Raw genomic sequence first — 72,089 nt, forward strand, 5'->3', positions numbered from 1 at the left:
ATGATGATTGTGATTAATAATGTTATGTTAACAATGATGGATTACATTGAACTTACCACAACAAAATAAATATATTTTACCTAAGTATCTGACAATGGTTAACATAACTATTGTTGATATTATTATTTAAGGTATGTCAGTATATTTTTCCCCCTTTGAAACATTTTGTTGCATTTATCCACATTGTGTATTATGCATAGAATCTTGTCATGTGCAGGAGCCAGATGGATTGTTCCATCGTGAGACCACGATGGCTGGTGACGGCTTGGAGGGAAAGCCTTCCTCCAGCAGTGGAGAGATCATGGCTTTTGCTGATGATGTGTATTATTAAAGTAGCATTGTAAATTTGTCACGAACTGCTTTTTAGGTTGTGGTTGTTGTCCTTTCCCGCACCTCCGATTAGCACGGGTGGCTACATACGGTGCGAAAGAAGTTCAACATACTGTACGTATATGCATATGTACACAGGTGTGATGCAGAAACACGCTTTAATGAAGCAACCTTGACATATATCCTCGTCTCTTTACATATTGGCACTATAGTCACCCAATATCTGTTTCATGTTTCTGTAACTACATTTTGTAATTGTGCTACGATCAGTAAATAAAAAAGTAATCTGCTTGAGCCGATTTGCACTGCAGGGATTTTTTAATTCTACTTTTGTTTTACATTGATTTGTGTTCATAGAAAAAAATTACGCGATGCAATTTTTATATTTAGTTTTTGTTCTGCTTTCTATTTGTTTCATTGTTGCACTTTATTTAATTTTGTTTTTGTTTTGTAATTTTGGTGACCCATGTCCCTCTTGCAAATGAGACTCTTATCCTGGTATCTCGTGAATTCTCATGAGGTTAAACTAAATAAACTGAACCCTGAGTATTAAAAGGGAATGATTGATTTTTGGATTTTTTAGAATTTGAAAAAATACCCAAATGTAGCTTTTGCACTGCAGCTAAAATAACACATATACCATCAAAGACTAATGTGTCAGGCTGTGAACAGTGACAAACATGGTGAGTGATGAGTTTACAGGATACTGCAACCTGGATACGTTTCAGTTGATCCTCTCTGCAATATCTCACTGTTTGCTATGAACTAAGTAAGGCAGCATGCTTTAAAAAAAGACATAAAATGCTTTCTTGGAACTTGCTGCTTTTCTCAAAAATGAATTCCTCTCATTCCTATTATAATTATATATGGCCGCAACATTTTTCCAAGACATGAGTAAATTCCCATCACTTTTCCAAAAGTACTTTTTTTACGTTCAATTTGTCAAGCGAATATTTTTACACAATATGAACACGAAAATTGGCATGTGCCTTTGTGTGTTGAATATTGTATGAAACGATGTTTATTTACTATTTTCTGCACAAAGCGACGTAGAAAGGGATTTAGGCGATGTGCCCAACCAGTACAGTATAGAAACGTCAGGTTGAATTTTCTACTCAATTCATCAGTTTCTGGGCCAATTAAGTCACTGCTGAACCGTACATCTATTGGGCCATGGAGCTGCCAAGATTGTGTATATTTAAGCTCAGTGAGCAAGAACAAACCTGAATCTCCACGTGAGCCACAGCGTGGTCGTTATATAAAGCGGCTCAAGCACAGGACAAATGGTCTTGCAGTGGCCATCTCCTAAAGCAGACAATTCATTTCACTTCGATTTTTATCAGCGCGATCATACACAGTAGAATAATTCAGCTGGAAAGAGGAAAATTACAGCATTAGAAAACTATTTCGCCAGTGGGAGGCGGTGACATTAATTTGACCTTTTCAGCTGGATCACACACAGAATGTGCATGCGTATGCATGCGTGCATGTGTATAATGCAGAAAATAGATAATTAAACACATCAGAAAATCAAGGGTTACCATTCATTCCACATATAACAATAAAACAATGAACGTACAAATAATATGCTCTTAAAATGTAAATAGTGTTCATTTGAATTAATGACATACAATTTGCAATCACTTATTGTAGCTTCAACGGCGAGCTTCTTAAATCCACCCAACTCTTTTCAGGTTGTAATTATATAAATGGACACACCACAGTTGATTGACAGGTCACGTGTGGTGGGGTAAAGTGTGGGCATTCTCATCTCATCCAAGACCTCTGGCCAATGTCTCAGAGTAGGCCAAAGTAACTTCTAGAAGGAGCTCTTCAAGGAGCTCTATAGAGATCCTTCTCGTGTAGGCCATTCTGCCAGCATTGGCAGGGTTGGCTATGTACGGGGCGAAAGAAGTTCAACATATATACATACAGGAAATAACTGTAAGGCTGCACGTTTACCTTTACCATCAATGGTCATTATCACGTGTCATCCCCAATCTGGGGGTTAACAGACTATGATCTGATAATTGTTTTTTTACCCTTCTATCTGGCAACAAAACTAACACCTTTTTTTACAAGGAGTAATGTTTGCATAGACCACAATACCTGCAGTCATAATGCAAACAAAAAACATAACTCTGTATGCGCTGTCCTTGAAGTTGATTGGTCCACACCCCTTAGAGCGTAGTCTCACATGGGTTGGTCCAACCCATGTGGTCCAACCCATGTGAGACTAGGCTCTAAGGAAAGCTGTCTCGGGTGTGGACCAATCAACTTGAAGGACAATGCATACAGAGTTATGTTTTTTGTTTGCATTATGACTGCAGGTATTGTGGTCTATGCAAACATGAGTCCTTGTAAAAAAGGTGTCAGTTTTTGTTGCCATATTTTTTACTGGCAAATGAGGTTCCAAAGACTATGATCTGTCTCTTCCAGTCCCTTGTTTCTTGTAACATGCTGCACTTCGTTTGTCCCTGTGAACCAGATATACTTCGTTGTAGAATGTATTAACGGTTCTATATTTAACCTTGCAATACATGAATCATGACTGACACTTTGTGTGCAGCGTTTGTTAGCCCAGGACTTTCAAAAAATGCCTGGCTTAACTGATAAGAACTGACGGACATAATCCTCGCGTTAAGCACGCCACTCTAATGCAGACACATTTCTACAATAAGCTAATTTAACTGTTATCATTTACACCACATTTGTAAGTCCCATGAACTGTAATAATGAGGGTATTTAAAAAGCAGGAAAAGCATTTACAAACATTCACTTTACATCGTTTTAAGTTAGATTAGAACGAAAAAATATCCTCCATCAGCGGAACATTTGCATTCAATCTCATAGGATTTTGTACGATGAAAATAATTATCACCCATAACTGATGAGATACAATGAAATTAGAATGAATTGCTTTTCAACGTGTGAATGTTGCCGCGGTGTCATGGTTAAGCACAATCGACTTGCAATGTAGACATTGCCAGTTCGTTTCCATCTGTCAGAGGGGCCAATGAAATAACGTGCAAGCTCCTTAAATCCACTCCCCTCCACCAACTCCGTACCTTGGACCACCCAGCAGTTTAAATAGTTAACTACAGTTAGTCGATCAGGAGGTCATGTATGGTGAGGTGAGGTCAAACATGAATACTCGCACCTGGACACATCTGTCCAGCCCAATATCCTCTCGTTTCTCTCTAAAGCTTCCTCTGTTGGAAGCCCTTCCGTCAACAGTGTTTATGTAAAATTTCGATTTAAAGCTTTCGTGACTGCAGGGATTCATCATCTTGGTTCTTCCGGTAAAGTCACGTAGAATGGAAATAATAAAATAATAAAAATCAAACATAATAAAATAATTCTCACGACGTTTCGGCCACAACGCAAGCAGCCGTCCTCAGGTGAATTCTACGTGACTTTACCGAAAGAACCAAGAAAAAGTGTGTATGTAACTTGCTGACCTGCATCTGTGAAGAAGAGTTTCATCGCTCATCGGATCAAGTTTATGTACAAATTTAATTCATGATTCTGGCATATGAAAGCAATTGCAGCGCTGCACATTTGCCTTAACATGTATAATATGTGATACGTGAATAAAACATTTTAAAAAATACACGTGCTATATATACCTTTGTGTACATGTGACATTACATACTACAGTACTGCAAATTCAAATACGATGTATTTCTGTACCAAATTCTGTACAAGTGTTAATGCCAAATGTCTTTTACCATCAACATTTCCAGCTTCTAAAATTGCCCCTAGTCCTGCATGTATGTTATTCTGGGCCATTGCTCTTATTTTTATTATAATTATGCAACCACATTAGTGTTTCATCCATTCAGTTATTGACGCATTCCCGTAGTTTTGATTAAAATTTCTAGTTTGCCACCATGAACAGTAAGGGGTGCAACAATGCATCAATTCACAAATTAACGTCCATTCATAAGCTAATTCTATCAGCCAAACCTCCCCAGTACATCTCCGTGATGCAACAATCCGTGCAAACGACGAAAAAATATCATCGGCTATTTTCTTTGTAGTCAATTACTTCTGGGCGCGTTAACGTGGTGGCCAGACCCGCAAACCAAGCAGAGCGTGGAACGGCCGCGCCCGATACCCAAGTGGGAACAAAGGGGACACTAACTCCGATTCGTCGAGTTATCGATTACTAGAATTGATGGATAGCCCAACTTTGAGCGAGTAACATAACAGACACGTGTACATTTAAATTTTAACAATATTGCTCTCGAAAAATAGGCAACTAACTTAACATACAGCAGCAGCTCATGAGGTTTGATAGGCAAATAATTATTAAACAAAATTAAAATGGACAACAAAGCATTACAAACCACTTCTATAAACACTGAGTAAACATTTGTGCAATTATTGGCTTCAATTTAACCTTTATTTCTGCACTAATACATAAATTATACACTGTGCAAATTTTTTTTGTTCCTGTGTAGTAAGTGTTATTTCCTAATTGCTTATGCCTCAAAAGTACAAAAAATGGCTATTATTCCCCACAAACTTTGCTTTTGTGACCAGGACAGTGATATTTAGAAATGTACCTATTTTCCAGAACATTCCAGATAGATTCAGTACTGAGTAAACTTGGAGTAACTTCTAGAACATTCTAGAACTTTCCAGTAATATAAATAGTTGTATAAATACTAAAGCCCACCAGTCCAGTTTAGTTCCAGCTGCCTAAGTGAATACATATATGCATTTTTCTGAGATGGCATCAAGAGGCTGCAATCATCCGGCAGACGCATTTTGCTATGTCTGCGGCCAATTAAGCATCTGCTAAGATGTGTGAGGCCTACAAGGCATATTTCGGCATGCCTGTCGGGGATCAAGACAAACCCTGGGCACCTAATTTCACCTGCGAGCAATGCAAAAAAACTCTGGAAGGTAAGATGGACAATTGTTGCTCGGAATTTAACGTTGTAAAATTTGTTCTAAATTAGTTTATACTAAAAGTTTTTAATTTTAAAATGTTTTACAATTTTCAATGTTATTTATTTTACCCATTAGTTATGGGTGAAATAAATGTATTTTTGTAGGATGGTACAGAGGGGGAAATAGAGCCATTAATTTCCCTATCCCAATAATTTGGCGGGAAGCCACTGACCACTCAAGCAACTGCTACTTTTGCATGGTGGACCCTTACAAACGTCGGACTGGCAAGAATGCACCTGCTATCACGTATCTGGACCTTTCTTCATCGATCGCCCGGTACCACACTGCCATGAGCTCCCCGTACCCACTCCTCCGGAGAGAGAGCAGCCGTCTTTAGAAGAGAGCAGCAATTCAGAGAGCGAGGAAGACGTTGTAGATCCAGATGACAATTACAATATATATGGTTATATATATTGTAACAGCTCTCTCGCTGGTTCAGCAGTTCCACTGCTGGATTATTTTTTCCGCCTGAGGACGACCGCTTGTGTTGCGATCGAAACGTCGTGATATATTATTTTTATTTTATTTTATTTTTCTACCTACGTGACTTTACCGAAAGAACAAAAGAGTATGGATTCCTGCAGTCACGAAAGCTTAAAATCAAGATTTTCCCTGTTATCTTTGCCTTTGGGACAGCAGGGACACCAAGGCGCACTACCACAGGCAGGACTGGCCACAGCGGAACGAGTTCTCTGTGGAGAGGAACAACGTCAAGTGGGAGCCACTGGTGGACTACCAGACGGTGCTGATGCCACCACTACACATCAAATTGGGCCTTATGAAACAATTTGTCAGAGCTGTCGATAAGGAGTCGGCAGCCTTCAAGTACCTTCAAGACTTCTTCCCTAAGCTGTCTGAGGCAAAGGTCAAAGATGGTGTCTTCGTCAGACCAGAAATAAAGAAGATCCTGGAGTGCAATGAATTCCCCAAGAAGCTCACTAGTAAGGAGAAAGCGGCTTGGAACAGCTTTGTCGCAGTGGTTCACGGCTCCCTGGGCAATCACAAGGTCGAAAACTACGTGGAGCTGGTTGAGACTGGTGAAGAACTACAGCACAATGGGCTGTAGGATGTCCCTCAAAGTCGATATCCTTGATGCTCATCTTGATAAATTCAAGAAGAACATGGGAGCGTACTCGGAGGAGCAAGGCGAGCGCTTCCACCAGGATATACTGGACTTTGAACGCCACTAACAAGGACAATATAACGAGAACATGATGGGAGACTACATTTGGGGGCTGATTCGTGAAAGTGTTTTACAGTATAATCGTAAATATCGAAAAACTACTCACTTCTAAATCTTTTGTAGTCATTTTTTTTGTTACTTTAGTATAATACAATTTAATTTTGATTCATATGTTGTTGTTTTCTGACTTTATGTGAACGAAAAGACACAAATTAGTCCGTTTTCTCATTGAAAATATGTACATTTAAAAATATCACTGTCCTGGTCACAAAAGCAAAGTTTGTGGGGAATAATATAAATTTTCTATACTTTTTAGGCATAAGCAATTACGAAATAACACTTACTGCCCAGGAACAATAATTGCATTACATAGTATTATCAACCGCCTCAAACATACCTATAAAGTTAAGTGTTCATTGTTTCTTGGACCAAAGAGGATAGTTTTACGGTAGCCTTTCGTTTTTTTTACGATTTAATTAAAAGTGATATTACAGTAAATTTGAAAATTAATTGAAAAGTGAAAATAACAATTTAAACTTAATGAGGCAAGGGGATGTGACAGTCCCCAAGCAAACGGCTCTATAAATGTATAATGAATTTGTACATTCTCAGAAGCTTAAATATGCATTATAAAAAATATGATAGTCCTGCCCTTTTATCAAGGAGCCAGAATTGTATGATTACATTTCTATCGTCAATATTTACGTGTATGGTTTATGTAAACTTAATTTAACTAGATGAGTATCTGCCGAGATATGTACACACGTGTGTGAATATACCTTTGTCAATCCACTGGTGGATGAAAGCACCCCCACGTCGTGTCGGTAGTGGATTGGCTTCACCATATTTCAACATACACGTTGATAAAATATGGGGAAAACAATGATCATCGCACAATGTATGTCTGTATCTCATCTTTGTTACTTCTCCTTATCCTGTCGGTTAAATTATTATTTCTCTCCGTAATACAGTATCAACAATTAAATGTCAACATTAAATAATATAAGTACACTTTATGCAATTAATAAACCATTACAACACATATGTTTGGTTCTTTCGGTAAAGTCATGTAGAAGGGAAACAATAAAATAATAATAATTTGTATTTATAAAATTATATATATTTTTATAAATGAGGTTTATTAATAATAAAAATATATTTTTTATTATGAATATTTTTTTTATATATGAACAATATATAATTTCAATTTAAAGCTTTCGTGACTGCAGGGATTCATCTTCTTGGTTCTTTCGGTAAAGTTATTTCCCTTCTACGTGACTTTACCGAAACAACCAAGAATATGAATCCCTGCAGTCACGAAAGCTTCAAATCAAAACCATTACAACACAGTCCACATAGTAAATATTCAATCCACTGCTGTATGAAGGTCTCCCAATGCTGTGTGGGTCAGGAGGGTTGTCACCATACCTTACAACACTGCTCAGTGTGAATTAGTGAAGCGGGGTATCCAGGACCAATTCAGCTATGATCACCCTGCACAGTTTCAGAGAACTGACAAGATCAGGTGCATTCTGGGTGATTAGGTTATAGCCAATAACAGTACATATTGTGTGGACATACATTGAAAGCAATCATACCCTGAATTATGACACATCGGCAGTTCTGTAAATGTTATTTTATAATATAGTTGCTGATTGCATTACCTTTGAAGCATGCTTGGCTTGAGATGTACTGTATGCCCTTCATGTGCAATCCAATTTATATACTCAGGGCTTTTCACCCACCCATGAGCTCAGGACATATGGACCACAGGAGGGCCCAGATGGACATCAAAGGTGGCATGTGCCGCTGTATTACCAAATAAAATTTCTATCACCATACCTTAGGAGCAGACTGTTTTTGCAGAAAAGCTCCCCTTAAAGATGAATGTTTTGGCCTGGGTGTTCTCTGTAAGATAAGCAAAAATAAAATGCTAATATTTGATTGTAAAATTCACAATCATGCACCAAGGTATAAGTGAAAAGGCTGGTTTTGCTTCAGAGTAGGTCTTGAAAGCAGTTGCAAAAAAATATGAATTTCTAATGAATTTCATTACGTTATCATGTTATTTCCTGAGGAGTCAGCCATTTACTTTTAAAAGGTCCTGTACATTTCGTGTATTGCAGTCTACATTTTAGGTATAAATTATTTGCAATTGAAAGTCAAGGATTGAAAATACATTTGGTGTTTAATTTCAATTACAGTTTCTTAATTTTCCAGGAATATTCACGTGGGCCAGCTGTCGGCATTCCGGCGGCAGCTTCTCTATTGTGGTTTCCTGCCGCGCGTTGTGTGGGTGACTGATGCCGCCACACGGGTTCCCATGACTAATAGGAAGTAAAAAAGATAAAAGTCACAAAATCAATGCCATATGTTGCACAGGATTTTCCCATTCATTTAAGGTACACATTTTCAAAACAAAATCACGATTTATTAAACAGTTGGAGCAGTGACATAATGGTTAATGCACCGCACTATGAAACCAGCAATCACAGATACCTGCCCACGGCTAACATCAGTGACTAGTTATATCTGAACTGGTCCTATGCATACCCCTTCACCAACCCATACTGACCAATATGGTGAATTATAGTCAATCAACTCCCATGACTGACATGGTGTGGGGAGGCCTTCATCCAGAAATGTATTGACAAAGGTCTGTATGTACTTTGTTTTATCTATCAACTTTACTAAACTATATTATCATCATTCCAAATATATGGGTTTTAAAGTAAAGTTTACAATAAGTAACAATTTAGATGTGATCATTATTACGCGTACTGTAAGTGTATTTTTGACAACAAATCCTGTATTGGCTACTTTTATAAATATATTTTTTGTCTTGGTACCAAGTAACACCAAATCGTAATTGAGATCAAACTAGAAAATACCCATTAGATATTTAATGTTTTAACTGTTTATCCATTTAAATTATCAGAAAAAAATCCATGTCGACATAACCTGTAATCAGTAAAAAAAAAAGGCTTTCAGTCATTTATTTTAATTGACACATGCCTTCAATTGTTGAGGGTATGGACACACCACATGGCTTCTATTAGAATTTAAAAAGGAGAGCTTCAGGTACCTCCTGTCTGGCAAAGTAGACTTATATGACTTCATTTATACTTGAACAAAACGGGCCCTATACCAATACATACTTACCAAACCTACCAATGTATGTGGTAGACTGACGATGTATAAACCCCTTACCGCATACTGATTTTAAAAGCTAAAATTGCATGAATGTTTTCAAGTTTTTTAGCTTGGAAATTGTATATGCCGTACACCAATTTAAGCCGATGGCTTAAATCGATAGGGTTAGCAAATACGCCGATATCGAAATCAAGCTCTTAAAGCGACGTTTCTCTTATGCAAAAATGGGTTTAGCGCAAGTTATCTGGCACCTCCGGCAATGGTTTTCCCGCCCTGGTTGATTATATACTGCCCTCTAATGGACGTACTTTTATTAAACTCCCATAGTGTCGTTTTAAACATGGACTAGTGTGCGTGTCCTTGGAATGATTATAAACAAATACGTAATTTAGCGATGTATATTAGGATACATATTTTATGGATTATTCACATTTACTGAAAAGTAAATATTGTAAGTTATTAACAATAAGTTTAAGAATCCTCATGTTTTGTTAATATCTTGCTCGTGTCCCAATCTCACGCGAATGTAGTTAACTGGCGAAAATGTGGTTAATGAAAGTGGTATACATCTTGGAAGCGAGTTCCTAACATCTTGTTGTAACGCAATGTGAGACCCACAAATGCTGGTTAAAGGCCGTATGAGTAAATGTGATGAACGGGCATGGCCAGCAAAATAGGCCATGGTGAGTTTAAAGGATTCTGAATTAGAGGTTTCTTATTCAAGAATGAATTGGTACAGTCATGATTAATGTGAACCAGATGGAGAGCAGAGGTGAATGGCACATATTTAAACATAAAAAGAGAGGTTTGAGCTATATAAAGGATTTCAGGGCAGGGGTTTTTTTAGTCTTGGAAGTCATTGTTTCATGGAATTTGCCGAGGCTTGAGGCTATATGATTATCCACACATTTTGGCCACGTGCATGTCTTTGCCAAGGGATCCTAGCAGATGAATGTTTCACAATGTGGGACACATCACACTGTGCCAGAGACAATCTGTGTGGGAGATAACACAGTGTGTGGGAAACTGGGAGATGAGCTCGCTGTATTTGACAAATCACGTGGCTGGAGATGATCCACGTGGGAGACCATCTCGATGTGTGGGAGACGAATGGCCTACTGTGGTTGGCACGAGTCCCGGCGCTCGGAATTAAATGGGGCCCCCTCTTCTTAGCCCATGGGCCCTTCTGGCTCATGGATACATTTGCACCACCTGCACACAAGATATCTATTCCACTGTGGCAGGCTTATTGTGCAGTTGCACGGCCACTGGGAGGAAAGCTGCTTTGGTTTGTGACCTGGGCAACTTGGGCTCTGATCAGATTCCCATGGCAGCTTTGCGGGATTGACCCGACTCAGGTTTGGGGCCAGCTTGCGCACACTCCGAAGGCACTCCCTCTCATGCTTACATCCATGCTGCTTGCTCTTGGCTGACCCCGTAATGTCACGAGGTCAGCACAGAGTGGTGTCGTTCACTAACATCAATGCAATGGGTTGTGTACGTATTTTTCGAATTCATTTCATTTTGTGCTGTCAATTACCACAAAAAAATTCAAAAAATAATGTAAACTTAAAGTATTCTGAATCTCGTCAAGACTGCATTAAAATTTTTTAAAAATTAATAATCACTTATATTTGGCCATGAAGGATAGTGAGGTATGTATACTGTATTTCCACGACTGTTCTATACTGGGGTGGAGTGGTAATGGCCTATAAGTTCGATTTCTAGTCGCAGCTAACACCAGTGAGCAAGTTACAGGATATTTAAACCATTTATAAAGTGTCTCGTCTTCATCCGGCAGTGGATTGGAAAGGGGCTGTACATTTGCAATATATTGTTCTCTTACACGTTAAAATATATGTTCACGTCTTGCACAGCACTTAAAATGCGCATATATCTCGTGACTGCAAGACTTCATATTCTTTGGGTATAAGTCACGTAGATAGAACAATAAAATAATAAAAACGAAAATAAAGTGAATTAAAAAATATCTTTAATTCACTTTATATTCATTAAAGTGAATTAAAAATAAATAAATATTTCTATTTTCACTTCTTTTTCTTTCTTTTTTCCTTTTTATTATTTTACTGTTCTATCTGCGTGACTTTACCGAAAGACCCAAAGAATATGTGCATATATATGTCTTCATGCTTTCCAAATGAGGTTGAAAGTTGCAGTTGTCGCTCGCTTTACGGCAACTCACTATCCGGAATTTCGCTGCAACGTAAACTTGTAAATTGTGGGTAACGAATTCGATGAACGTTACATTAAATCATCATTTACGGCGAATGCGTGTGTCTCTAAGAATGCACGGTCTGTCGTCGTTTGTACGAGCGCACATTCTGCATACCTTATTACAGACTAATTCAGACCTTATTGGTCACCCCGTGGACCTTACAAATCTCAACGTTCATCCTCCAAAGTCCCATCACAAGGGGGAAACACAAACAATTTTACAATCTTCTTGGTTCTTTTGGTAAAGTCACGTAGAATGGAAATGATAAATTAATAATAATACAACATAATTAAATAATTCTCACGACGTTTCGGCCACAACGCAAGCAGTCGTCCTCAGGTGAAGAACAGGTCTGTCGAGAAGACTCTCTAATAAAATAATGAGAATTATTTTATTATGTTTTATTTTTATTATTTTATTATTTCCATTCTACGTGACTTTACCAAAAGAACCAAGAAGATGAATCCCTGCAGTCACGAAAGCTTTAAATCGAAATTATACAATCACCACTAGTACACTCACCACTAGTGCACTCACCTCTACAAACCTGTCAACCCCTTGTCAGTGCCCTACCTTATTACAGACCAATTAAGACCCTATCGGTCACCCCGTGGACCATATACATCTCAACGTTCAGCCTACAAAGTCCCATCGCGAGGGAGAAACACAAACAAATAGACAAAACATTTTTCTTCATGATAAAGGTTTTTGGGTTAGATCGTGTAAGTATAAATGTGTCGTAACCCTCCACCACCCGGCACAGCCAATCAGTTCGGGATTTGTCACGTAAACAAAACGCGCCAATTACTACTTCAGCTCACAGGTGCGTTGGAGAGTAAATACACAACATTGCCAATTTGAGTACGACGTTTCGCTAGTAATTACATTCAGCATCATCAAATAGTGAAGCAATCCACCCGCTTCCAATCTTAAATAGAGCAAGACGACTTCATCACTGAACCCACCAGGTGCAGAAATAAGAAGGGGGGGGGGTATTGTAATGATATAAAAGATTAGTAATCATTTAATTATCTTCTTGGTTCTTTCGGTAAAGTCACGTAGAAGGGAAGTAATAAAATAATAAAAATAAAACACAATAAAATAATTCCCACGACGTTTCGGTCTTGAGAATTATTTTATTGTGTTTTATTTTTATTATTTTATTACTTCCCTTCTACGTGGCTTTACCGAAAGAACCAACAAGATGAATCCCTGCAGTCACGAAAGCTTTAAATCGAAATCATTTAATTAGTATGCGTTTCCTCTATGAAGGAATTGTAATTGTAAGATCCTTTCTTCTTCCACGTGTTTGTCCCACTCATGTAGGATCCGCTGTGCTCACCCCGCCTCTTCTTCTGCCTTTCTATTGATCTCCTCATCTTACAATTACTTCATCATAACGCTTCCAGGCCGCACTCAGCCTGTAGCTGTCAGAGCGGTTAAAATTATTTGTATTTCTCTCAAGATAGATTAGTAATCATTCAGTTAGTATTGAAACGGATGTACGCCGTATGGACCTGAAAACTCAATTTCCCTGTACAAGAACACGGAGGGAACCGTGTGGGTTGACAGCTGTGATGGTTCTGTATGCTGATCCACGTGCTTTGCGCGACGCTCTTCATGTCGGTCCTGTGCAGAATGTTTCAAGGTTACTCGGAAGAAGAAGAGTTCTTCATACTCTTAGATTCTTTCGGTAAAGTCACGTAGGTATACAATCAAATACATTTTACCTACGAGCTTAATTTGGAGCTTTCGTGACTGCAGGAATTACTCTTTGGTTCTTTCGATAAAGTCACGTATCAAGAGAAAACAATAAATTAAATACTAGCATACGAAGTTTCGATTGCAACACAAGCAATCATCATCAGGTATAAATGAAATAGAAAGACAAATCTAGTATACTTAGAAATGTACTGTAATACAACAGAGAGTCGGATAACATAACAGTCAACACCCTACCTGGTTGATTAACCAGGTAGGGTGTTGACTGTTATGTTATTTTTTTCGTATGGATAACATAACAGTCAACACCCTACCTGGTTGATTAACCAGGTAGGGTGTTGACTGTTATGTTATCCGACCAAAGAGTTATACCTACGTGACTTTACCGAAAGAACCAAAGAGTATGGATCCCTGCAGTCACGAAAACTTCAGATCTAAAGAGTTCTTCAGTTAAAGTCAAGGTGTCTGGAAAGAGGCATGTCAAGTGCAAGTGATAGCAGAAGTGGAAAAAAAAGTGGAAAAGAGATCTGCACAGGTTGGTCCAGATGTATCGTGACCCTCCAATGAATTGACCCCTAACATTGGTTTACCTTTGCATATTCTTTTTGCGTATAAATAAACTTTACTTACAAATAGGACGTTTTAGAGGATTTAATGGGGGTTCCAAGTTCATCTGGACCACCCTGCAGAGTTTTTTTCGCGACATGTTTTAAAATGTCCAATATACAAGTGATCGATTTTAGATTAAATGTGCTTTAAGGTTTGCTGCATTGATTTTACTAAGTATTGGGGCCGAATAGTTTGTTTTCCTCCCATAGGAACGCACCTCCAATAATTTAAAATAGGCTTTCGATAAACGGAATTTCGCTTAACGGACAACGTATCTGTCCCTATATCGAGTGGCGCCCGTATTTGAAAATCCGATATGGCCCTAAGTAAGGAAAACGTTTCCCATCCGTGATATAACGCACATATTGAAATTTAATATCAATCGCGCAGTCAATATCGTCGTTACCAAGATAACGAATATAAACAAGTAAATTACCAGTTTACAGATCACTGGAATATAATCGACACAATTACACAGCAATCAGCTGATAATGTATTTAACAAAACTAACACAACCCAAATGAACAAATTTGCTAAACTAACAAACAACTCCCAACTAAAAATGAACATTTCATTAACACCCCCCCCCCCCTCTTTGCGCAAGAGCGCAGAAGTGTGGTCACCACATCCACGCCTCTATATGAGAAACGAAACAGGAGGACTTCTCCACAAATTTGCCTGTCGCCTGATGAAGCTAGTTGTAATTACTGGCGAAACGTCGTACTCAGATTGTAAATGTTGTGGCTTGGCTCTCCAACACAACGGTGTTGCTATACTATGGGGACCTCATTTGCCAGTAAAAATATGATAATTGGTTCTTTACCCTTCTATCTGGCAACAAAACTGACACCTTTTTGCAAGGAGTCATGTTTGCATAGACCACAATACCTGCAGTCATAAATACAAACAAAAGACAGTGCACATTATCAGAGTTATGTCTTTTGTTTGTATTTATAACTGCAGGTATTGTGGTCTATGCAAACATGACTCCTTGCAAAAAGGTGTCAGTTTTGTTGCCAGATAGAAGGGTAAAGAACCAATTATCGGTGTTGCTATACTAGTGACAAATTGGCCACGTTCTGTTTACAGGACAACCCTTACTAGTTGGCTGTGTCGGTTGGTGGCGGATTAAACGACACATTTATACATTTACGCGATCTAACCCCAAAAAACTATATTATGAAAGTAAATTATCCTCCCCACTCAACACATCATCATGTTACCCAGTAAGTCTGCTGAGCCCAGTAATACTGTGGCGGGGGGACCAATTCATCCACAGCACTACCAACCGTTGACTTCACACAAAATAGTAACAATTTTATCCACCGCCAACGATGAACGTGGCTTTAAGTTGACCTCTGACCAGGATACGAAAAACATCGCCCCCCCCCCTTCCTCGCTGCCCCCCTCCCTCCCTCGCCCCCCTCCCTCCCTCCCTCGCCCCCCTCCCTCCCTCCCTCGCCCCCCTCCCTCCCTCCCTCGCCCCCCTCCCTCCCTCGCCCCCCCCCTCCCTCGCGCCCCCTCCCTCCCTCGCTCCCCCTCCCTCCCTCGCTCCCTCCTCCTCGCCACCCCCTCCCTCGCCACCCCCTCCCTCGCCCCCCCTCCCTCCCTCGCCCCCCCTCCCTCGCCCCCCCTCCCTCGCCCCCCCTCCCTCGCCCCTCCCCCTCCCTCGCCCCCCCCCCTCCCTCGCCCCCCCCCCTCCCTCGCCCCCCCCCTCCCTCGCCCCCCCCCCTCCCTCGCCCCCCCCCTCCCTCGACCCCCCCCCTCCCTCGCCCCGCCTCTCCCTCGCCCCCCCCTCCCTCGCCCCCCCTCCCTCGCCCCCCCCCCCTCCCTCGCCCCCCCCCCTCGCCCCCCCCCTCCCTCGCCCCCCCCCCTCCCTCGCCCCCCCCCTCCCTCGCCCCCCCCCCTCCCTCGCCCCCCCCCTCCCTCGCCCCCCCCTCCCTCGCCCCCCCCCCCCCTCCCTCGCCCCCCCCCCCCCTCCCTCGCCCCCCCCCCCCTCCCTCGCCCCCCCCCCCTCCCTCGCCCCCCCCCCTCCCTCGCCCCCCCCCCTCCCTCGCCCCCCCCCCCTCCCTCGCCCCCCCCCCCCTCCCTCGCCCCCCCCCCTCCCTCGCCCCCCCCCCTCCCTCGCCCCCCCCCCTCCCTCGCCCCCCCCCCTCCCTCGCCCCCTTCCGGCCAAACGGCGCCGGTGAGAGAGCTGCTCCAACCGCGGCCTGCAGACGCGCGCCGCACGAACCCACTTGCTCACGTCGCGCCGTCTACGCGAGGTGAGTTTCGCGCGTTTATGTTTAATGCGCTTAAAGTCGAAAAGCGTCGAGGCTCTTTGAGACACGCGAGAGAACGCGGCGACCGCGATCGCCGCCGACGGTGTTTACGTTGCCGGCTCGGTGTTGGCCGAGGCGGTCTGTGGGCGTCGACCGTCCTTGCCTAGATTCTCTACCCGGCGAACGACGCCGGTCGCCGCGGGGTTTCTATCCCCAGCGCGCCGTTACTGACGCGGCCTGCGTGTAACGTGAGAGGGTGAGTGTGTTTGCGCATGAATTAAAGGTAGCGTTTTAAATGTGTATTTTTGTTATATTTGTTGCGTTGTCATGCTCGGGATTGTGTCGTGTTGTACATTTTCCTCTCCACACTTGGCTTAAGTGTAAGAGATGAGTGATTGGAATGGCAGGGCCTCAAATGCCTCAGCTGACATATCTAAGGCAGTTACTCGCCTATACGGAACCGTTGATTGTATATACATTTAATGCGCTGTATTGCTCTTTTTGTTTCTTTGAATTGTTATTTGTAACCACTGTTCATAATCGCATGTCGTGGCTGCTTTTAGACGTGTAATTCCGATTGTATTATTTATAGCAGTGGCAATGCTCCTTACAGTGCAGTATTTAGTATTCTTGTTTAACCACATTGCAGTTTTTGTTATTTAAACGCCAATTCAACAATACAATGCATGCAGTATTCCATCACAGGTACTATATTCTTAACGTGTGTATATTCTAAATACGCTTTGAGGTTTGTTTATATCTACATTTAATGTCGCATTACTCAGAAGTGTTTTCAACCCTCAAACCAAAGTATAATTACTGTACAACTAATGCAATGTATACTTAACGTTTTACTTTCTTTATTCCACGTGCGTTTAAGGATTTGATTGCATATAATGTGTGATTCTACGTTAATCTACATAATTATGCCAGTCCGTGCAAGTATGAGATTCCGTCATATGACGTGTGCAAACTCTTTCTTAAATTTATTAATTCGGTATACTATGGTCGATATATACATTAACATTCTCTCTCTGTGGTTGTATGAAAAAACTTGAGTATTTGTTTGCATCTTAATCCATTGTGGGTAAGGTGTATTATGCATGCATCCAGTGTGCATTAAACATAGGTAGGTTCGGCAATTTGTTCCATTCATCATCCATGATCAATCCACTGCTGGATAAAGGCCTGCAATCCTGCGATGCATAAGTCTACCTAGCACTTGCACACCAGCTGATTTCATTGCTCCGTCGATGTAGATGTGCCTTCAGTTACATTCTGGATTGTAGATTATACGTAGAATCAAGACAGGAACCGTATGCGTAATCCACCTACGTGACGTGGGAGTGGGGTACGCCGTGCCATAGGTGCATTTTTTGCGCACACGTCACCCCCATTGCCTCCCGCCACCACTAGGCGGCAACACTGACCTTTCAGACCATGAAAATCAGGAACCTAATAATCACTTCTATGTAATATATGTGTCGGTTTCCAGCGTCTGTACAGAGACATCCCCCTGGCTCAAGCGCCAAATAGCAATGCTAGCTTTAGCCACAAGCTTCTTTCTGCTGAGACTGCAGTACTACACAGCACCATCCATTTGACAGTTCGCGAGATTGGGAATAGCCTCATAGTTTTGGACTTGTAAGGAACGCGTCCAAGGTTACTACTGTTCGCTAGCATTTTGTGCCACTTATTTATCCGATCAATCAGTCGTAGAATAAGCAATGTCTCGGGTCAGTACTTCATCCAGTGCTAGGAAGCACGTGTACTCCAAGGTAAGTGCTTAAAACATGTTCTTGTGGAGGTTTGTAAGTGTTAAGTTGTTGCTGTGTTTTAAACTATGGATACATTTATACTGTGTAATAAAGGCACAGTACTTTCAGCTGTGCTCGCACCTGTATTCAAATGTAGTCCTGTAGGGTAATTGCATTACATTTGTGATGATGCTTGCAAATTGTACGTTATACAAACGGTGAATATCATACATATGTAATCATCCAAAAGGCAATTTAGAATAAAATGGTTTTACGTGTTTAAATCACGAAGAAATGTCCATTTCACTGCAGCTTTGTAAATGCTTTGGAATCTGAAGCCTAAGTAGTAGATTTACTTTTTATTTTTCTTGAATCCATTTGTAGAAACTGACATTTAAAAATGTGGATTTTAACGTGACATACTGCTCATATGACTTCATCTACAAATCATATTCAATGAACACAGCATACAGTAGTTCATTCCATCTTCATCATCAGTCATTGTCTATCCACTGCTGGATAAAGACCTCCCCATGCCATCACCATCCCTCACGGTCCAGTGTCGTTACGATCCAACTAATTCCTGCACATGAACTATATAACCATCATCAGTTAAATAACCATCATCAGTTAATTTAATATTAGCATTTGAAAACACGGTGTCTAATTGCAGTGTTTTGTATGCAGTCTACCCCTCTTAGCAAGATGACATCAGAAGGGAAGCCACTGAAGGTGGGCTCGCGTGTGGAAGTGATCGGAAAGGGCCAGATTGGGACCGTGGCATATGTGGGGGCCACCATGTTTGCCACGGGCAAATGGGTTGGTGTCATCCTGGACGAGGCTAAAGGCAAGAATGACGGCACGGTTCAGGGCAAGCGTTACTTCACCTGCGAGGACAACCACGGCATCTTCGTGCGACAGTCGCAGGTTAAGTTTCCTTCGTTTTCACCGTACTAAAATGTTTAGATGCTGGTGTAGTTCAGGCATTTTTGCAACAGGGGAGATGGTTTGAGTTGCCTTATAAAGGCTTCTGTGTTGCCTGTCACACACTTTTCATGTGATGAGCAACATTTCACAATGGACTGCTTTGTTGTTTATTTTATGAATTCATTTTTTTATTTGTATATAATAAATGAGTACTATGTCTAATGTGGAGCGTGAAGGTTATGTTGTATGCTTTCCATTGGTATTACAAAGCTTAATGCAATGCACATTTTATGGAATATTTGTACTTTACAGTCGCATTGATGCAGGGTGCAGAACTGTGGGTTTGTGGTTAAGTTGTCCAATGTGCAGTGTATTCGAGATAAGTAGCAAACAAAAAGCAAACTCTTTCCCAACTTTGATTGCTCCACAGGAATTGTACAATTTATAACACCTGCACTGCATGTAGTGTTCCACAAGTCAACGATTAGCTCTTAAGCTTGGAAATTGTTAGATTGTTCATTAATCATTGTACAAATATGCTTTTAAAGCCTCCAAATATAAGTATGCAATCATCGTGGTATGTTTACATGTGGTGGTCGATGGAAATATTTTTGTGGATTGACAAACATTCTGTATTTTCTTCAAGATTCAACTGGTTGAGGATGGAGGAGACACTTCTTCCCCAGAAACCCCTGAACCAGTTGCTCCTGCTAAAATCCCAAAGAAAGGTAAGGGAACTGCAGAATATGGTTGTTTGCAGATGTGTAAGATGTGGATAATCGTGACTAGATCATCCTTGTGGTTTTTAAACAAGTTATTTTATTTGCATGAAACAAACCACCTGCTTTTCAGGATAATTGGTTTGGAGATTTTTTTTATTGACCATTAAAAAAAATGCACATATAACTTTTCCTTTAAACAAATAAAAACGGGTTTATTTAAATTTATAAGTATATCCAGAAAGTTTTAAAAGTTACAGTTTTCCAAAAGATGTCAGCTTATAATGCAGTGTTTTAGTTGAGTGTTGTGTATATTGTTTTGCAGAAGTCTCTGAAACACCAAAATCAAGTAAATTGGTGAGTGACTTTTAATATTCGAATAAACACATCTATCATCCATTTCTAATGAGATGTTTTTGATTGTTTTTCTTTATTTTAATAGTACACTGCTGTTACTTTCGAAGTGTCAAGTACTCAACACGTTTGTGTTTTTCATTTCCTTTTTCACCAATCTAATAAAGGGATTTATTGCACTTCATTATTTTATTGATTCCTGAGCACTTTATGCATTTTACTAATAACCGATGAACGTTTAACAAGACAACTTTCAAAAACATATTACTCTTGTTCGCATGTATCAGGCCATTGTCTATGACCGACCAGCTGGTTTAGTAAACACTCACGAAACCAAACTCTTTTGCTATGAATGTGTCCACTGTACACCCTGGACACATTTGCAAACGAGATGTTTCATCTCAACGTATTATCCAGGTGAATATTCAAATACAATACAATGCACGCATGCATGTTCAGTGAACATTCTTCCAATTCGTTTTGGAGAAAGGTTGGATTGTTGCTTTTCTTTTACAGGTAAGTTCAACAAACTTTGTGTAAACAATACAGCTGTTTTGTCACTGGAGGGATTTGCGCGCATTGGAAACTTCTTATTTTCTGATCCTTTTTCACCATTCATAAGGCTGGAGTACTATTAGTAAATAATTTGGTGATCCTGCGTTGGCAGTGGTGCGCAAGCACAGATAACAAACAACACATTCGTTAATAACACTGCCTTCAACAGAAAAATGTATAGCAGGTAACGTTTTTGACAATTGCCCTTCTTCATAGCACATGGAGACACCAGCGGGGTAGTGCATACTAGTTGTAGACTGCACGAGACACCATGGGCCTTGATTATATTTTTAAATTTCGATTTAAAGCTTTCGTGACTGCAGGGATTCATCTTCTTGGTTCTTTCGGTAAAGTCACGTAGAAGGGAAGTAATAAAATAATAAAAATAAAACATAATAAAATTATTCTCACGACGTTTCGGCCACAGGTCACAGGTCCGTCGAGGCGACAGAGTCGCCTCGACAGACCTGGTTTTCACCTGAGGACGGCTGCTTGTGTTGTGGCCGAAACGTCGTGAGAATAATTTTATTATGTTTTATTTTTATTATTTAATATTTTAAAAATTCTCATCAGTTCCTTTGGGGTATAGTGCAGTCTCCAACTATTATTCACTAAATTTTGGCCTCTCTTTGTGCGATGATGAAGAGCCATCATTGCCTAAATCGCCACCAATTATATGCAGTATGTTCCTTTTAAGGCAGCGCTCTTGACGAATGTTACGTTTTTTGCAGTACCATTAGTGTTCGCTTGGTGGTGTACGTGTGCAACTGCTGTATCTCAGCATATCTGCAATGAAAGGAGATGCTTGCCTTTGGAAAACGGAATATTTTGTATGCATTTCAGTACAATTAATTGGGCAGTTTTACTTCATATAATAAGACGAAAGTGAGTAGTGAAGTGATGTATTCAATATTTAAAATAGCATGTGTACATTAACTGTAACATTTTTTGCCAGGGATCTTTTATTCAAATTTGTCAATTTTTCTAACCCTTTGCTTTCGTATACTATTTGACTTCAAGAGGGCAGCAAAACCCAAAAAGGTGGTTTTCCTAAATCGTTGTAATGCACTTATATATCTCGTGCTGCACTTTTATTTACTCCTGATAAATGTTTGTTTTTTAAGAGATTCATTGCCAAATCATTTTTTACACCACTACCTCTGCTGACAGGCTGTTACTACCACCACTGCTTCTGTTCCCACCTTCGTTCAAGTGTAACCCTTGTATCTAATTTTTGATTAGATGTGGATTGCATTAAATATTTCAATTTGTTTTACATCAAATGTAAGGAGTCAAACCAATGATGAGATTTTCAAGTTATGCTTAGCAACTGAAATTCACTTTCTTTAACACGTTTCTCACAGAAATAAAGGTCAGTTTGAATTGTGCAACAGTAGTAGTGTGTATGTGCTGTTGGAGTGAATAATATTGAAGAATTACGTGAGAACACTTTTACTTCTCAATGCTGTATAAGCAGTTTTAAATCATCACATAAATGTATATTTCTCTTTCCTTGCTGGAAAACTATGCAACAAAATTGTTTTTTTTCAAAAGCACTGATTATTGGAAAGTTGTAGCTGCAAACAGAATATATTGAAACACGAAAAATGTTTGCGGCCATTTGTTTTTGCCACTTTGCAAATAATGGTTAAATGTTACATCATAATTAATCATAACGGAAATTTTAATTTGGGATTTAAAAAAGTAAAATTGCTATAAAGAATAAAAAAATAAAAATTATGCATAAAATTCATAGACTTTAAAAAACATTTCTTGAATTATTGTTTTAATCAGCAAGTACCATACATGCGGTAATGGCATGTCAGCAGAGATAGGTTTATTATGCACAGGCTGCGCTTTTGACTCATCCTTAAAACTGCTTAGTTTGCCTCAATATAATTGCCACATTTCCACCTCCCTGCATTCCTCTTCATCGTACAGTACTTGCCTTTTCTGTATTATCGTTACAGCACACTGCACAATGCTTTGTAATGTGCATTGAATGGGCTTTTATTGTCTCCGTGATATATATTTTTTCAAACCATAGCATGTGCGCTGCTCAGCGTGGTCCTAATTGTGTTGTTGTCTCTTAAGCGCGCAGCTGTTGAGCTGTGCAGCGTGATATTGGTCGTAACACCGCTCATAAAAATCTAATGATTGCAAAAAATAGTGTAAACCTATTCTGAAAATCTGTTTAGATTTGTAACATTACTGCCATTGGCAAATGCTGTAAATTGCTTCGGGTGGTTTAAGAGGAACCTCAAATGGATTATGATGATCGTTCTCATGGAAACCTGGCTAGGCAGTGGGATGGAATTAAAATGGCAGCGCAGTGACTACGAATCTGGGATAGACTGTATGCTGCACAAGAACGGGCACGTCTGTAGAAAGGGAGATTTTAGCACAGTGCAACGTTTTCTTTGTCGAAATCAAATACTGCCAACGATGTGTTGGCTATTATGAGCTGATGGGCATTGCGTGTGTCAAGTGTAGCTTTAACAACAAAAAAGCCTTTTCTGACGACGTTTTCTGATAGGCGTTTTAAAAAATACTGACGTCATGTGAAGCCAACCCAATGTCAGTGGACTAATGCTTTTTAGCATAATGTTGTTCCCTGCCTATTGTATAACGTCTCGGGAGCAGCGAGTGAGTGCTAAGTGTTCCTCGGTCTTAGCTGTAGCCGGACCCCCTCAGGGGGCCTTATTCAGAGAGCGTATGTGGTGACCCTTTGCAGCAGCAGCAGCAGCATAAATAGACGGACCCTTGTTTCTCCAGGCACACACACCAAGCTTCTAGCTGATTTTTAGAGCTGGTGCAAGAAAGTGAACGACAGATCGAAATTTAAAAAAATATTGTCTCTGGAGCAAGTCTGTGCTAGGGAGAGCTTTCTGTTTATTTTTTAAAATATATCTTTCTTAACCATTCTGTCTCCTTCACAAAAGACAATGAAGCAGGCTGCTACAGGGAGAAAGGTATTGATGGGTTCTATTCACTGTTTGCATCGTGCATGAAAGCCTTTCCTCTCATGAGTGTTTTTGTTGTCGTGCTTATCTGATTATTTTAAAACCCTGCAGCACATAATTACAGTGTAATTGCAAATTAAGGCATTTTAGTGTTTACAAGAGCAAATGTGCTTTCCATTAGTTTTGTTGCTATGTTCTTATTTTTGACATTTCTAAGACCTAAAAAGCATTTGTAAAACGAAATTGCTAAAGTATTCGGTTTTTCATAGCTGGGGTATAGCATTTCAAAGATTGTGTTGTTAGTCGTCAAAATAGTAGAACATTTTTATTTACTAAATACTTTGTTCATAAAACACTGCCTTACATGTCTGTGTCTCTGTGGATTAAATTGGCGTGGTTCACATCTAAATTAGGTGTTGGCAAATAGGTTTCCATAGCTATTGCGAAAACCTCGATAATTATAATTAGAGGCCATTAACCTCTGCTGTGCTTAGTTAAAAAAAAGAAAGTCATTAGCACATTTACATACACTTGTATGTGTTTGCAAGTGTTATAGTTTATTGTAAGTAATGCAATGCATCTGCCTGCAAGTATTGTATAATGTATAATAGCATTCATTTCCTACATGGTATGTACCTGTAATGCGCCAATTCTTCGAGTTTGTGAAACGCAGCAAGAGAAATTGTACGGTGTAAAAATGAACCAGAAGTTTCAAAGTTTATACTAGGAGAGTTCATTGAGATGGTAGCACATTTGAAGTTCTTGATGAATATATAATTAGTATTTTTTATCGGCAGTTTGGTGTCGAACAGCTGATTGGTAATCATGAATGTATGCCTTGTCTTACAAGTGTACGTTATCTGTGAGTACTTATAGTTTTTTTATTTTATGATCAGCGTTGTCACTACAACTGATATCCTTGTATGTTATAACGTTTCTGATGATGTCTTTGCATGCTGCTTGCCTGCTAAGCAGGTCACAAGGCGGCCCAAGGTGAGCGTATGATTACTTATACCAACAATATCCCTTTGGCGTTGTAAAATAAGTGCTGGTGCCGCCACGGAAATGCCACGGATGTCAGGCCATACTTTTGGTTATATTGGTTTTTAACACGTAGGCTTTCGCGACCAATGTTATTCATAATCAACGTTTTTGGGTTTAGATCGCGTTATTTATAAATGTGTCGTAACCCTCCACCACCCGACACGGCCAATCAGTAAAAAAGTGTCACCATTCTGGCGAATTGCCCGATGATGCTGGATGCAATTACCAGCGAAACGTCGTATTTAAATTGTAGATGTTGTGGTTTCACGCTTCAACACACCGGTGGGCTAAAGCAGTGAACTATTTGTCTTTTGTCAACGTGACACTTTTTTGCTGATTGGCCGTGTCGGGTGGTGGAGGGTTACGACACATTTATAAATAACGCGATCTAAACCCAAAAATGTTGATTATGAATATATTGGTTTTGTTTTGAGGAAGCATTTCCCCTTCACATATGATGAGCAGTAACTGTAGAAGAAAACGTATTGCTTATAGATTTCAGATTTTCCTTGAATTGATTTTGGACATGTGTCTGTATATTTCTTACAATTAATGATTTGCACTGGCTATTGTCCATTGCGTCTCTCAGAGGTTCACTGTCATCGTATACGATTCATTATCTCTTGTCACATAAGCCATACTTCTGATGCACCATATGCCAAGCGAGAATGTGTTACCTCATGTGTTCAATGACGTTTAAGCGCTGAGGACTCATCCCCATACTTTCTGACTTTACTTTCTCCTCTTTGTTCACTTTTCACGTCCGTTTTACATGCATGCATGCGTGCATTTTAATTCACAACACGTTTTGATACGGTACGAATGTGAACCTGTATTCTAAACATATCATTGTTCAAGGAGTATGAAGAAAGTGGTCTTCAAAAGGCAATAGGGGTATTGTGCCAATTCACTATGAATACTACTGAGCAGATATACACATTTTTGTTTGTTTAAATGGATATAATTGAAACGAATTTGCATATAATACGCGTATATTCGATAAACAAAGTTTTGGTAAAGCTAAGTTTGCATTTATTAGAATTACTTTAAACAGCAAAAAAATAAGTTAATAAATAAATGCACTAAAATGAATACATTTAACAATCTACGGTACTATATAAATAACAATATGTAATAAGATATGGATTGAGTGTTGTGCATCGCAATGTTTCTTTGATTTATGTCCGTTTTTTTATTTTAATGCTGTACACTATAAAATATATTAAGTTGTCTTTGTTTATAATACGAATGATAAGTTATTAAGTGTTCATAGTATGAAATGGTAAGTTAAGAAGGCTGGGAACGCATTATCATAGTACTAATGTTATAAAATATCGAATATACGAACAAAGCTTCAGGAACGCATCGAGTTCAAATATCGATATATGACTATACGTGACAGTTTTTTTTATGATGCTTGTGTACTGAACATTGTGGGGGGTTTTTTTGCATTTAGTTTGTTCTTCACTCATGTCATATACCTTATGTTCTTCACAAAATACATGTACTTATTTTATGTTTCTTTGCAATTTCTTCCTTCTTTAAAAGATGTAACATTCTGTATAATCCTGAGTAATCGGTGGGATGGAATGGTGGCACAATGGTTAACACGCTGCGCTATGAAACTGGAAAACTAAGTTTGATTTCCATCCGCTGCAAACATCGGTGGCGAGTGACATCAGAACCGATCCTGGGTTGACCCCTTTACCAACCTGCAGTGAACCGTGTGGTGCAGTATGGTCAAACAGTCAAACAGTACCATTGACCAACATGGTGTGGCAAGGTCTTCATCCAGCAGAGGATTGACAAAGGCCTGTAAAATAAATGCTGCTTAAAAGGTTTCCTAATTATTTATAACAAATTTAATAAAGTATTAAGTCTATGAAAGACATGACATATATAATCATTTCAATTAAGCTAAAAGTATGATTGCTCATACTGGGGAGTAACCATTGTCACATTTCCACTGGCTACTCTTGATTGTAATAAATTATTCACTTACCTTATGCGTTGTGGTAACATAAGCTTTCACGCTTATTATTGATCTATCGTTTCAGAGAAAAAAATCGGGTTTTTTAGAACAATAAATCTGTTATACCACTTAGCATTGTGCTGTTCCTCACAAAGGTTCATGATATAGTTATTTTTTTTTAAAGCAACATAAACCAAACAATGTTCTACATGCAATATTAGTACAACTGATGTTTAGTGATTATTCGATGTCACTTGTCGAGTATTTACATATTTGACTGATTTGGTTTTTCAAATAATTGATTTGAATAGCCAACCTGCGCACATGGAAAACACTGGCAATGTATATCGGGTGTTACAGTGCAGATCACTTGTCTCCACCGTGCTCTTCTCATTCCACTGCTAGTTGCCACATTTATTGGTGACCATTACTCATCAACATCAGCCACTTCGAGATGAAGGCTTGCCCAAGTAATCGCTATCTTTCACGGTCTCCTGATGTATTCATCAAGCCAACTAGCTCCTGCACACAAGCTGCTTTTATTGTTCCACCTCTGTGATGGTCATACTCTCGCGCGCGTGTACCCTCCCTTTGTCTGCTAACTCATCGTCGGTCTTGACGATCAGCGATGTGTTTTGCCCAAGCCCACTTTTCTTAACAGTTGATATGATGTCTATAATTTGTGTTTGTTTTCTCTCTTATCCATGTGTTCCTCCTTTGTCTCAGTGTAATTCCAAGCACCGACCTTTCCATGATCAATTGTGCACTTTGCAGCTTCCGTTCTATTTTCTTTGTCGGTGTCCATGTTTATGATTCAATGTCACAGCGGGTACAATAGGCTGATAAATACTGATGTGATGAAAGTAGGCAAAGGCCTCATTTTGTGTAACATATACGTTTAAAATATTGAAACATTAAGTATCTAATTTTGGAACAATATTGACACCTTCGTTCAATGGGGTATATTACATTGCAGTGTTTGCATTTATTCAAGATTGAATAATAATTTTAACTTTATTATCTTTTGTGCACATACACTTAATTGCAAATTATAAACGGCTCCAAATTAATATATTCGTTTTTATTTTGGCATAATGTCTACAATGTCTTTACTGCACATTAACACGAATATTAGTAACGTACTGGCATACTGGGAGAAGTTCACTGATTTGCTGTATTTCATACTGAGTTGTACATCTTTTCGCGACCTATGTTTTCTCTTTTCTTTATGGCTCTTTGCCGCTTCAGGCAGATGCGGTAAGTGCTGAACCACTGCTTCCCTTCATGTTTGAATTCAGCTTGGTTTCTCCATGCATTACATTATATCCACTTGTTCTAACTCAAGGCCATTTATATTTGAGTGCGTGACACTGACAAATGCATATTGTTTATGTAGTTATTAACTTTGATAAGTATTACCTACCATTATAATCATCTACACTCATTTCCTTATTTCCATGACATGTAAGGATGATGAGGAAATGTACACATTTGTAAAATTCTCAAAGGCATTATTATGTGTGTGTACCCAGTGAAGCCTCACCGAGTCTCATGATTATTTTTCAATAGGGCTCAATGATTGTGGTATATATTACTATTGAGTAAGTTGCAGGTCATTTATCAACTTTGGACCATGACGCCGGCACACAATGGCCTACCCTTGCAAATGATGTCACAAGAAGCGGACACCACGTATTTTAATGGTTAATATACCTGCAGTAATAACCATGGCTGCAGTAATAAACATCAACAAGCGGCAAAAGCACTCCTGCTAGGCCAGCAATTATCAATATTTTATTAACACAATACTCATGCTGAATACATTGTACAGACACGTATTTCAATTTACTCCACTGCATCGTGTTACTGACTCCAATTGACAATGCATTCCTATATATTAACAAAAATTATGGCTTTGAGTGTCACACAATCATTGCCCTTTCCTGATTTGAATTCAGCTATTGCAGAAACACTATCACATAAGTACATTTTTCTAACGTATTCATCTATATTACAGGAACCTTATACATCTGGTCATATTCACGATTGTGCCACCTCTTAGTAACCTTCAGGAGAATTACCCATAATTACTAAACCACAAAATCTGCCTCTTATCAAATATTGTCTCACAGTAGATGTAATGGTTACTTTGCTTGGGGACTTAATCCACAATGCAAACATTTTCAAGTCTGTATTGAATAAGAGGAAGAGACTGCTGTGAGCTTAGATTAATGTCAAGCTTTTATGCTCCCTCAACTGCAGCCGAGCCGTATCTCGGGAATGTCAGCCTCCTCGGCAAGCGGGGCAGCCTCAGCAACGCCTTCGGCGTCCGCCTCTGCATCGGGTGGAGAGATGAGCAGCAGTGAGCCCAGCACCCCGGCACAGACTCCACTTGCTGCCCCCGTCGTACCTGTGCCAACCACGCCACTCAACATGCCGGTCGCCTCCCACGTCCTGTCCCCTAGCAAGGTACTGAAGGATTAATACTTGTCATGCAAAATAGATTTTCTCGGTGCATCATACACGTTTGTCATTCTCCTTATGCCAGAAGAAAATACTGTTCTTCCTATAAATGTAGACCCAACTTTATTTGTTCTTTTGTTGTGATCTAAATCAACATTGAGTTTGACAGAAGTATGGTAAACTTAATATATAAAACATATATTTTAATACAGGTCTGTACGTGATAGTGATCGACGGATGATGTTAAAATTGTTTGCATACATGAAACGGAATGCATATTACCGTCATATATTATTTAGGAGGAGGAGAGTCTGCGGCTACAGGTGAAGGACCTGGATGAGAAGCTTGAGACGCTGAAGGTAAAGCGCAATGAGGACAAGGCAAAGCTCAAGGAGCTGGAGAAATATAAAATTCAGATGGAACAGCTGCAGGAGTGGAAGAGCAGAATGCAAGACCAGCAGGCTGATCTACAGAAGCAGCTAAAGGAAGCGAAGCGGGTGAGCAAGAGGCATTAATGTTGTGTTCATTACCATCACAAATCGTGGGTTGTTTAAATATGGTACACAATGTTCTTTTTACTTTACCCACATCCATATTGGAGGATAAAGATCGTTCCAGTGTTTTATTTATTTATAGCCTGTGTCATATTTACTATAGAAGCATATATAAATGTCTATGTTCGTATTGACTTGTTAAAAAAAAAATACAGTGTTGGAAATGTTAGGTTTAAACAAAAATAAATGTAAAGTGTGTAATTGAAAACTAATATTGCTTTTAGGTAAGTAAATAACTGTTTATGACCATACAAACGAGAATGTGTCCAATCTCATCAAATCAGGGTTGCTAAGTAGAGTTGAAACTGGATCATGCACAGACGTTTTAATACCATCGGCTGTCATCGGCAGCTGTGAGGCTGTGCTACAGATGTGGGCAGCAGATGGCACTGCAACAATATCCTTTGTTGTGATGTGCTTTTATGCTCCAAAAATTCACCAATCCCCACTGACCCAACAACCATGGTGAGGGAGATTAAAATAACACCCATGATCACCACAGCGTGGCGATACCCTCATCTAGCAGTGGGTTGAGAAGAGGAGTGCGCATGTGCAAATTAACTGCATCTGGTATTTGTATGCGAGTAGGAGGCCAAGGAGGTGATTGAGGCAAAGGAGCGGTACATGGAGGAGATGGCCGATGTGTCGGACGCAATAGAAATGGCCACGCTCGACAAGGAGATGGCCGAAGAGAAGTCTGAATCCCTACAGCAGGAAGTGGAGAACCTCAAGGAGAAGGTTGAGGAGCTCAGCATGGACCTGGAGATCCTCAAGCACGAGATTGAGGAGAAAGGTTCCGTGGTCTTTCTGTACAACACTCTAAGGGAGACTGTAAACACTGTACTCCTGTGTTTATCGGTCTCATACAGGCCCCGAAGACAGTGATTATAGCCCTACAATGTGTATAGCACTACAATTGTTTAGCAATATTCAGAGCTTGACCATTTGGCCCATTATAGTTGGTGAAGACTGAGTATATTTTCACAAATAGTAATGATTAAGAAGATTTGCCAAAATAAGTCTGGCCTTAAGTGCACCAATTCACATGTTTGTATTATTTTAATATGAAACTAATATGTAAATAATTATGTTTAATATTTAATTTTGTCAGCAGTTAATGAAATATTTGTTCAAATACCAATGAAAACTGCTTATACCATTACAAAATTTTTTTATTGGAACGTGTATAGTTCTAAAAAAGCACTAACCCTGCGGCTCGTGCTTTAAAAATAGAGAAATATTTGAGACCTTTTAAGTGCTTGGTTTTATTTTGTTTAGCTTATTGCTGTTATTGTGTCATTTTTTACAAGCATACTTCTTAAGCGTTAACATGCCATAGGTCATCCTCCTAGAATTGTTTGTGCCATAGCTCATCCTCCTAGAATTGTTTGTGCATTAACGTAATTCTATATCGTGCTTTTATGTTCGTCTATTTTACACTTAACATGTGCAAACGAGGTTATAAAAATCTATTATTCTTTAAAGATTGAAACAAATCTACTTTTAAGTGTTTTTTTTGGTTCAGTGTTAAATATCCATTGTGTATTTCATATGTAAAAAAATTGGAGATATAGCATATAACCTAGCTTTATGACTCAAACATGTCTTTCTATGTGCTATTCATGTTCAGGAAGTGATGGGGCAGCTTCAAGTTATCATGTTAAACAACTGGAAGAGCAAAATGCCAGGCTTAAAGAGGCCCTGGTCAGGTAATTGAGCTTTAGATATATGCCGTGTGTAAAACAAAAGAAAATTTCAGTAAAATTTCATCTGTAACATTTTTATTTGCAAATTGTGTGTCATGTATGTGTTTATTGGTATGTTTGTATATGGATTAGTTGTATGAAAAAGTGAGTTGACTACGTGCGGTGCGAAATAAGTTCAACATACATCTGTATTGCAAAGCCATGGTTAATTTTTATATTGATATTCAATATTTAATGATATGCATTTGTTCATGCATTCTGTTTGATCTTGTATGCATTTATCATGTGCGGCATATATTGATTGAAATATTTTCGAGGTCAAATTTGTATTCACTTGACTTAGAAATTATGCTGTTTATGAACTATACTTTAACACTTAAATGTTCGTCATAGCTTCAGTAGCTGACGAAGGCGCGCTAGCTTGTGGAACATTTTCAGAGCTTCATGTGCACATAACCAACTGCTTCTGTGCTTGGCAGGATGCGTGACCTCTCTACATCAGAGAAGCAGGAGTACCTAAAACAGCAGAAGCATATGGAGAAGAAGAACTCGGAGCTGGACACTCTGCGTGCACAGAAAGAGAAGCTGCAGGCTGAGCTGCAGCAGGCAGAGGGCATCATTGATGAGCTGAAGGAGCAGGTGGCTGCACTCTCTACATATCCGCAAATCCTCTCGGGATTATGCTGGTAATTGTGGCGCATGCATGGACCCACATGAATGTAAAATGTTTGGCTTTTGTGTTTAGGTTGATGCAGCTCTCGGGGCTGAAGACATGGTGGAAACCCTGACGGAGCGAAACCTGAATCTGGAGGAGAAAGTCCGAGAGCTGATGGAAAATGTTAACGATTTGGTTCGTAAAGCACTTTGTGTTAAAACGCTGATAAATGGAAAAGATTAAATGCTTCATGATTTCATTTTTATGTTGTGCTCATTAGAGGGTTTCAATCGGTCTTGCATCAGCACAAATGGATACACACAAATGGTACACACAAATGCCCTTAAGTATGTAAGCAGGTACATTATATTTGCTGTGGTGCTGTGCCTTTTGTGCACTGTGCTAAATTTTCTTTGCTTTCCATGCCTTTGTAAAATGCATCTCTGCAGGAGGCCATCAACGACATGAACGACGAGCTGCAGGAAAATTGCCGGGAAACAGAACTGGAACTGCGGGAGCAGCTCGATATGGCAAATGCTCGTGTGCGGGAGGCAGAGAAGCGTGTGGATGCAGCGCAAGAGATGGTGGCAGACTATCAGCAAACCATGCAGAAGTACAGGCAGCTTACCGCGCACTTGGAGGTACAGCCCAGCCAAAGTCTTCTCTGTCGTAGCTGTAGTCATTCAAACCAAGCTAATAGCTATTCTATATGCAAGACATTTAAAAACATTGGAAACAGCTTCTGAGTCAAAAGGCCTAATATTGTATGGGGTCAGCTGCTCAGAATTAGTTTTCTCATTGCTTCAATCTTGCGCCTCTTCTCTCGTCACATCCACTGTCGTCATCTCAGGGCACTGCATCCTTCCAACTCACCCTCTGTCTCTTGCCCTGCACAGAATTGCATCTTCATTATCTCTTCTCAGCACATGCCAACCTACATATAAGCCTCCTTACCACCTTATGAATATTACTTACCCTGCTAAGGCTTTAACATACGTATATAATTTTTCTCATTTGAATAAAAAACATTTGTTTCACAAAGTTGTCCTTTTCTTTCTGCAATACTCTGTATACTGTCTGAATAATATTTGTCTATGAACTTAACCTTTTCTCAAATATCAAATGGATGCTTTTCTCCATGAGCAGATGTGTTTCTGTGTCTCTAGGACGTGAACCGCGAGTTGATGAGTCAACAGGAAGCATCTGCGGAGAGAGAGCAGACGGCTCCCCCTCCAGAGATGTTTGATTTCAAAATCAAGTTTGCAGAGACCAAAGCTCATGCTAAGGTAAATTTTTAAACGTATACATGTAAACTGTATGCTGATGTATTTATTAATTAGCACTTATTTTATCCACGAATAAATTACCTTGGTATAAAAGTGCCACACTAGGCAACTTGATTGCTCAAATCCAACCTTAACGTTTCTAAACATTGTCAAATAATGCCACAAAAATGTGTGGAGATTATGTAACTGATAATGTATTCGATGAATATAGGCTATTCCATCGTAGTCTGTTTCCAAAATTATTGCCACCTTTGGAAGGTAATCTAGTCAAAACATTACCATATTCTGCCACGGTACTATTTCTCATAAAACAGATCCCTCTGTGTCCAATCTGCAGAAAGGCAATACTTGACATACGGGTTGTGATTTTACAAACATATCTATACACACAACTCATACCTGCTCTCAATTGCTTTATCAGGCCATCGACATGGACCTGAGAAAGATGGAGGTGCAGCAGGCCAACCGGCACGTGTCCCTCATGACGTCATTCATGCCAGACTCCTTCCTGCGTCGTGGCGGGGACCACGACTGCCTGCTCGTGCTGCTACTTGTTCCCAGGCTCATCTGCAAAGTAACAACATTTGTACAGACACCGGGATGCTACATGTTGTTTATGGATATGAATATATGCATAGAAAACTACCAATGGTCTTGTGAAACGTCTCTGACGTATATCTGTCATGCGTGCAGGCCGAGTTGATCAGTAAGCAAGCGCAAGAGAAGTACGAGCTGAATGAAGAGGCGATGAAGTCTGCAAATCTGCGTGGGGCACAGGGCGAGCAGCTGAGCTTTACGGGTGGTCTCGTCTACTCGCTCAGCCTTCTGCAGACCATCCTGCACAAATACGAAACGTACTTGTTTTAACTGTCGTTGGCTGTCTACCTCAACTTTACACTGCACACAGCAGCAACATGAGCAGCGTTAACGGTCCTCCGTTTCACATGATTGTGTTCATCTTCTTGGTTCTTTCGGTAAAGTCACGTAGAAGGGAAGTAATAAAATAATAAAAATTATTAAATAATAAAAATTATTTTTCTTATTTTATTACTTCCCTTCTACGTGACTTTACCGAAAGAACCATAAAAATAATTTTTATTATTTTATTACTTCCCTTCTACGTGACTTTACCGAAAGAACCAAGAAGATGAATCCCTGCAGTCACGAAAGCTTTAAATCGAAAAATGATTGTTCGCTATTTCCTCTATGACAGGGCATTGAGCCAGTGCAGCGTGGAGACATACGTGAAGGTCGGAAGCCTGTACCCGGAGATGAGTGTGCACGAGCGCTCGCTTGACTTCCTCATTGAGCTGCTGCGTAATGATCGTCTGGATGAAACTGTTAATGTGGAGCCTCTCACCAAGGCGATCAAATACTACCAAGTAAGCATTAGCTTTGGTGCCCTAAACAAGGCTTGTTTTTATGACTTTCATTTGTATTTAGAAACTGATTGGATTGGATTCTTTGTCGTTTTATTTGTCATTTAATCTTCATTCCTTTTGGATAATAATATGTTGAAAATGTTTATTTGGCTGTGATGTATATTATTTAATATGCTTAATGACTTTCAGTTGTATTTATAAACAGATTGGATGGTATTCTTTGTCGTTTTATTTGTCATTTAATCTTTATTCCTTTTGGATAATAATATGTTGAATATGTTTATTTGGCTGTGATGTATATTATTTAATATGCTTAATGACATGTTTTTTTTGTATTAGCATCTGTACAGCATTCATCTTTCTGAGAAAGCAGAGGATTGTACGATTCAGCTTGCCGACCACATTAGGGTAAATATTAACCAGCTTATTTTTTTAGATTCTGAAATTTTTAAGGGGAAAAAAAGTTGTATTGAATGTAAATGACCTGCATTATATAATGTTAATTCACAGACGTTTTAAAAAAAAATGTTTTAAAGAAACTGGATTCGAGACTTATTCTGTATTTTGTGCTCAGGTGTCACAGAGTGCCCTGGACTGCATGGCAGTGGAGGTGGGCAGGTTAAGGTCATTCTTGCAGGTGGGCATGACAACATTTTTCCAGAAAGGACTTTTCTACATGTTTAACATATTACATACTATTGGTCATAATGCACTGAGTTGAGAACCTATTGACACTTGTTCATTACACCAACAGACTGGCCAAGAAGGAAGTACATTTGCATTGCTTCTGAAAGACCTGGAGACCTCCACCAGTGATGTGCGGCAATTCTGTAAGAAGGTCCGCCGCCGCATGCCAGGGACAGATGCCCCAGGAATCCCAACTGCACTCTCTTATGGAACACAGGTACGTCCCTCGATCGCGCTACTAAATTCTTTGCAAACAATAAATGTCGAGCATATGCATAGATTCTCTAATGCTTTCCAAACATGTGTTTATACTTGTAAGTATTGTATTTTACGAATTGTTCATCCCATTGTATTTGACATGTGATGTTGCAAAATAACAACATTAACTTTAATGGAGAGTTGAGCGTGCTCATGATATGATGTCATTGTCTTGGCTGATTTTTCTTTTTACCGGCAAGTTTTGTGTCATTTGCTAATTTTTTACAGTATAAGTTTCTAATAGCATCACAAATTTTAATGCAAATACTAATTTTAACTAAAATGTGTATTTGCATTGGATCATCTTCATGAGAGATATTGTGACCCCATGTTACAGACAGATAATCTATGAATGTTTACAACCTTAGTTGGAAAGTGTAGAAAAAAGGCTGTTTTACGTCTCTTTGCACAAGTTTGAATTTGAGTTTTATCATCTCAGGTCGCCGAGGGATTGCTGGATTGTCGTAAGCACCTGAGCTGGGTGGTGGCTTCGCTACAGGAGATTGCAGCTGTTTCTGCACAGATGATTGCTCCACTCACAGAGAATGAGGGCTTAAATTCAGCCAGGCTGGAAGAGCTGGCCTTCAAGGCTTCAGAGCAGGTTTGCCCACAGCCCTCTTCACAGAAAGCAGGAACACTATAAAGAGTAGCATGGTGAATACTGAATATTTTTTATATCTTAAAATAACGTATTATTTAATCAATTACGTCTGTTGCAGATATATGCAGGGCAGAACTTGAGTCCATATGAGTGCATACGTCAGTCCTGTAACGTGGTGATTGTCACCATGAACAAGCTGGCCACAGCCATGCAGGAGGGAGAGTACGATGCTGAAAAACATCAGAACAAGGTAGAGAACTTGCATTTCATTTAATTAATAGCATAGCTTTTTTAGTTTTTTTGTATAATCTAATCTTTGTTTGCATATTCCTCCATTGTTCAGCCTGCAAATCCTGTGGAACTCAGAGCTGTTGCCCTTAAGGCAGAGATAATGGATGCCGAAGGCCTGGGCCTTAAACTTGAGGACAGGGAAACTGTCATCAAAGAGCTGAAGAAATCCCTAAAGATCAAGGTAATATGAGGTTGATTTGTAAATGTGATTATAATGTAACATGTTTAAGAGCCCAAACATTAGCAAGGTTGGCTACGTATAGTGTAAAAGAAGTTCTACATATGTACAAATGTAAATTGTTTAAGGAAGCGTGACTGTGATTTAACACAAGTGTGCCTACCTACCAACAGGGAGAGGAACTGAGTGAAGCCAATGTGCGCCTGAGTCTTTTGGAGAAGAAGCTGGACAGTGCGTCGAAGGATGCTGATGAGAGGGTCGAGAAGATCCAGACCAAACTGGACGATATCACTGCTCTCCTTAAGAAAAAAGAAAAGTATGGCTATAGATCTATCATAAACTCTGATTCACTTTGTTTGCTGTTGTGCAATCTAGTAATATGGTGTTTTTATGTTAATACACAATAATATATGCAGATGGTACATTTCTAAGATGCAGTCAAAAGCAATGTTGCTGTGAGATGGATTTTTTTCTTACATTTTTGTTCAGGGAGTTTGAGGAAACAATGGATGCCCTGCAAGCTGACATTGACCAGCTGGAATCCGAAAAGGTGGAGCTGAAACAGAGGCTCGCCAACATGCCTCGGCGCTCCGTGGAGGGACTGCGTGGTGCTCAGACATCAGGGATCGCCTCTATTGTTACTGGCATAGCCACAGGTATATAATGCTGCTTGTGTCTCCCTCGGTGTAGTATGTTCTCACCATTGTTTGGGCAATAGGAAAGTGAATTGTTGGAGGCTAATTGGGAAAAAATACAGGAGAAATATTGAGAGAAATAAAATATCTCATGAATTACAAAGTTGAAAGATTATTTTGATGATTGAAAAAAATCTGATTCACTAATTTGACCTGATTTTATTGTGCTAACAGCTTCAACAATTTTTTTTCAACTTTTGAGCCCAGCATTTCCACTAATTTATACCATGGATTTCAGTGACATTTTGCTTTACCAATTTTTTTGTGTGCTGTCAAATGTCTCCATTATAATCACATTCATTTTACATCTGCCTTTCCCATCACCTTTATTTGCCCCTCAGATGATGAGGATGAAGGTAGAGTATATAGACTATCCTTACTTGTGAATGGTCAAGGCAATCATTTTTAGAATGTATTTTTTATTTGGTTGTTATTCCTGTCATATTCAGGTTTAATTCGCCTATTGATATTTTCTCTCAATGACTGCAGCTATGTGTGCTGTGTAATCATTTGCACAATTATGCCTGTCAAAATATTGTGCAAATTGCATTGCAAAGTATGAGTCCTGATTTTTTTGTAAGGCCATAAAAATCATGCATGATACTCCTGCATTATACATATCATACTATATACTCAAAGCTCTACAGAAGAAAAACAAGAGGGAAATATTTTTTACAAACTACTAACTTATTTGCTTATGTCGATTGTGTGTAGGTGCTTCCCCAACACAAGGTATGGGAGGTGGTTCAGGGCCTGTGCAAGTCAAGGATTCTCCTCTCCTTCTGCATCAAATTGAGGCCCTTAAAATGGCACTCAAACACCTAAAGAATGAAAACAATCGCCTTAAGGTACAATGCAATGTACTTTTTATCCAAGATCCACAAATGGAATTGCACACTTTTCATGGAAATATTGTTTTATTTTATCGCACCATAGCCAACGTATGGGCTAGAGACTAATATTTTTTAACATGCATTCTAAGAATATAATGAGAATGATACCTTTTAACTTCTGTGCATTTTAATTGTTGTCCTAAGGCTGAGAAGATGAAATCGGACCTGGCATCACTGCCTCCCTTGCGCATCCCGAAGATAACAGTTCCCTCCCAGGCTGGGGAGGAAGGTATGGTCGCTGACCCGACACTGGCCCTCAACAGGAAGACAAACCAGCTGCTCGAGTCACTGCAGCACATGTGTGTCACTGCTCGTGTGGTGGACATTTCACACCGAAAGCCAGGTGTGCCTTTTCATACCATCACTCATTCAGATGTGCATTATTTAACAATTACAATTTACAGTTCATTGTCAATCTACTAATGTTCTTGGTTCTTTCGGTAAAGTCACATAGAAGGGAAATAATAAAAGAAATAATTTTAAAAAATTATACTTTTTTTTATATCTTGTTATGTTTTATTTGTATTATAAAAAACACATAATATGATAAAATTATTTATCTTATTATGTTTTATTTTTATTATTTCCCTTCTACGTGACTTTACCGAAAGAAGATGAAATTCTTTATCTTATTATGTTTTATTTGTATTATTTTATAATTTCCCTTCCACTAATGGTTGACAATCTCTCCGTGCTGTTCGGTCATGGGGTTTGACCATAGTTTACTGCCCTCTTCAGCCCACCTTGGTAATAGGGGCATAGATTTGGGAGCAGACTGGTTGAAACATCACTCAAAACTGATGCTATTGATGTTAGCCATGAGCTTTAAAGCATAGTGCACAAACGACTGCTACACTACCTCTTTCTTACCACAACATTGGAATGTAAAAAAAATCACTTGTTTAAAAAACGTTATTTTTATATAGCAGTTACATTCAAATGGCTTGTCATATGTTGTGTTCTTATGCTGAGAAGGTATCATCCCACCGGTGGATAAAGCAAGTCCAGCTAATCAGTTGCTAGAGCAGACAGCCCGGCTGAAGCAGATGAGTGACAATGTGGAAAGACTGAAGGTATGTACATCTTGGTTACTATTTTAATGGAACTCAAGTTTGGTTGCTGAATTGATTGATATAGTAGATTTTGTTCTGGTCACCATTCATAACATTTTATTTCACAATGTATGTTATTATTAACCTTAACATTTAGATGCATGTAAAGTAACACTTTGTATGTGGCTTAAGGCTATTTAGTTCATTACCATTTCACTTAAAATGTTGACTACTTTTTGCCCGATTGCATGCAGGATGAGGTACGGCGGATGGTCATTTCCCAGCACCCTGGTGCACAGATTAAATCTGACCTCACCACTTTCCCCTCTCCAGCCTTCTCCAAGGTAAGGCTTAAATATGTATAAACTGTTTACCACCTATGAATGATTTAAGTTTGAGACATCATATTGACTGCTCAGAAAATCTGGATTGGGCAGGGCCCACACCATTAGATGGGAAAGACTCTGTGGTTGAAGCTAATGATGGAGTGGCAGCCAAAAGAAAGAACATTGTCGGGAGGTTGGCTACCACGAAGATGGAGGAGGAGGTAGATGGATTGCTGCATCGTGAGATCGAGGCAAGGTGACAGCTTTGGGAGGCTTTCATCCAGTCGTCGATCAATCAAAGGATGTTGATGCATTATTTGCTGGGTTACCTGTATTTTTTGTTATAGATTTCAATTTAGCTTTAGATGCACGTATGCTACATATCTTTTGATGGTGAGGCAAGAAATAACCTAATGCACATTTATTATGCCATTTTATTGTATATTGTGAAAATATTCTATTGCTTGATGCGTACATTTAATTGCCTATTTTATTATTTCGTCTAATTAAAGTGAGCATGTATACTGTATCCCTGTTTACAGGCAAATGCGGAGATGCAGGGAGATGCAGTATACCTTGGCAAGGTGACCATCCCATGCCCTCCTGGTCAGGGCAGAATTCACAAGCTTACTCTGCTTCCCAGCCAACTGCAACAGCTCCACACACGCCTCATCTCCTAGAGCTTCCACATGCCACAAGATCGTTCTACACTCACATTTCAAATGTGTAACTGGTTATTGTTGATAAGTTACTATATAGCACTAATGTTTTGCTCAAAATGTGAGTAATCTGAAAAAAATGTTTTTGTCTGTCACCCTGTATAAGATTGACTTTTGCAACAGTGCACAAACTATATAGAGGGAAATTAAATATGCATAAATGGTTTGTCATGTGTATTCTTGGCTTGCTGTTTGGTGGCTAATGGTGGTCATATTGATTTCAATGCGAAGTAGATATGTTGGTTATGTCTCCATTAAAGTAAGCAATACGCATTTGGAGTGCATCCGTTGCACTTGCATGTATTATTAAACATTGGTAATGCGTGCGAAAATGTTGCTTATGAAAATATAAAGTTATTAATATCAACAGAAACAAGATTTTGTGGACAGATTAGAATGCAACTTGTGTGCAAGCCTTGGACAACTTTGCAGCAGGCAGTTTTTGTAAACAATTTTGGGAGAAAATCTGAAGCTTTACATTGCCTTCAAACTGGTAGTTGTAAAGAGTATAAAGCTGCATAAAACAACACCATGACTTAATTTAATATCTTCATTTGGCAGTGCCCATTGTTTACATGTTCCACAAATTGGAGTTGCATTAGTGGGCGTTTGATTTGTAGAGATTTAATTTAAAACCTTGTGGATTGTGTAAATCGATAAGCTAAATAACATTTTTATGGAGACGTAGCCATTGCCAAATTAATGCATACAATGATGCATATCATCACATCTCACGTCATTTGGAGTAGCCGTTTACAATATTATTTTAAACGCGGACTTGATAAATGTCTCGCAATACGTTTCACCGCTTTGTGTAAACGTGTATTGACGCATAATCTTGCAAATAAACGAACACGTAATCGGATTTGCATGTTGTAATTTTTTTTGTACTGTATTGCTCGTGGTGCATTTCTACTGTTTGTGAATTTTTCCAGTTGGACCTTTTTCACCGTTGCTTTCAGCGTGCCCAAAGCTGCTGCTGTTTTAAATTTCAATCGCCTCTTGCCATGACTGAAATACGGATTAAAGTTACTTCTGACGCCCTGCCTGTTTTGTCAGTTTAAACAGTCAAAAAAGTTTTGATTTAAAGCTTTCGTGACTGCAGGGATTCATCTTCTTGGTTCTTTCGGTAAAGTCACGTAGAAGGGAAGTAATAAAATAAAAAAAATAAAACATAATAAAATTATTCTCACGACGTTTCGGCCACAACGCAAGCAGCCATTGTGGTCGAAACGTCGTGAGAATAATTTTATTATGTTTTATTATTTTATTACTTCCCTTCTACGTGACTTTACCGAAAGAACCAAGAAGACAGTCTAAAAAGGTCCTTTAATGTTGATGTAACTAACAAATCCTTTAAATGCCATCGCACATTAACATCCACACAAATGACCGACAGCTGAACTGAGCTTTGAATTCTGACAGGTGACTAAATGAACACCGTTGTTGGCTCTTGGCTGTATGCTGTAGTGCCCATAATTGATCAATTTAAGACCTACATGTTCATGAAATAAAACATCAAAATGTTAAAATGTTTTCTAAAAATATGTCGCAGTAACAAGGTCGGCCGGTTCTGAGGTGGACCGTGTACCACCACATGTCCCGATAGACCCCTACCCAAGTTCACTCGTTCGTGAATCACTGTTATCGTGGCCCTCCACACAACAGCAGTATTGCCCCCACTCCTACTTCCCATCTGAAAAGAGCTGGAGCAAAGCCTGGTACGGTATGTGACTATTTCCAGTTTCTACCCCTCTTTAAGAATGAAACAGGAGAATTTCTCCACAAATCTGGCTGTCGCCTGATGATGCTAGTTGTAATCACTGACGAAAAGTCGTGCTCAAATTGCATGTTCTGTTTGTGACAAACCTTATTAACTCGGGTGGTGGCGGGTTTAACGACTTATATTTACATTATCTAATCCCAAAAAATTATTATTAATCCTAGTTTCGTTTACACTGCTTATGTTTTCAGTCGGCGAGATGGCCAGGATACAAGCGATGCAGCGATGAATGATTAAATATCTGTGAAGCTTTTGAGTGCTAAATCATGTATAGGTTTTTTTCACTTTCTATTCCGGCCTTCGAGTTGCTGCCACACCACCACCACCAACTGTTCATAATTTGACAAGCAACTCAATTGTAAGCGACCGATGACTTTTTGTTGTTGTTGCGAATACGCGTTCCATCATTGTCGTTTGTTGTAGTTTAGAACCTCGCACGTTGTGCGCACGATTCCTGGGCGCCCATTGGCTGCCAACTTCGTCCAATCACCGAGCTCCTTTTCAAACGGCTTCACAGAACCCATCGACGCACGGACAATTGTTGAGCAATTTACGGCTCGTCAACTCGAAGGCGAAATTTGTCGCCATCCTTCGCCTAGTTATTTAAACGCGCCGCAATGACGCCCGCGCACACACACAACGAATAAGAACCGCATTGAAAGGCGAATGTTGTCACGAGCGCTGCCGCATTCGACTACTCGACGACGGCGTGCCCCCCCCCCCCCCCCGGTGAGCGGGCGGCGCGCGGCCGCCTTGGGTGGCGTCTCCCCGGTATGGGCTTCCAGGCGAGCCGGGGGGGTGCGGGGTAGAGGCTTCGGCCTCCGAGAAGCAGGGGCAACTCGTCACCATAACGCATAAATGTTTGGTATCTTGTGGGTGTGCGTTTAGGTTGTGTTTGCAGCTTTGTCTGATGCGAGCTTGGTCTTAATGGTGGCGGTATTTTGTTTTGTTTAATCTGGAGATAACTAAATAGATTGGGATACAACAGTAGTCACATTTGTAAACAGTGACACGGGTCATCAAATTAAATGTGTATTTTAAAAGCCTCAAAACTATATGGGCACCATGCAGTAGTACCGCTGTAACGACGGGCTTTACTGTTATTAACTTGTTAATATTCTTAGTTTATAACGAAGCTTGCAATTTTAGACGCACGGCACAGGACACAGCCAAAGTACTGTACAGTTGTAGAATAAGAGCTGCATGATTATTATTTTTTGGATTGCGTCCTTCATATTATTTGGTTCTTTCGGTAAAGTCGCGTAGATAGGTTCAAAGAAAATAACAAAAACTACGACGTTTCGATCGCAACACCAGCGGTCGTCTTCATACTTGAACGATGTTAGGTTGTTGATGGCAATTTTGTCGTATCGCTATCGTAAGATCGAAATATCGTAAGTCGGGACCATCGTAACTCGGGGACTACCTGCAGATTCACTGCTGCTCGTGTTCAACTTGCAGTCTTGGGGCGTTCGTGTAAATTCCACGAGAATCAGTCGTAAATTATATAAACCAGCGTTGAGTTGTGTTTGTATTGACATTCTCTCTGCAACAGTTACTGCACTTAGCTGGGAACACAGCAGCGAGCTTTTTTGGGGACTGGTTTCGATTTGTATAAAAACAAGAATTTATTGTTTGTCCTGTTTGCAATAAGTTTTGGCAGGTTTCGTGCGAATAATGTTTGTTTACTGGACATCTGTGAAAAAAGATAGCTATATAGCTCATGCTATTCCGATTCTATGTTTACACATAAATCTTGACTTAAAGCTTTCGTGACTTTACCGAAAGACCCAAAGAATATGTTTATGCTTTCATTTATTTCTACCTACGTGACTTTACCGAAAGAACCAAAGAGTATGGATTCCTGTAGTCACGAAAACATCAAATCTAAACTTAAAATCTAGAATGTTTACGCTTGTTTGCGCATTCCCTGCTGCAATGTCCTGTATCCGCCACCATGCCTGCTCGTCCTGTGAAATCGCTGCTTAGCTCAATGAGCCTTATATCAGGTGAAATAAAGTCTTGAGTCTGACCTGAGTTTTATACCCAAGCACCGTTAAACACGAGTGGCGAGTGAGATCTGAACAGGTCCTGTCGCAAACCCCCATTGACCAGCGTGGTGAAGTCTAGTGATGACCAATGACCATCACCGCGTGGGAAGGGAGTTCATCCAACACTGGATTGACAAATGTCAACATTAATTTAATGTGTGTATATTGGATTAATTTAAATGGTATACTCCACGGAAAAAAAACTTAAAGTGCTTTCTGCAGCCAATCAATGGACAACCACTGTTTAAATCTCAACACTAGCGGTGATAGCTAATTCATACCCTGTATTTTTCGCCAGGAGCTTGAATCTATTCATATTCAAATAATAGTTGACTGGCAGTTAAAGCTGTAGTATGAAATTTAGATCAATGGAAAATCCATGGTTGTGTGTCAGTAAAACATTGCTGGAACTGTAAAACATTTTTTACAACAGAAGTTTATTTCCTATTTGTAATTAACAATGTGGTGTGCCCCTTGTCAGTGTTGGTAATGTTTGAGTTGCAGAGACGTGAGAATGCTGATTTGGAAAGTGTCTCATTCTGTGAAACGCGGCAGAGAGAAATGGGGTCTCACACCTAGCAAAGACAAAGTCGTGGTGCACTGTGTGGATAAAAGTCAAAGTGGGCGTGCAGACATCCGAGTGAGGCAACGGATTCCCATTCGTGTGGACTTGAAATTCATGGTTCTTCCTGATGATCGCGAAGAGCTCCCGTCGCAAGTCTTTATCGCAGATGTCATGGCGAAAGAGCTCGGCTCATCAGGCAACACCTGCGAGATGCCAGAGGTAAAAGACGACACTTTTTTTTCACAGTCTAGTACAGGATGATCCACTTATAGATATCGCACTGAAACCATAAAGAATAAGTGGAGAAATGTCGAGAAAACATTTCTTTTCAAAGCCTCTGCATGTCCATCACCTATAACAATCTACTCTTTACATATTTAACTTTCTGTATTGCTTTCCCAACATTCAGTCACCTGTGTAGAGGAAGTAATAGGGTTATGAAAAATCAGGGCACCTTACATAGACGCACCCCACACACTCACACTTATTTGGATTCGAAGTTGACCATGATGGCCATTACTGATGTGAATGTTTTTTTTCCCTTTGAAGTGCGATGGCGAGGAGAGCAGCGATGACATGTTTGGGGAATATGACAGTATTGCAGGAGACATCTCATTCATGGATGCACTTGAAAAACAGCACAACCAAGACAATTGTTCACAGACGTCCAGTCTTACTCAGAAAGACCCAGAACCACCAAACTGTCTTCCCAAGAAGCTTGTGCAACACTCTGCTTTGTCTAGTGGGACTACATTGGGCAGCGACAATATTGGTCAAATGAAAACACACAATGTGGAACAATTGCTGCCTAATGACTGGAAAGAGAAGACCATCAAGAGAACAGAATTTAATGACAGCGTGGGTTCTGTACACTTCGTACAAAATGTACAGACTGAGCTGCATCACGGTTTTAACACAAATAATGTAGAAAACGACATTCAGAGCTGGCCGAGAGGCAGTTCTCAAAATACAAAACTTCCAAAGCTTGATGAAACCATTCACACACTAACGTCTAATTCTAAAGCTGATGCACAAACACGTTTTCTTAATTCGGAGGATGAAATAAAATTGGCTGATATCTTAAAGGATGATTTAGAATGTACGATAACCACCAGCAAACTGCTAAAACGCACTTGTACTTCTGCACTTTCGGAAGAGGAAGCAAATAAAACAAATGCTGCCTTTAGTGAAACGGCTGACCACATCGCTTGTGGAAGAGCTGACAGTTCTTCAACAAATGTGCTTGGACCGGAAAAAATAAAAGTAGCCACAGATGTAGTCAATAAGGGCATGAGCATAAGAGATCGCATCAAGAATACGCTCGTGGGAAACGCGAGGGCAGCCACTCCTGTGGTGTCGCGCACCAGGCACCTGCAGGAGTCTGCGCTGTCGCACGAGAGGCAGATCGCCATGGAGACTTGTGCCAATGACAGCCAGTTTGAGATTGGGCCTTTCTATGGTCTTCCCACAAAGGTGCAGAGCCTTCTGCAACAACAGCGTGGTATTAAAGAGCTGTACGGTAATGTGTTTTTTTTTCCACTAACATATTTACACCAAATTGTCTCGGTTTTGTAATGCCAACATATATTTTTTCTAGTGGGAGGAATGGTAATTTAATAGTACGTGGTGGAATTTTGATGCATGTATTTTACCAAATCAGATGGTGTAATTAGTTTTTTATAACAGCATATCACTGATTTATTTTATTCGTACTGTAAAAGTTTACACATCACCAGTGTGGTGATGTTAACTGTCAAGTCTAATCCATTTTCTCATAAATTAGGTAATGGTTGAAACATTTTTGTAGTCTTGCACACTGAAATTAATCATTTTAATCAGCGTTTTTATTCTCGTAATCTGTAACAAGCCACCCGTTAGAAAATTATAATTGACACATTCACTTTTTTCAGATTCTCTCGTGTGTTTAATAAAAAAAAATTGTGTTTACATATTATCCACAGCCTGGCAGCACGACTGCTTGTCCTTGAACTCCGTGAGACAAGGGAAGAATCTGATTTACTCTTTACCGACAAGTGGCGGCAAGACGCTCGTAGCAGAGATCCTCATGCTGAGGGAGCTGCTGTGCAAGAGAAGGGACGCTCTGCTCATTCTTCCCTACGTTGCCATTGTCCAGGAGAAGGTAACGAGCTTTTTGTACATGCACATTTCCACACCGCCACAGCAGTATACATGTGGTCATATGCATTGTTCATTAATCGTGAAATATCTTTCGTGTACATTTTAACGTTAAGCAAGAGATTATTGTTTTCTTTAAAGATATGCATTAGTTGCAGCTCTGTTAATCCCACGCTATACCATTCATGGGGGTTATTTGGACCATACTACACCATGCCAGTCACTGCAAGTAGTTGAAGGATGGGCCCAGAAGCGATGCAGACATAGCGCAGTGCACTACTCAATGTGATTTTGATCCTCCTTGAGTGATTAGTAGATGAACAATTATAATCAAGTGGGCATTAATATAAAACAAATTAATTGGTGATACTGTGTTGGCATTACTGTAAGGTCCTCCAAGATAAGTCAACTGAGGCAGCCGGGAATTTGGAGGTCTCGTTTAATATTTCTGTCTTCATTTATACCTTGGTTTAGGAACAGATACTAGGTTGTAGAGTACAATCTCGTGTTCATTCAATTATTCCCACACGTCACACAATTGTGATATGTCGCTGCTGCTGCTCTAACAGGTGCGGAGCCTGTCCTGTGTTTGGTGTGGAGCTTGAAATCTTCATAGAGGAATACGCGGGAAGCAAGGGGCGCATGCCACCGCGAAAAAAACTAAAGAAGAATTCTCTCTACATCGCCACCATTGAAAAAGCCCACAGTCTAGTCAACTCCCTTCTAGAGGAGGGGCGTATGCAGGAGATTGGCCTGATCGTTGTGGATGAGGTATGCAGCTTCCATTATTTAATTACAGCGAATATTGGTATCCTGTAAAAGTCATTCCAAATGTTATGTATTAATGTTCGTATAAACATACATCTTATTTGCTCATGTTCATCATCGTCATAATCAGCCATCATAAATCCACTTCTCGATGAGAGGGCATCCCCAAGCCACCGCCATCTTCCTCAGTCCCATGATGCAACAGTCCACCCAGCAGCTGCACACGAGCTATGACGTCAGTGCAATGTAATTTTGAGTCTCATTACGTACTAATGGTTTGTTGCGTGGTATTTAGCTGCACATGTTGGGTGAAGGTGGTAGCCGTGGGGCCACCCTGGAGCAGACGCTGGCCAAAGTTCAGTATACATCAAGTACGTTTGTTCTCATCCTGCAGTTATCATACATTATTGCTTGTTTCCAGTCATCATGTTTGTGCTTAAGTTTCATCTGTGCTTCAGTGTCTTGTTGCATTTGCTTTATTTCATTGCAGAAACAACTCAGATCATTGGTATGAGTGCCACTCTGAGCAACATAAATGACTTGCAAAAATTCCTGAATGCGGAGCTGTACACAAACGATTTTCGGCCGGTAAGAATCACATTATTGGAACTGGAACCTCATTTGCCAGTAAAAATATGATAATTGGCTTTTTTACCCTTCTATCTGGCAACAAAACTGACACCTTTTTTTTACAAGGAGTCATGTTTACATAGACCACAATACCTGCAGTCATAATGCAAAAAAAACACATAACTCTGATAATGTACACTGTCCTTGAAGTTGATTGGTCCACACCCGAGAGCAGCTTTCCTTAGAGCCTAGTCTCACATTTTGGCGTCATCTGGTCCAACCCATGTGAGACTAGGCTCTAAGGAAAGCTGTCTCGGGTGTGGACCAATCAACTTCAAGGACAGTGTACATTATCAGAGTTATGTTTTTTGTTTGCATTATGACTGCAGGTATTGTGGTCTATATAAACATGACTCCTTGTAAAAAAGGTGTCAGTTTTGTTGCCAGATAGAAGGGTAAAAAACCAATTATCAAGAATCACATTATTATTTAAAGTTTCATTTTCATAAAAATGTTGCACAATTGATGTGTGAAAGGTACACGTTTTCAACCTCTTACAAGGTCTCCATGGTTGCCATGATCCTAACAGGTCGAGCTAAGAGAGTACATTAAGCTTGGAGACTCTATCTACGAGGTAAACAACAAGGCTTTGTGTCCAGAAGAACGCTTCGATTTTATCCGACTGCTCAGCTACAAGGTGAGTGCACAGACATTAATGAAAATAAAATAAGCACATAAGCTTTTTAACAGCTTTACAGTTTAAATAACCTGCAATATATGCTTATTAATTTTGTTATTTATATTCTCCACAATGACATTGATTATTTTGTGAAATACATAGTTACGTCTATTGACATTTCATGATGGGCTACATGTAATGGTTGTGTAACCTTGTTCAAGAACGAATCACTTTGCGATTCGCCTAGATCCCTGTGGGTCATCACGGTAGCCGAAGTGGTTTGCCGAGCGTTGGCATTCCCCGGTTCTCACTGGCCAGTTATCACCACGCCGCACTCCATATGTGGCCCAAGGCGCCGCAGGTTGCATGCCCCTGCGCTACGTCGTGGCCAAGAGACTAAAGGTTGAGGGCCCACAGACCCAAGTGTACAGGGATGAATGTGACCAGAGCAGCATTTGAGGGTAGTGGTCTCACACAGTGGCTGTGTGCGCTGCGACAACAGTACTCAAGCGGAATGCTGAAGATGGACCCAGACCACATCGTGGCTCTGGTGGCGGAAGTCATCCCTGCTCACTCCTGTCTCGTCTTCTGCCCCACGAAGAAGAACTGTGAGAATGTGGCAGAGATGATCTGCAAGTACCTTGCAAAGTACGTGTATCTCTGTATTGCAGTCTCACACCTTGCAGAGTTATACCATAATGTCACATTCGAAGGCAGTTCAATGTATTTAAGTAGGTGTATAAAACATCTCGAACATGCACACTTGAGTTTTGAGAGAGTGCTTGAATACAATATATATTTTCAATACCTAATGCAAAAATGCATCGTGTTGTTTAAACTGAAATTTATTTAAGGCTGATAATTGGTTCTTTACCCTTCTATCTGGCAACAAAACTGACACCTTTTTGCAAGGAGTCATGTTTGCATAGACCGCAATACCTGCAGTCATAACACAAACAAAAGAACATAACTCTGATAATGTGCACTGTCCTTGAAGTTGATTGGTCCACACCCGAGACAGCTTTAAGGCTCTTGTGCATTTTTTTTTACACATCCATCTGTACAGAATTCGTTTTGGTTATTATCCTCAAAGGGAAAGTTAACTTGTACGGGGCAGTCCTCGGGTTACGAACCCTAATTCGTTCCTGGGACCCGTTCGTAAGTCTAACGATTCATAAGAACGGAACACAATAATGCGCTGTATTTAAATGCCCATCAGGTCAGTGTTGTGAAATGTGTTAAGAGTTCAACAATAAGGAAAGCATTGTTAAATCCATAATGAATAAGACATACTGTACATTTGCATGTGATACTGTAAAAAGTACTGTATTGTAAATAAATAAAAATTAAGTAACATGAATAGAAAAAACACTTTTATATTTTCATATACCTTGAATCCTAGGTTGTAGTCGGAAGAGTGGCAGTGAGTCACCACAATTAAACCTTATGGCGGGACCCCGGGGTCCCGAATAAACGGAAGTAAAAATCGTAATTTATTTATTTTTGGCGACTGTCCCACCGCACACATCAACGCAGTGACCCACCAGAAATCAATCCTCGTTCTTCACCAAGCACCCATCGTTGCCAAAATTGCCATAGTCATAAATAAAACTTTGAAATTTTGATTAGGCGCATCGTGTAGAGCTTCGTCGAGAGGACTAGATTGCCGTATCGTTCGCCTTCAACAGACATAAAATGACGTCGCAACGCAGTTTATGCGAGAGCTGGGGGCTTATGGGACCTTGGGGTTCCGCCATAAGGTTCAATTGCGCGCACACACTGCACGTGCGTACATACAGACATACACACGGTGGCACAAAGACACGACAACGATTCCCCGTGGTAGCCTTAATAGGCTGTTGGAGCAAGTGCTGTTAGCGAGCAGAGCCTATGAAGGCCAGCACACGAGGGGGTGAGTGGCCAGCGCCACGCCTGGCTACCTTTGTCTCCCTCGTGACGATGTTTACACACCACCAGGTACTCATTTGAGGCTGAGGCGATCTAGGGAAGGCCCAGGTCCCATTCAGATAATCGTCACTGGTGTTGGTCATGAGTGGGATTTAAACTTTGATCGGCAGGTTGGTAGCACGGCGAGCTAACCTGTTGCACCACTGCTCCCCTCGCACACACGTGCATACAAAAGATAAAAATCCCCCATATAGCCTTAACAGACTGTAGGAGCAAGTGCTGTTAGCGAGTAGCACTTATTTAGACCGGTATGGCACATGAGGGGGTGGGTGGCCAAGACTACGTCCGACCGCCTTTGTCTCCCCAGTGGTGATGTTTACACACCAAGTACTGGTGTTGGCTGTGAGCAAGAATGGAACTCGGGTCGCCGCTTTCGTATTGCAGCACGCTAACCGCTGCACTACCGCTCCCCACACTCACACTTTCACACACACATGCAAACACTCACTCCCAGCGCGGGACCGACTCATCACATCTCGGGTGGGGGGGGTGGGGATCGATTCTCTGAACAAAATAGTTTTGCAGTTCAGTTTGCAACTGCGAGTTCACGTTTTAAGTCGATGTAAAAAGATGATTTCATGGAAACGGGTCCGTAAGTACGGGCGGTGGAGGACTGCCTGTAGCATTGTTCAATGTCTTTGAGTTGCGTTAACATCGAACAATTACCAACACCAGTCAATATTGCATCTTTCAGAGTTGAAGTTCTTATCACAAATACCTTAACTCTAGATTATTTGACGTTGTGCTAATGCTCCAAAAACTGTTTTTTTTTGCCACTATGCACTATTACATTTGTGCTGTGTGCAATGCCAATAAACAAATCACTCAGAACGCACCAGATTTTGTCATCTCAAGCTAAGAAGAACTGAAACTAGATAATGCTTGGATGGGTGAACACCACACAAATACAGGTTGGCATATGGCTTCATGGGGCTAGGTGGTGGGCAGTGCAGAAAAATACACAGGAGCTGCACGGCTGTGCTTCCCCATCTATGCCTTCCATCGATTCACACGAACAAGCGTGAAGTATGGTCAAATAATCCTTGTGACACACACAGGTGTGGGGAGGCCCCCATCCAGCAGTAGATTGACAAACGGACTTCGCAGGCACTGACAGCAATATCGATGACACCGTCTGGAGAGGATAACCGCTTGCAGGTGGCAACATCAGCCGAACCGTCCTTTTTCGGCGCGTTCTCACATTCCGCAGGACGTTCCTGCAGCACCGCGAGCAGGAGAAACGCGCGTTGCTGGCCGAGCTGCAGGCCGACGGGGAGCTGTGTCCCGTGCTGCGGCGCACCGTCCCCTACGGCCTGGCCTACCACCACAGCGGCCTCACGGGCGAGGAGCGCCGCCTCATCGAGGAGGCCTACTCGGCCGGCACGCTCTGCCTGCTCGCATGCACCTCCACACTGGCAGGCTGGCGTCAATCTACCAGCACGCAGGTGGCCACCTCATAGCCGCATCTCTGATTAGCACGGTTGGCTACGTACGGCGCGAAAGAAGTTCAACATGTATACATAACCACCTGTGAAGTTAGCCGTCAATCATTGACACACCAAAGATGTTTAAAATGTGCAAATTAAAAGATGTGCGCCTCCAATCTAGATACTCATTCGCCATGCAGATGCCATTGGCGGAGCGCAATAAAAAGTATGCAGTCATCTTGCACAAAGTCTAGCTCTCCGATGATTTTTAAGGTTGGACCGCGTGTTTGGCATGATGTTCTCAAAGAAGCTGTCAACACGTAGGGCGACTCATGCCAAACAACAAGTGGTACAACCCAAAAGCACATCGGAGTGCTATGCGGCACAACTGTGCTCGAGTGTTTTTCTTGTTCATTGATTATTTGTGGATTGTCTCCTCTGCCTCCTGCCCCAATGCACACACCCGCCTTCAGGGTGATCCTCCGGTCCCCTTACATCGGCAATTCCTTCCTAAGCCGAAGCCAGTACAAGCAGATGGTTGGCCGTGCCGGGCGGGCAGGGATAGACTCGTCCGGAGAGAGCATCACCATCGTCAACAGCAGGGACAAGGCCAAGGTGTAACGCTTGTGCTGCTGTCATGCTTCCAATCTTATAATTGGCTGAAGGACATCCCATTTTAAAATTGAGCGTCTTGTTAAAATTACCACACCGACCTACCTACCTTGTTCTTGTGTAGCGGAAGCGTGCTCTTTGTAACCGATTTTTCTGTTTTACTTTTAGGCGGTGACACTTGTGGGTGGGCCATTTGAAGTTTGCCAGAGTAGCCTGGCATACGAGGATGGGAAAGGAGTTCAAAGCCTACTCCTGTCACTCATTGGCTTGAAGGTCAGTTCTGACATGCTTGTAAGGTTAATTGCACGCGTAAGGAACGGCAATGACTATTTTCATGGAAATGTTACGCAGCAACCATCAGTTTTAATTAAAATTGTCAGGAGACAAATCTGTTTAATAATATTTGGCACCTGTGTGTTTTTGGAGCCAATGTTTAACGTTTACAAACTGTTGGGGCAACAAATTCATGAATTTGACATGATAAATTTATATTAAACGGTTTGCGGTAGTTATATATTCAGAAATTAAACAAATCATGCTTGTTTGTGTGAAGTCACAGGTCTGATGAATGTTGGTAATTCGCATGGTACAATGCACACGTCCCTAAGCAATTTGCTGTTCACACTCGTAGCACCTTCCATCGCATTCGTGAAATGTACACTAGGAGTATCAAAGTTGGGTTTACCATATAGCATAAGGATATTGGTTTAGTAAAAATAAATGGTGCATATATATGTATAGACATGTAATGCTTCGACCCCTTGCGATTCGGTACATTCTCACGATTTGGAGCAGTGATGCAACAATATATATTTTTTAACAATGTGGTGAGTGTAATGCCAATAGAGGCTGCAGGGTTCACGCAAACCAATGACATAGAGCACAAATAAATATAAAATGTATTCTTACATGCATGATTAAACGTGTATGATGAACGCGACGATTAATTTTAATTAATGAATGTGAACCGCTCCTCGCATAATAATTTGCGTTACTTGTTGGCTATCATACAATGTCTCGGCAACGAATATTATTAATTTACAAACCGCAATTACAACCCTCCGTTACTTTTCTGGTAACAGATCACAACGGACATCGACGCTATCCATCGGTTTTTGGAGACCACCCTGTTTGGGGTGCAGCAGCAGGAAGGCGGGATGAAGGAACTCTGGGAGCTGGGCCGGCACTGCCTGCAGCAGCTGCTGCAGTCGGACCTGGTGAGGCTCTGCAGCAGGTCCGAGGGGGCCGCTGCCCCCTCTGAGCAGCTGCTGGAGATCACCAAGCTTGGTCAAGCCACATACAAGGGTAATCTTCTTCTTCTCAGCTTCTATGCCAACGTTCCCATTATACTGGGAGGAACCTATTGGTTACACCAGCCCACAGGGGATTGTTGTGTCCGTCCGTCGTGCATCCAAAAATGGGAGGGGTGGGGCTGGGTGGAGAGGGGCTGGGTGGAGAGGGGCTGGGTGGGGAGGGGCTGGGTGGGGAGGGTGGGGCGGGGTGGGAGGGGTGGGGCTGGGAGGGGAGGGGCTGGTCACCCCGTGGTGCCCTTATAAAACTCAACGTTTAACCTACTCACGCCGGCTTGTGCCCGCCCGCACAGTGGCCATATTTGCGGAATACACCACGCCGCCGTTGACCCTGCAGGCCATTGACCGAGCAACCCAACGTTCCTACCAGCTCCCTCCGCAGGAATGTGTTTCACTAGAGTGGGGCTGCTTGAATTTTTTTCTCTCTCCACATGATTATCTGTGACTTTCTTATAGTCACCACATCCTTCTATCTCACCCTCGGTCTATTCCATCTGCCCTGCATTTACATTGCAACAATACTTGTGATTCACAGTGAATAGGAGTACACCTTTTGTGAACAAATATGAATGCAACTATAATACAAATAAATGTATTACCATCAGTCATTGTTTATCCACTGCTGGATGAATGCCTCCCAAATATACAGTATCCCTCCACGGTACTTCACAGACCCTCGCATAACTGATCTCATCGCTCCATCTCCACAGTAGCCATCCTCTTGAACGAGTTGAATAAATATACACCCCCCAAAAACAAGTGTCTAGTTTGCTTGTGGATATGGACATAGGCCATATGCCCTGGGCTGTCCCAAAACAAACTTGAAATCTTAATTTTTGAGACAATAACACTTAAAATTGGGGATTAAGTGTGTCATCATGATTTTGATTGAGCACACCTGGCCACTGATAAAGCTTCACGCTTGTGTTCCACAGCCTCAGCATGGCACTACAAGTTAGATGTTTTTTGCTCGGGTAAATCTCACTTTTAAGGCAAGCCTGACATTTAATTTAAAAATTATGTCGAAGTAGTCTTCATGAGTAAGCACGCATGCATGCACGCAGTGTTTTAATGTCACGTTTGTTTCGCAGGATCCGTTGATTTGGCTTTTTGTACCGTGCTGTACCAAGATCTAAAAGTGGGCATTGAAGGCTTGGTGCTGAATAACTACCTACACCTCATCTACCTGGCGACACCGTACGACATGGTCTCTCAGTGCAGACCAGACTGGAATACGTACATGAGACAGGTGTGGACACATTGCATCACGATATGAACATCATGTATGTAACTATATATATATATAACTATTTTATTTAAATGTTGATTTTTAGATACCCCACTGATTTATGACCGTCGTTCTTCTCAACAGGTGATTGATTGTTGTGAAAGCGATAGCTTAAGATTTTATAAGGGTATTGAGATTGGTGGGCGGCAACATGTAGAAGCTTTAAAATTCTCTAATTTATCACTATTATTTGAAATGGATTATTCTTTATTTGAAAATATTACATTCACTGTATTGTAGGATATCCGTAATGAATGCTAAGTTGTTACAAAAATTGCACAAGACATGTTTTTGTTTTGTTTTGTAGTTTAATCAGCTGGATGTGACGGAACAGAAAGTGGCCACTTCCGTTGGCGTTACGGAGAGCTTCATAGCCAGGAAAGTAGCTGGACAAAGCACAAGACAGGTACCAACTTTGTTGAGCCAAAGATTTAAATGGTTTAGATTTTCGTATTGTCTGTACCTACTTTACAATATTCTTGGTTCTTTCGGTAAAGTCACGTAGAAGGGAAATAATAAAAAAATATAAATATATTATTAATAAAAACACTTTTTTTTCCCTTTTTCCCTTCTACGCGACTTTACCGAAAGAAGGAAATAATAAAATAAATATATTATAAATAATATAAATGTATTATTTCCCTTCTACGTGACTTTACCGAAAGAACCAAGAATATGAATCCCTGCAGTCATGAAAGCTTTAAATAAAAAAAATCTACTTTACAATGTCAATGATGTAATGATATCTGCCATAAAGCTATTGTACGGTGCCGCGTATTGTTTACAGTAGAGCATGAACACGTTAGATAACCTGTTTTAAAAGTATAAGAAAAGCATACAATTAAAAATAATGTCTGTTTTTGAAATGAATATGAAACGTTGTATTTTTGTTCTGCATTTGGGTATTACAGAAAACGGTGGACGAGCGAGTAGTGAACAGATTTTACCTGGCTTTGGTCCTCTACGCTTTATTTAAACAAACATCAGTGTGGGAAGTTGCCTCCAAGTTTGGCCAAAATCGTGGCTTCATTCAAAACCTAGTGGGGTCTGCAGCAGCTTTTGCCTCCTGCATCGTGCATTTTTGCCAGGTAATGTCCGAAATCACTAGACACAGCATCTTAGAGCCCATTTATATTAATCGTGTTCATCTGGTTATGATTGTGAACTGACTTTCTGAAGTCTTTGTCTTTACCCTGAAGGAACTAGACGAATTCTGGGCATACCAACTACTGTTTGCTGATCTCACACAAAAACTCTCTTACTGTGTGAAGTCAGAATTAATTCCACTCATGGAGGTGGCTGGTGTGAAGGAGGTAAGGACATGCTGCCACCACATCAATTATACGGCAACATGTTCATACAGTGACAATATTCTGATTTTGAAATGTAATTTGTCTTGAAGGCCAGAGCCCGGCAGCTGTATAAAGCTGGCTTTAAGTCCCTGGCAATGCTGGCCAATGCTGACCCCAAGGATCTGGTGCAACAGATTGAGTTCCTGCCACACAGGCAGGCCAAGCAGATTGTTTTCTCTGCCAAGGTAAGCATGGCATTGCTCTCTTTTGTTTAAACGCTTTTCATCTCGGGTTGAAAGCATTCATGTATTGGTGTGGTCCATCTGTAGAGGCACATCATAACTCTTATGAAGATGATCCAATAAAGATTTTTTTTTAATAATGTAATTATGTTGTTCTTAAACAACTTAACCTAGAGAAGATCAGTATAAATTATCAAAGGGTTGCCCAAAACTTGGAGAAAAAACTAGGGTTAACAATGATTATTCTTGTAGGCCAAGGAAGTTATGCGACTTAGTGCACCATAATCTTGTGATGTTTCACGACATGCACTGTGACGTCAGCTCGTTCAGTTTGGAATGTTTTCACCAATACTTTCAAGGACAATGCGTGTTGGACAGTGTTACATAATCCATGCATATACATACATTTGCATACTTAACATTGACTTAATTTGAAATGTTTGTATTTCATAAATTGCTGTCCGTGAGAAAAATTCATGTCATGTTTATTTTTCACGATGCTGTAAGGTTGAAGGTATGGCCAGCGTCAATATCCTGGATCCAGGCACTGGAACCCATTCAGAGAGTATATACCGCTGTACTTTTAACAGAAGGGTGCCCTCTACTGGATTATTAAATCTATTTATTTATACCTTACCCGAGTAGTCAAATCGATTGTATGAATGTAAGTTTTTTGGAACATTAGGCAGAAACCTAGTCCAAAATATCGAAGGCAATATACAGGGCAATGATGAATGTTAAGCCGTGCCTGCATCCACCTATAACCTTTATGTTGATCACCTCTTCAATCGATATCCAGGCTCAGGCTTGACGAGACTTGGCGCATTTCAGGTGGTTTGGTGCATTGCTGAAGTATCTGCATAATCCCTCAAGGTTGACGGTGCACAGTAATGCACACTGCGGTATCAACGAGCTCAATGTTTACCCCAAGCAATGTTAAATGAGAAATAGCTCCATTCACCCAAGGGTGTAGTTGATGTTTGTGAAAAAGAGCTTAATAGCTCATCGGATTCCTCGGTATAAATATTCTGATTCTAAGCCTCATCTGCGTTTGTTTTTTTTTCCAGCTCTTGCTGACAGAAAAAGCTGAAGCGTTGCGGGAAGAAGCTGAAGAGCTGCTGGCCCTTCCTGAACTCCCTCTTCTACTCACGTGATGACATTTACTGTAGCAGGTTTTTTAAAACAGTTAATTTTAACAGTGTATATAATAAATGTCATTTTTCTGTAAATTTGTGAATATTTTTCAATCCTGGGTTTAGTTTGGAGATGCTCACCCAGCTGTTAATGTATACATCTATTTATACTGTATATATTTTTGTGTGCGAGTAGTGCAGTGATTAGCTTACTGTGGTATGAACCCGGCGGCCAGGTTGATTCTCGGCCATGGCTAACATCAGTGGCATCTGAACCAGTCCTGGATCATCCCCCACCTTCACTGACCAGCCGTGACTCAGTATGGTCAAACAACCTCCGTGACCCAACGGGGTGGGGAGGTGTTAAGCAGTGGATTGGCAAAGGGTTGTAATTTATTACTTATATTAGAGGTTCTGCTTACTCTACGATGCACTGTACATTGACACTAATCACAAATTAGAATGTTACAAACAATACTCCATTGAAATAGAATATATATACTGTTGCAGTAAATTTCCGGTCAAGCAGTTTATAACTACAACTGGATTGTTCTCAAATGTTTCGCACGTCATGTGCGACTAATAAAACTTGCTTCCATCTGCATTCTTTGACCAAGTTGCTGAACAAGGAATTAGCTATTTGTACAGAAGTGATGCGTGAAATAAACGATGATAAAAGTGACGATGAGTGATCAATGATGAGCGAGTGTAATGAATGGCGAGGGAAGTTGAGAAGAGGAATGACGGTGTTAATGATGGGGAGTTTGGGTAAGCGAGGGAACACATTCCTGCGGAGGGAGCTGGTAGGAACGTTGGGTTGCTCGGTCAATGGCCAGGGTCAACGGCGGCGTGGTGTATTCCGCAAATATGGCCGACTGTGAGGGCGGGCACAAGCCGGCGTGAGTAGGTTAAACGTTGAGTTGTATAAGGGCACACCACGGGTGAACCAGCCCCACCCCACCCGGTCCAGCCCCCCACCGGTGACCACCCCACCCACCCGTGACACCCCACCCCACCCAGCCCCCCCCCACCCGCCCCACCCCCCCCCACCAGCCCCACCCACCCCCACCCGCCCCCACCCCTCCCACCCACCCCCCCCACCCCACCCCTCCCCACCCAGCCCCACCCCCCCCCCCAGCCCCCACCCCCCCCACCCCCCCCACCCCTCCCCACCCCCCCCACCCCCACCCCTCCCCACCCAGCCCCCACCCCTCCCCACCCAGCCCCCACCCCTCCCCACCCAGCCCCCACCCCTCCCCACCCAGCCCCACCCCTCCCCACCCAGCCCCCACCCCTCCCCACCCAGCCCCCACCCCTCCCCACCCAGCCCCCACCCCTCCCCACCCAGCCCCCACCCCTCCCCACCCAGCCCCCACCCCTCCCTGCCCCCTCCCTACCCTCTCCACCCAGCCCCGCCCCTCCCATAATCCCGTGGGCTGGTGGAACCAGGAGGTTCCTACCAGTAAAATAAGTGAGTTAAGAGAAGAACGAAATATGGACAGTGAATCGGATTGTGTCGGGACAGCTTGTTCCAGTGTAAGGGGGTGAGAAGAGAACGGACTCGTGATTGGGCAGGAGGGGGGGGGGACCAGGCAGCTCGGATTGTGAACACAGAGGGGGTGAGGAGTGCAGAACGAAAGGAAAGAAGCGAGATACGTTGAGGCCAGACCATAGAGAGATTTGTAAACTAGGATGAGGAATTTGAAAAGGCAACAATCCTCATTTTACTCGGATATTTGCATCTCTTCTTGGAATGGATAAAAATTCCTAGAAACTACAAGTCCTTGGATGATATACAGCCAATTCCTCCAAAAATGTGCTCGCCACACAACAAAATTCCCATCGTGGTGCCTGCGACAAACGCGTGTTTATTCTTGGACTTCTTTCACACCGTATGTATCCAACGCTAATCAGAGGTGCGGTGAAACAACCAAGTGTGTTTGAAGTGTTTCAAACACGTGTCTGATATCTCGAGAAACATGTAGAGACAAATGGAGAGGAAATAAGTATAACCTGTAAAAACAAAGTTTTTCACTATAAATCCTTTATAGGCGTGGCAGCTAGAGTCCTCTCGTCCTCTGGCTTGAGATGGCTGCCACCTATGGGTCAGATGATTGTCTGCCAGTATTAAGCAATTGGTAATTAAATATTTAATGTTTTCCCTAAACAGTGTAAAATTTTGGAAAAAAATTTTCACGAACATTAATTGTCTCGCACGAGTCTGTGTGCAAAATGTCAGCTCGATTGGATCACGGGAAGTGGGTTAAAAAACGACCGAAAGGTTTGCACGGTCGTAAGCAAGCAAGCACGCATGCAAGCAAGCGAACTTAATATAAATGATTTAAAAATGGTTGAGTTGCACAGACCAGCTTTGCTATTATCTTCTGGGTACTGGAGTGTATTTTTTTACGATTGAATATTTACCAATGCTAAATTCTACAATTTAGACCCATATGGCAAACAAGACTACCGCATTTGGTTTTTGGGGAAAAATGGCAACTCATCCGCCGTTATTTTCACTGATTATTGGAGTGGTTTATCCTGATATTCATATTTTGTTGTGGATTAATGTAGCTGTGTGGCTAAAATCTGCGATGTATCATTGATGGGAATTTTCAGTGCCGCATTTACAGGTGAGGTCCCACCCCACATCACCGCAAAGTATTGGAGTTCTGCTGCACCGACTGAAGTGGCAGTCAGGTTCACTTAAATACAATAAAATATAAAAACACGAAGTTTTACATTTTTTAATGTTACTTGTACGACTGAAAATTACAAAATGCACAAAACTTGTTTTTACTAAGTGTGCTTAGCAATTTGTTCAGATGCTTAAGCTTTTATGGCATCACCACTTGTAGCAGGTCATTTGTAATTCAAGAAAAATCCGTTAAACATTTTTTTTACAAATGGCATACATTTACGAAGCACAAACCTCATGGCGAAGACAAGCAGCTGCATTATCTACTTAGTGATTACAATGTTTAAAAAGTCCCAATTATTTCCAATACTACATGATCCAAATTGCAATGTAAAACCTTTGGTGCCACTGCAAAACATGCCATACCACAACATTTTGGCATTTTAAGAATGAACGCTTGTCTCAAATTCTGAACACGTTTAAATTAACTGCATTTGATTATTTTGAAAACCCTATATTACATGCATACAGTACATACAGTAGAACACCTTCATAATTAAAATTAAGGGTATTCAATTTGTAAAACTCCAATGGTATAATGAAAAATGCAAAAAAGTTGCTCCTGTGTACATACAGTATATATGTTTGTTTTTTTGCAACAGAAGGCCAATATAAGAATTAGCTAGAAGAGGCAGAAAATAAATCTTTGGAAAATTGTTTACAAAAGGCAAATGAACACCACAATGTCTAAATGAAAAAGTAGGTGTTTAGACCTAACCAACAAACAGATCAACACAAAACAAGCAGAACCAAATGTAATAATGTACTGTACAGATTTACACTTTTTTGAGCTGTCAAATGATTACAGATTTAAATTCCTAAAAACCCTCAACAAGATCAAAAACCATACAACCAAATACGTAATAACGATGCAGAAAAACCTTATCCAAGTGTAACTGGGGCAGGAATTACACAAACATGCTGTATCGCAAACACCAGCACCTATAATGCGTTATTGTATTTCTTTATGCTAAAATTTAAACTTGCACAACGGCCCATTGGTGCTACTGTGGTTTAAATCATGAATACAAAGTTTCGGTTTCAGCTCCATTTAGCCAATATCTGCCAGTGAAATACGTACACGCTATGTTACAGACACCCCACAGTTAGCAGTTTGAATTTAAAAGCAAAATACAGTACTAACCACTCCGCCTCTACATTACCATAATGCCTATTATTAGTCTAGCAAACTATAAGCTACATAAAAAATATTTATATACTACTTCAGATTAAACAGTCATGCATTTATTACAGTAGACGCAGAAGATATGTCACATATTTACACTGGTGCAAACAATTCTAGAACCTTTGATGCATTTAGTACAGTACTGCCAAAATGATAGTTTTTCAAAAGATAACTGATATGAAGTGCTCAAGTGAAAACCGTGTAAATGATCAATAGCTATTACTGTGTTTTAACAAGACAGTATGGCCAAGAGCAGAAACAATTTAGAAAAAATGTAGTTGTAATTATAATAGAAACAAAATACACCAATAATTTGACAACCTCTAACCAGAAGGCCAGAAATATGGAGAAAATTACGGAAATTCACAGGTCAAGCAAGAACTGATAAATGAGAGGTTGAAAATCAGTCAAGATGCTGATATTGTGGTGCATCTGGAAGCACTTGCCGTCAAGTTATGCATTTACACGTGCAAAACGTTACTGACTTATTTTAGCAACTGACTTCGGATATTAAATTACTGTATATACCTTAAGATGACTCATAAAACATAGTAGTGTAATAAAAAGCAGTATTATAGATTGATGTAAATTCATGTCTTAAAAGTAAGCTGCATATAATTGTCAGGCCACATCCAAAAACAAGTAAACGGGTTATAATTTTTTATCACAGCGGATCTTATACTTGCATATTTTAGTCCCCTGTAAATCGTTCTAGAATCACTGCAGTCTTGCTGGGATAAACTCAGACCATAGCACGGTAAGGGCCCTGCATCTTCAGATATTGTATTATGAAGGAAGGTCCACTGCTCACAATGGGGCCAGGCAGCTGACTCAGAGGGCAGTTCTCAATACTCATTATGAGCAGCTTTGAACAAAGGGCCAACTCAAAGGGTAAGTTGTGCAGGTTGGGGTTGTCATTCAGGTACAGCTCCTCCAGGTTCTCCAGCGTTCCTGCAAGCCAGAGAAAGCCAGATAAATACACAACTGAGCCAACCACTCGTTTTGTAACCGCCTGAAAAATAGCCCGAGATTTGGTGAGGTTTTCTGGGTTTATATCAAGCACATAATTTTTTTTTCCCGAATGGATTTGTCACACATCACAATCCAAGGCCCTCTTGAATTTATTGGCTCAGGTCAGCCTTTCCTGGATAAATATAGGGCATTATTACCAGTGCAGTAGAAGCTAGATATAAGCACACCCCTTGGGAGCAATTCTAGCTGTGCTTATATCCAAAGTGTGCTTATATCTGAAGTTGCCCTTTGCCTTCCCCCCACCAGTGTAATGTAAGAATGTATTGGTTATATCCAGCTTGTACTGCATTACAATCAAGCTTACCGAGCTGTGCATTAGTTTCCATCAGTGTTAGCACTGCACTTCCACGTGTGTAGGTTTGTTCTTGGCAACACATGAGTTATGGGTAAATACGCTTACATTTTCAATGCTGATGCTTTATTAACATATTGCCATGATAAAAAATGGACTTACCTATTTCTTCTGGGACATGGGTGAGCTGGTTTTCCCCAACCATGAGGTGTGTTAGGCTGCAGAGGTGACCGATTCCTCTTGGCAGAGAAGTCAGCTGGTTGTTTGTCAGAACTAATTTCTGTTCCAGAGTAAATATATGCAGCAGAAAGCAGCCATTGTATAAATGCAAAACTATAGTATAGGACTGTATCACACAAGACATTGTAGGTTTTTTTGTTCTAGCCTGGTAGGCACCGCAAAGGGAACGATATAATTACCAGCACATTTTGGACTTCTGGAATACCAACTGATTTTCCAGAACAAATACGATGCAGTACACCAAGTCCTCAACTTACGCTGCTCCTATACAAGCCGTTTCACTATAACGTTCCCAAACGAATTGGGGGACGTAATTCGATTTAAAATGCATTTGATTTATTACGTTGTTTTGAACATTTAAAGTAAAGAACGCAATCGTTTGGGACAGCGCACGTGACGACGCACAACGCCACGGCTCCCCCTAGTGGCCGCTAAAGCCACAGTTCACAACATCGCCACTCTATACTGAATGCAATCTCCGCTGCCATCTCTGGTGAGGACTCATTATTTATATAAACTTGTTATAAACTATTTCGTGGGTATCTTGTTAGATTTATTTTTTTATACTTCTATGTTTTCTGCAAATTGATGAAATAAATAACCCCCAGGAACGTATGCTACATTTATATCATTAAGTCAATAGTAAACTAGGTTTAGATTCACATTGTTTCGCCTAACGTCGCATTTTTCAGGGACATATCCCCAAAGCAGTGGCCTTACCATATATCTACATAAACTCATGTAAGGTATAAACAAACTATCCAGTTTTTATGTTATCAGGTAAGGCCCACTGAGCTATACAGATTTTTTTCAAAAGCAACCTGGCCAGAAATGATAGCTCAACGAAGTAGCATATCACGTGGAAAGGCATAGCAGCCAAACTCTAAAGGCATATTTATAACAGTCGAGGTACGCCAGCAAAGTTATCCACCCGAGTAATCGAAATGGGAGCTTGGCAAGTGGATACGTTGCAAAGTGTTTTGTTATTATTTTCTCCAAAGCTTCAGTTCAGTGTAATGCCAAATGCCAGCTCAGCAGCAGTTTAAGATTGTTTGGGTGAATTACGGATTTGAATACATTGCAGCACAAATCAGTGATTGAAGTCCTCAATAATGTAGGAATGGATCCATGAGACAATGTTGGATATTAATGTAGACGATGCACCTACAGTGTAACAAGTCAGGTTGTGGTGAAAAAAAGAAGTGTAGATGGAAAAAATTATATTTCAGAAGACCCTCAACTTAAGACATCCAGTGGAAGCAACGACCGCAGAAATGTGAAAAAGAGGAGGATCTAGTTGTAATATCCAAAGAAGTATGACAAGTTTTGCTGGGTATATCAGAGCCAAATGATCCCGCTTGAAAACCTGGGCATGTCAGTTTGGTCTGGGTCCCCAAAATGCAGACACCAATTAAATAGCAAAAGTGAAATTTTTTTCAACAGATTTTTGAAGCCATTTGAGTAAAAAGAAATTATCACAAAATGTAGCTAGAGATAAAACCTGGATTCATTACTAGAACAGAGGCAAAACAGGAAGCTATCCCATGGAAACACATTCAACACTTCAAAACATTAATGTAATCATCAACTAGAAGACCATGGCGACATTTGATAAAATGCCACAGAAAGCCAGAATTGGTGGGCAATGGAATGCTGCCAACAATTGTAATACATAAACAATAAACCAGGGTAATTATCAATTAGTGATCAGCTTAACATTTTCTATGAGGATATTTTACATAAATAGGGTCTCATGGAGAGCCACCACGAACCTGCAAGTCTTTGAGGTAAGCGATTTCATTCGGCAGAGACTCCAACTTGTTCTCTTCGAGGTCTAATTCCCTCAGCTTTCGCAGATTGCCCAAACCATGAGGCAGTTTCCGCAAAAGGTTGTTAGACAGCACCAGTATCTGAAACAAAAATGTGCAAAGTTAAAAATTTGAACGACTTATACAACCTAACAACCTGAAAAAGTGTCATCTTATATTTGTGCACAGTGAGCGTTATTACATGCAAAAGGTTTCGTGTTTAATTGCAGCGAATTACACCGACCTCTAGAGATGTCAGCTCTGAGATGTCATCTGGAATTTTGGTGAGCTGATTTGTGGCCAAGTTCAGTTCCACCATGCTCTTCCAGGTGCCAATGTCCAGAGGCAAGGAGGTCAGCTGATTATCCTAAGAAGCAACACGGCAGCGCCAGTTAATTAACTTCGGTGCACAATTCCATTGGCAGGAATATACTTTCTCTTAAATGTGAAAAGTGGCTCACCACAACACCCTCGTCGTATTTACCTTCATGTTCAGTTTACTGAGGGCTTTTGCACGGGAGAAGATGCCGAAGGGAATTTTGCCGATGTGGTTGTGCTCCATGTTGAGGGAATAGACCGTCGTGAACTGGGAGGGCCCACCCACGGGATAGGCCTGGAAGCAGTTTCTGGCTAGGGTCAAACTGCTGAGGTTCACCAGGCTTGAAAGAAGACCCTGGAGGTGGATTACACATGTCAGTGTTATGTTACAGTGCAAAAACAGCCACACCCAGAAGGCGATTATATAATATTGAATAAAAAAAAGTGTAAGTAATGGGTTTAGGTATCACACACACCTCTGGTAAAGTGGAGATGTTATTGTTTTCCAAGTTTAAGTCTTCCAACTCGGTGCAGTTGGCCAGGGTCGTGGGCACTGCAGAGAGTCGGTTGTATCGCAGACCGAGTCTGTTCAGGCTTGCCAAGTTACCTGTTGAGGCAAGAACATTTGTAATTAGTTTTGCACCTTACACATTTGCATACACATTTTCAAATGTAACTCGTGTTCCCAATGTATACAGGTATGTGTACTTTTTGGTCATTCAACTTTAATGGCTTATCTAAAATAACCAAGGATAACAAACCGATTTAATATTATATTTATTAATTTCCCTTACCATCAAATATAGGATGTAAAATACAACCAAAATATAATAAAACTGTCCATTCAGAAATGCAAGACACTTGAATGCCATAACATGGAAAGACGATTGAGTGGTGTATTCCCAGCATAATAAACTTTTATAATAGCATATAAGCACCATTTAATTTTAGATGTTATACAAATATGCTTAATATGGAGGGAAAAAGCACGAGGACACTGCATTATGAACACCGCAAACCAAGTTTGATTCCCAGAGATGGCTAACATCAGTGGCAAGTGATATCTGAACTGTTACTAAACAGCATTTATTATATTATTTTTATTTTACTTAAATTTTTAGATTTTTTTTTACTATTTACGTGACCTTACCGAAAGAACCAAGAATAAGCATGAAGTATGGTCAAACAATCCCCATGACTGCCACAGTGGGGAGGCTTTCATCCAGCAGTAGATTGGCAAAGAACTGTAATTATTATAAATATACTTGTTTGTGCCAAAGTACTTTGCCAAGTATTTTTTAAAAGCTACAGTATCATCATTATCATTCTATCAATATGCAATACATTTTTATACAACAGCTGCAATTGTGCATAGATATCACTTTATGGCATAAAATACATGATGGCATGAGATACAGTTTTCAAAGTTGACTCCTCTGTGGTTCTCTACATTAAATGTTTGGATTGCATTTTTACAGCCCAAGAAAACACGACCAAATTAAAGAAACCTTTATATTCACTGATGATTTACAGACATACAGCAGGAAAACATTGTGTGTAGTGCCATCCCATGGGGGTTAGAACAGTATTTGGTTTCAATACCGTTTCACTAATCAGCACACTGTGCTAAAAACACCAGTGTTTTGTGCGTATAAAAAAAAAGTTGGCAGTGGTCCTACCGTGCCGTCTAAAAGTTCTCCGAAACTTAAATGCAAAATGCTGAACTGCCAAAACTTACTGACACCATCCTCCATAATGTGCAACTAACGGTCTCAGAAACTTGGCAAAGAATCAGAGCAACACTATAATTGTTGCACTGTTGAAAATTAATTCTGAACAGAAACCTATTTAGTGTGACGACATCACTTCTCATGAAAAAACTGGTTTGTACTGACTTGATGTGCTAGTGTATTTTTGTAGCTACAAATGTACCTTAAGGATCAACCCACAATGCTAAATTTAAAACAAAAATAGTAACTTGAGTTAAAATGTCAGACAATCAACAAGGATAACATTTTGTCATGGCAGGATGTGTAGATAAACTATTTCACATGCCTCTCAAACCTATATCCCTGGCTTTCGCTTCCTACATTTAATGAACAAAAACTGTTGCAATAATAGGTTAAGCATGGGACTTTATCATGGTTATCTTTGTTTTTACTATCCTTCACAGATAAAGAGATGGTGGAAGAATACAAAGTACATGCTTAATACATATAAAGCTCTACAGCATTCTCAATTTTCTTATGCAAGCCACAATTATATTTGATGCGAGGTGCAAAACAACCATTGTCCCGCTATAACAGAGCATAATTGGATACTAACAACTTAAAATGATCACAGATAGAGTTATATTGCAATCAACTGTGTTTGAAGACCAATCTCTTTGGTCTAACACAATTCCCTGTGGGGTGATTTGTCTGACGGCTTGACATCAGTCGTTGATGATCGGTTTGTGCATGGAATTAGCTTTCTCGCTCAAGAGTGGGTTAATAAATCCAGGTTTGTGGGTTTCTAGTCTGCGTGTGTGGTCTCGTGGTCTCGGTTTACTGGGTTGCCAATTTAGGTTTGTGGGTTCGTAGTCCAAGTTTATGGGTGCATAGCCATGGTTTGTGGAATCGTATTCCGAGTATCAGGAAGCTCAATCCAGTTCCTGCACGTAGGGTGTTCGTGGTGCGCCGTGCTGATCGATGTTGTGCTCAAACGGAGTGCACCATGGACACCATCTGATAAGGAAGGTGTAGCGGTTTTTTTAAATTATGATAAATGTATTTTATAATCTCTTATATATTTGAACTTTGTATACTCTATACTATGTTGTGTACAGTATTCCCTTTGTTATTCAAGAACTTGCTATCCATGATTTTGTTCATCCGCGAATCGCATCTGGAACTCTACACGACTGCATTGAGAGAGAAAGAAAGCGATCAGATAAAGTGATGAGAGAGAATGTTATGCGAGAAAGTGATGAGATAAAGTGATGCGATCAAGTAATGCGATCAAGTAATGCGATCAAGTGATGCGATCAAGTGATGCGATCAAGTGATGCGATCAAGTGATGCGATCAAGTGATGCGATCAAGTGATGCGATCAAGTGATGCGATCAAGTGATGAGATCAAGTGATGAGATCAAGTGATGCGATCAAGTGATGAGATCAAGTGATGAGATCAAGTGATGAGATCAAGTGATGAGATCAAGTGATGAGATAAAGGATAGGTTTTCATAAGCCAATATCACGAACAACGAGGGAATACTGAATCTCAAATTTTAATCATGTAATGTTATGTTTACACGTGAAGTGCTCTATGTGACAATTTTATCGTGAAGGGCCACTCTGTTAAAGTTTGAGTGACCGATTTAAATCTTACCTATACTGTCGGGAAGGTCAAGGAGCTCATTGTGTTGAAGGTCAAGGTTGGTGACTTGTACACAGTTCCCAATCTCCTCTGGCAAGTGCTCCAGTTGATTGTGTGCCACATCTAGTGTCAATAAACTCCTCAGCTCTCCTGGAAAACAAAAGAATGCAAAATGTTTTAGTGCTTACGGTGTAAATATCGAAAACAAGAAATACTAGAATTGCTGAGCAAGTCAAAACTACTTTGCCAATAATTCTAGGCACCCAACATTATTATCTTACCACATGCTTAAAACTGTAGTAGACTGTTTAAAAACTATTGGATGACTTTCATGCCTCACCTGCAAATTACATTCCCTCCCTATATATTTAAGTGGTTTATAGCATGGACGTTTGTATACTTCATCCTTATTCAACTATCTTGAGTCAGTGAGGCATGACATCATGGTTACACATCTCATTTGTGGCCACATAGGTGCCAAGGTAAGCTTATGTTATCCTTACAATACCTCTTTCTGAAAAGTAATAGGGACTGTTAAGTTGTGGTGTAAAGGGCCATCTCTTTTCTAGGTTTTTTTTCAAATACAATATTTTTAAAAGCCTTTTGAAAATTAACAGCTCAATACAATTAACGAATAGAACTGCAGAGAATAAACTTAATTACTATACTAACAACTGGCAATATAGTATACATGCTGCATTAAAAACAAAGAACAGTTCAACTTTATAACCTCAAACTGTACAGTCCAAAGTTTAGAGTTATACATTAAAGGTTACTTCATACACCCACACACCTACTTTAAAGAATTCATTTGTGCTATTTTAGTTAAACATTTTTCAGACACAAATGTGTGGGTTGGTTTGAACAATGTGACAAGAGAAATGCATTACTCATCTGCAGTCCCTCTGTATTGCGCTAATGTAATTGCATTACTTAATTTCTGTAAATGTTTAAATTGTAATAGGCAAAATATATACTTTAAATAAATCTGAAATCTTAATACAGAATTTTTGACGAATACAATGTTACTGTGGTGGTGTTGACAATGTAGGATTAATATATTTTTGACATGTTTGTATTCAATCAAATATCGTGTTACTTTGATTGTTAAAACTTCAGGTCACCCCTTACCTATCTCAGCTGGGAGCAGCTTGATCTTATTTTCTCGAACACTCAGCATGGTGAGTTTACTTAAGTTTCCAATGTCCTTTTCCACCTGCAGTGAAAACAGTGTAACAAAAATGCTTCAACGCTCCAGAAATAATCCTTTCATTGTTGAAAAACGTAGAATTTTGCAATTAATTACAAAACTATTGTAAATATTTCAGTGGGTGATATGAAGCTGAATTGGTCCATGTGCTTTAGAATAGTAAACATTTGCAAAAAAATGTACATAAAACGTATACATCACTTTGTGATCCATAAATTAAGAGCACTTTCCAAGTCCAATTCATTATTACCGTACTTTACATTTCAGCCAGCATGTTTAAACGACAACAAGTCTTATCACCTGAGTGATGCGATTGAAGCGCAGGTACAGCACAGTGAGCGAAGTAAGACGGTAGACCACCGGTGGAATAGATCTCAGTTTGTTGTGGCGCAAATCCAACATGCGCAGGCTGGTGAGGCCTGTCAGCGTGTCAGGGAGGCCGGTCAGTGAGTTTTCATTGAGCGCAAGAGTCACCAGGTTCACCAAACAGCCAATCTCTGTCGGTAGGCAAGGAAGACGGTTTCCATAAAGGTACAGCTCTGTCAGCTGTGTCAGCTCCTGAAAAACAACACATCATCAGTTAGCTGGTGAATATTTTAAAAACAAAAGTAGTGAAAGCCAAAACGAATACAACGTATTTATTTGCTCCTATAATAATGTTGGGCACTGTATATAAAAAATACGACTCATCCAATTTTTTACAAGCTCTGCACATTTAAATTAAGATTTAGTATCCCTCGACTGCTGTAATATGTCCAAGAGGCTAACAGCTGACCACACTGTCCAAACAGCTGCATGAACCATAAGTTCTATGTGCATGCGCCACACATTCATTGTAAAGTCCGTGCTCTGCACAAACATAGCTACTCTCTCCCAAACATATTGAGCTGCAATGTGATATCCAACAAATCACCAACACAACTTTCTCAACAGAAAATTAACTTGAACTAAAAAACTATATTTGTGCTAGGATGTATAACAAGATTATCACATTTTGCACAACGAGCAGGTGTGATTTAAAATGTTAGATTTTCTTAACACACTTCGGATACCTTTATGTTTGGAGGCAAACTTGCGATGGAACGCTTTGCCAAGTCCAGTCGGGTCGCATTCTGCTCCTTGCACTTGTTAAGTTCCTTCACCACTTCCATGTTGGAAGACTTCTTCCGTGGGATTTGCGAGTTGGGACGTTTGATAGTATTGTCTACAACAAACGCCACCTGCCCTTGGCCACCACCCGAGTCCTTTTTGGGTTCTTTCTTCAAAGAGCTGTTGCTGGCACTCATTTTGGTGCTTATGTAGGGTCCTTGCTAGGTGCTAAATTTTGGAGACCTAATAGATGTTTTTCAAACGATTACGGGTGATCACAAGTATCGAACAGTTCCGTATACTTCGGAGTTGTACGTTTACATGTATAAAACTATGCGGTCCACAATTCTGTGTTAAGTGAGATCATTGAAGTTGGCTATGGTATCCATTGATCACAAGAAAATCCAGACTGATGTTCTTCAAAATCTAATAGACCTAGGAGTGAGGAAAGAACGTAAAACAATCAAGGATTTTTGCAGCATGTCTCTCTTCTGTAATGCAATACCTTTTTACTGTTAATCAGTTAAGTACCAGCACTCAAA

The 72,089-nt window shown here is 40.5% G+C and overlaps 2 protein-coding genes and 1 pseudogene across 8 annotated transcripts in view; 2 read left to right on the forward strand and 1 right to left on the reverse strand.

The window, feature by feature from the left end:
• The first annotated feature begins 16,340 nt into the window (after positions 1-16,340).
• Positions 16,341-41,358, forward strand: DCTN1 (dynactin subunit 1). 7 transcript variants are annotated; one of them, XM_061553029.1, is made up of 31 exons: positions 16,341-16,459; positions 18,901-19,140; positions 19,787-19,868; positions 20,185-20,216; positions 21,789-21,809; positions 23,711-23,740; positions 24,704-24,724; positions 29,010-29,216; positions 29,510-29,707; positions 30,353-30,557; positions 31,395-31,473; positions 31,950-32,109; positions 32,216-32,320; positions 32,575-32,766; positions 33,292-33,411; positions 33,833-33,985; positions 34,105-34,265; positions 34,625-34,793; positions 35,133-35,201; positions 35,368-35,430; positions 35,548-35,697; positions 36,178-36,339; positions 36,458-36,589; positions 36,683-36,811; positions 36,982-37,124; positions 37,298-37,464; positions 38,218-38,351; positions 38,541-38,739; positions 39,372-39,469; positions 39,703-39,792; positions 40,317-41,358. In XM_061553029.1, exons 2-31 carry the CDS (start codon positions 18,919-18,921, stop codon positions 40,452-40,454), a joined length of 3,831 nt encoding a protein of 1,276 aa, XP_061409013.1. In that variant the 5' UTR covers positions 16,341-16,459; positions 18,901-18,918; the 3' UTR covers positions 40,455-41,358. The 7 variants fall into 7 exon arrangements, with proteins under 7 accessions (XP_061409013.1, XP_061409007.1, XP_061409008.1 ...); XM_061553023.1 differs by lacking the exon at positions 16,341-16,459 and adding an exon at positions 18,218-18,234; XM_061553024.1 differs by lacking the exon at positions 16,341-16,459 and adding an exon at positions 18,218-18,234 and having other exon boundaries at positions 24,707-24,724.
• A 5,504-nt stretch (positions 41,359-46,862) lies between these two features.
• Positions 46,863-58,999, forward strand: LOC133343429 (helicase POLQ-like; annotated as a pseudogene).
• A 2,051-nt stretch (positions 59,000-61,050) lies between these two features.
• Positions 61,051-72,089, reverse strand: part of SHOC2 (SHOC2 leucine rich repeat scaffold protein) — a 13,012-nt gene continuing 1,973 nt past the window's right edge. Inside the window, exons 2-11 of the mRNA XM_061553031.1 lie at positions 71,511-71,982; positions 70,759-71,016; positions 70,380-70,464; positions 69,261-69,398; positions 66,368-66,498; positions 66,058-66,246; positions 65,818-65,940; positions 65,538-65,675; positions 63,688-63,805; positions 61,051-63,152 (exon numbers count right to left, since the gene is read on the reverse strand). Coding sequence (XP_061409015.1) covers positions 62,944-63,152; positions 63,688-63,805; positions 65,538-65,675; positions 65,818-65,940; positions 66,058-66,246; positions 66,368-66,498; positions 69,261-69,398; positions 70,380-70,464; positions 70,759-71,016; positions 71,511-71,744 — 1,623 coding nt within the window. The 5' untranslated portion in view covers positions 71,745-71,982 and the 3' untranslated portion in view covers positions 61,051-62,943. The remainder of the gene's footprint in view (positions 63,153-63,687; positions 63,806-65,537; positions 65,676-65,817; positions 65,941-66,057; positions 66,247-66,367; positions 66,499-69,260; positions 69,399-70,379; positions 70,465-70,758; positions 71,017-71,510; positions 71,983-72,089) is intronic.

The sequence above is a fragment of the Lethenteron reissneri genome, chromosome 17 (assembly GCF_015708825.2).
Source record: "Lethenteron reissneri isolate LAM-NWPU_2019-01 chromosome 17, ASM1570882v1, whole genome shotgun sequence".
Taxonomy (NCBI): domain Eukaryota; kingdom Metazoa; phylum Chordata; class Hyperoartia; order Petromyzontiformes; family Petromyzontidae; genus Lethenteron; species Lethenteron reissneri.

Coding starts and splice junctions, on each gene's coding strand:
- DCTN1 (XM_061553029.1), top strand. CDS start 18,919: ATGACATCAGAAGGGAAGCCACTGAAGGTGGGCTCGCGTGTGGAAGTG. Junction 32,110..32,215: donor TTGATGAGCTGAAGGAGCAG/GTGGCTGCACTC, acceptor TTTTGTGTTTAG/GTTGATGCAGCTCTCGGGGC. Junction 38,352..38,540: donor ATGAAAACAATCGCCTTAAG/GTACAATGCAAT, acceptor TGTTGTCCTAAG/GCTGAGAAGATGAAATCGGA.